Source organism: Bombyx mori, chromosome 6, assembly GCF_030269925.1.
Source record: "Bombyx mori chromosome 6, ASM3026992v2".
Lineage (NCBI taxonomy): Eukaryota > Metazoa > Arthropoda > Insecta > Lepidoptera > Bombycidae > Bombyx > Bombyx mori.
Window position 1 is genome coordinate 9,496,645 of NC_085112.1, and position 72,089 is coordinate 9,568,733.

The following is a 72,089-nucleotide window of genomic DNA, read 5'->3' on the forward strand; positions in this document are numbered from 1 at the left end:
CACGCTGGTGACTGAAAAATAAGCTGCCGTTCTGAAGGTTTCGTATCTGCCGTCCGTAACAGATCTAAGTAGTGTGCTCACTGAAATTGGATTAAGAATACTAATCATAACAATACTAATTGTTGTAGCATTACATAAAAAAATATCTAAATCTGTACCTACTTTTCCTTTTCGAAAAAGCTTTTTCGTTTGAAGACGAAAGGGACGATTAAAAGGATGGTACAATTTGTATTTTATTTAATAATATTTTTTTACTTAATGGTGGAGTGGATCAACGAATTTGCATAATGCTTGCACAACGAAACATATTACTGTAGTTTTTAAATTCATATGCAATAAATACAGAACAGAAAATCTCTCCAACAATTATATTTATTGGAACGAAGTTCCTTATCGCGCGTTGTGAAAGGGGGCTAGACGGAAAAAATTCTTACGAAAAGTTGTCACGACACTTTTTAGATCCGTCATTCTGACCAATCAACGTGTAGGCGCTTATCGCGTGACATTGCTCGTATCCGATTGGTCCACGTAATGAGTACAGTTTCTCGAGATAGCGTTTCAACAATAGTAATTTAGTTCATAGTATTGTTTTTTTCTTCTTCATAATGCCGTAATTTATTATTATAACTTAAAAAAAAATTACAATTCCTTCACTAATTAATCGAAAGGAACTTCGTTCCATCCGGGTGTCCCTTGACACCTCTGATTTTTTTTTTTTATAATTATTTAATTTGTTGTTTCATTTTAGGAGAATCGGCTAATTTGTTTAAAGCCTGCAATCATTTATGTCCAGTAATAGCTCGGTAGGATTTCTAAACCTCACATTGTGCCATTGAGGTGCTATTATCCAGACCTTGTTTTTGTGGGGATCTGGTATATGTATAATCTCTTAAATGCCATTATTTGAGGCCATGAAAACAAAAACTTTGATTACTTCGGTAAATTAGTTCTATTTGAAGCTGTTCTTTCAACTCGCTACAGAAGATGCTTAGGGATTGAAATATCACTTTCCTAAGATCACAATTTGTCCAGTACAGTTTAGGTAACCATTAATCAAAGAAACATGGTACGTGAAAAATATGAATTTTCATGATGATCTGGGTCTTGAATTCATCCAAAAATTTATGAAAACAGCTTCTATATGTTACTACGAATCAACGGTGAGGCTTGATAGTCCTGTTATTGTAGCCACTAACTACACCCCCGATCCGGCTCACACAGAGGCCAACCACCGATGACGCAATAGAAACTTCCCCAGGAATCCTTCTGATTCCCTATAAATTCTATTGGACGTTGCTAATAGTGGCGATCAAACTGAAGATCATCTTACTTATCGAACTCACAGAAGGGTTCGACTTGAACCCTTATACCATAACATCAACTAGGTTAGTTTCTCGCCGAATTTTTCCGTCCTTTCCTTTATTGGCGTCGTTAGCTGACATTTCGTGTTATATGTACAAATAGTCAAATGGACTGAGACAATGCCAGAGGCACAGCCATACTGCTGCCTAAGGAGAAGGGCTCTTTATTAACATATATAATGCTTTTGAAAAATAACCTTCATCATTTTTAGATGAATGTTTTATGTTTTGTTTTTGGACTTTTGAGTTGCAGAGGCTGTACGTGGTCGTCCATAGATCAGAACAATTAATTAATAATTAATTAATGTTTGACGATGGAGAGAAGATCTTCCACCGAGCGGGTCATATTGCTCGGCAGATCGACGATTCAATGTTGTTGATCGGAACTTGTATATTGCAAGCTTATCTGGAAAATGCCGTAAGCAAGATTCAGGCATCTGCCAAATATCTTGCGTTATATGATAGCTACCGCCACAATTATTTTACATTATTTTTTATGTTTGAATAATTTTAATCCAGATCATGAAATTTTACGACCGCGTATTTCATGGCTCCACCTGGAATGCAAACGAAGTGAGTCGGGTAAAACACGGTGTTTGCAGATGTCGCTCCACGAGTGACGGGGGTTATGAATACTGTGATTAATACGCTTTTTGTATGGCCATGTATTTTCTAGTTAAATTCATAATTATATTAGGACTATATTTTGTACTGTAGAATAGCTAGCCATTTAAGAGCCGTATACTTAGAACTTTACCGTAGAATAGCTAGCCGTAGTGTAATTTTGTATTTTTGTGTAAGTATCTGAAGTAAAGTTGTTGTATTCTTTGTACGGGGAGTATTGCTGCTTGAGATACAAGTTTTATCACCTTGTTCAAGCACAAATGCAAATTATGATTGTGTTTCTACTTCTGTGCTAACAATAAAATACTATACATTTAGAATTTGACTCAGTGTCTCGAGCTAAATGACCCCAATCAACTCGTGATGTCTATTCTTCAGTAATTAGTAATTTGATCCAAACGGTCGTATCTATATATGTATATCTGCAACAATAAAAATATACGAGTATACTGAAATTTAGTTCAAATCTTATCCGTTAAAGTCTCGGTAAATTAACCCAGATTAAGTAATGCAATTAATAGCTTAAACCGTATGTAGCTAAGAATAAAATCATTAATTGTTCACATCTCACAGTGATAACATAAAAAAATAGTTAAGTAGAAACTAAAAAGCAAAAAAAAAACTAGTCACAAAGACACTGATTGATAAAAAACTCTTACACGATTTCTTTGTTTTACATATGGTTTTTTTAGTCCCGGCAGACCGTAATATAATATTTATATGGTTTAACATTTTAATCTGTAATAATAATAAATTATCCTGAAAACCCATTGAAAATAATATATCGTACGCAAACCCTAACGTAAGAACACGAAAGATCCTCTTAAATCCAGCAGGTTCAGGCACTAAATAATGTAAATTATTATTCATATTTTAGATTCACGCAGTCTGCTCACGGCATGAAGTTTTTCAATAAAACTCCCTAAGAGATAAAACGGCATTGGGCAGTGAAGTCACGCATAGCGGATACCGATTTTATAACTTTATCACTGTAAACTAGGGTTGTCCAACGTATCTATACTAATATATAAATCTACAGTGGCTTTTACGGATGTTCCATTATAACTACTGAGCCATGCATCCGATTAACTTGAAACTTGGTATCCATGTAGAAAATACATTTACTTAATGGATAGGCTATTATTTATATGAGTGTTGGACTCCCTAATAATAATGACGATAAATAATAATGTTAATTTTAAATGCCCAGCGAAGCGCGCGAGTACGCCTAGTTGTTTTATTAAGTTTAATATGGGAATTTTGCGTAATTAAAACGATGCAAATTGGAGTACTTATTTTGCCTATTTCTCCCGCGAAAGAGCCATGCGTTCCGATACGTGAGTGAAGCAAACGTTATAAATACAATTGGGACTGCAACCTCGTGTCATCTATGATTCTTCTTTATCACTTATTCTGTGTGAGTCTCGAACTACAGTGAAGGTATCTACGCTATGTATGTCACACAAATATTCAGCAAAAATGAAAGTAGTTGAAAGTCTAAATTGACACTGAACTATGAACTAATCGGTATGTCTACACAATAAGTAGAAAAAAAACTTTGTAGATATAAAAAAATATATGCGGGGATTTTGACAACCCTATGATAAAGGGAAGTCAATACCTGCTACGGCAAGTATCAAACGCACCGAGGCTCTGAAAGTTTTCATATTAAAATTGACTTTCTTTTTATCTCTTTTACTCTGATCGCCCGTAAATTTATAATTGTACTTTATGAATACCCATAAAAAAGGGGTCGCAAAAATATGTATCTTCCCAAAAAAACCTTTGCAAAAATCTCTGAAGTTTATAATATCATACCTAAATCTGTAAATATAAAACATTTACAATACTAAAACAATTACTTTTGAAACATTCATGTTTTCATTCTCCCAGCAGTCTAGTCTCAATGACGGACATTTACGAGTCCGTGCGGGTAGGTACCACCGCCTTGTCTATTTCTGTCGTGAAGCAGTAATGCGTTTCTGTTTGAAGGGTGGGTCAGCCGTTGTAGCTATACTTGAGACCTTAGAACTTATATCTTAAGGTGGGTGGCGCATTTACGTCGTAGATGCCTATGGGCTCCAGCAAACACTTAACACCCAGGTAAGCAATAAAAAAAAACTTTGCAAAAATCTCTGAAGCTTATAATGTCATACTTAGATTTGTAAATATAAAGCATTTAGACTATTAAAACAAACTAGAGGTCCCGCAGTAGTCGAAATTCGACTATAATTAATTGGAATTGTAAGTTTGTACACTATTATGATTGTATTGTATACTTCTATAATCACATATTTCGCCAAGACTACACTGTAAAAAATATTAACAAAGACAAACAATGTTTAATCTATTCTCAATTTGGCAACAGATGCCAAGAACAAAAGTTTGACAATAAATAGTATGCATGCGTGTGTGCGTCAAATACATGGTATGTAGTGTGTGTAATGTTTTCTTTATTGATTTAATGTATCTTTTATCCTCAAATTCTTCGGGCACATCACTCGTAATGAGGACTCCATTGAGCGGTTGGTGGTGCAAGGGAAAGTCGAGGGCAAAAGATCTCGCGGACGATCTCCAACACGATGGACCGACCTCATAAAATCTGTTACTCACTCCAACATAAATGCTTGCTCTCACTCTGCGAAACATCGTGCCACATGGCGTCGCATCGCGAGAGCATCGGTATCGCAGGATCCGACTGATGCATGACCACGACCACTCTGTCAAGAGTGTACGAATAGGAAGAATCTTTTATGCATTATTTTAAAAAAATATTAGCATTGTGCACTTCTTCTCTATATTCTCTATAAGTGTGAAAAATTTCATACTCCTCCGTCCGCGCAATTTTCGTAAAAAGGGATACAAAGTTTTTGCTTCACGTATTAATATTAAAACAAATAGTTTTGAAACATTCATGATGTCATTCTCTCAACAGTGAAGTCTCACTGACCGAAAATTACAATGCAAACGTCCAACAAAACACATAACAAAGCAGAAATTACAACTACCATTTATCACTCTGCGCTTCCTTGAAGCATTCGAGCCGTCAGCATCTTGACAGCAAAATCAGAGGCCGCTCCCTCCCACAACATCAGCTAGATTAGCCGTAAATATTTATAAGTGCAATAACGCCTTAATACGTATTCATAAGTGAAAATTGTTATGCAAATAGCGCTTATAGGGCGGGTTGTAAATCTGGTCAGTCTGGCTGCGACTTCGTGATATATTGAGCTTCGGAACCCTGATGTTTCGTGTTTGACACTGATTTGTGTTGAATGGTGACGTGGAGGATGTTATTTGAGTATTACTTAGTATCGACTGATATCACAATAACGGATTGTGTAAAACATACATAGTTACAAAGAGTATCAAAAATTAATGTCCTCAATCTCAATAGCTTTATTATCAATGTTCAATGATGTTTAGGTAATCAAAATTATGACGCTATAATTAAATAACGAATTTTAATAAATTTGAATTTAAAATAGTGTAAGAAAAAATGATTTTATTGTAAAAAAGCGTGGGTGCTTTTCAGGATACTATCAAAATAACACTTCTACTCATATCTGTTCATAAATGTGTTTATAACTATGTGTGTATAAATGTGTTTATAACTGTTTATAACTACTGATACCATGCACCCACGCTTTTTTTTACAATAAAATCATTTTTTCTTACACTTTTTTTAATTCATTTTATTAAAATTTATTTTTTAGTTGGATTTTCTATAAAAGCGTATTTTGTTAGTTTTTTCTAAATTTTTATTTATTTTTTAATTGAGCTTCAAATTTTTCGATTATTTTTTTTAATATTGAATTGTCATCAGTCCTTAATAAGTATACGAAATTTCGAGTAAATCCGACGTTTTGAAGGGGGTCAAAATCATCTTCAAAGATTCCGTTACATACTGACATACTAATATATACATAAATCTGAAGCGGCTTGGCTCGGTAGGCAGCGGTTTGGCTCTGCCCCTGGCATTGCTGAAGTCCATGGGCGACGGTAACCATTCACCATCAGGTGGGCCGTATATTCGTCTGCCTACAAAGGCAATAAAAAGAAAAGAAGCTAATAAAAGCGTATTAAAAATAATGCTGTAGCTATAAATAATCTCAACAAGCATACGGTAGGTATGTAGCATTAGGTATACATCGTACGGTGGAATTACTTATGGTGTCACTCAAACCACCAAAATTCGGTTTCACACTTTAATTCGTCGACACATGTCTGATTAAAGATATTAATTGTTTTAAAACGATATGAACGATGTGCGAAATACAGATTAAATTTTTATAATTGCAAATCATGTGCGACGATATTTTCAGAACAATGTAAAATTCATTTTGGTTTAATAACGTTGCTACTGGCTTTCGATTTTTCAATTTTCGTTAGAAATGCTAAATGTTATTTAGTCATATCTATCATCAGAATGGCCTAACTGGTGAGGAGAGATTTATCTATTTTTCTCTATTTTTCATAGACATAAGATATTAGAGAAACAGCAGAGACGCTATCAGTTTACATGTTTTGCCTCTAACATAAAAAGTAAGGAATAAATCTTCCCATTAGCTTGTGTTAAGTCAGTGTTTTTTTTTCAAATCCTAAGAAAATACCGTTGCTAGAGTAGCAGTTACTACAGTATTTAAAACATTTTAGACACGTCAGCCAAAGAGCAGGTTTTTGGAAATTTATTTTCGTTGTCGTATTTTACTGATTTTACGTACACATGTTAATAATTTTAAAGCAGCATACACAAGTATTTTCGTGACTTAATGTAATAAAGGACATGATAACTTGCATTAATAACATTTTCATTTATAACGGCAATAAACTATTGAGCTAACGTAAATTGAAAACAATATTTATTTGCGTGGCCTTGCATTAGTACTTATCGTTTTATTAAATTGGGATTTCGTAAAGGAATAGAGATAGTAAATAGGCAACCGCGCATTCCATCATGGCCCATGCGCGTTAATTTATAGCCGACTTCAATAAAAGAAGGAAGTGTTCGCCTGTTTTTATTTATCAGGACGACCGATTTTAATATTCGTTATTTTATTTCAAACCTGGTATTTCTCATTTGATCCCATTTAAACTTAATCAAAATCTGACCAAGTACTTTTGAGTTATCCCTAACAATACTTATTTAATTGACTTCGACTCCAATGATGTTATGTTTTTTTTTTTATTGTTGAAGTTTAATTTTCTTTTTTATTAAAGTATTGCTTTATGTTTAAAACGGTTTTATTACCTATCGTGCAGTGAAAATTACAACAGATTTTTTGCATAGCAATTTTTTAGCAATTCTATTGTTCTTGTTCTGTTCTTCTTCTAATTAAATAAAACATTGGCAATCACCAACAATAATTATATAAGAATCGTCATGGTTTAAAGATAAGACGCCCGACGTACTCATTTGAAGGGAAGGAAGTATGCTGGTGTTTGAATCCCATACGCTCTCACAAATTTTTCAAAGAAATTTATACTTGACACGTGTGTAAATAACTACGACGGTGTAAGAATAATATTATGTCCTCAAATCTATCTTTCAATATTTATAAATTTGCAGAATTGCTTGAGGTATGGAGAATTGTTAGTGCGCATGAGTAGGTGCAACCGTCCTGCTTATTTCTACAGCAAGCCAATCTTGCGTATTTGCATAAAGCGTTATATATTAGTATTGAGATTTATTTATTTATTTATTTGGGAAACAAACAGTTCAATACAAACATATAATATTTAAAAAAAAAATAGATTAAACAATAACCAAATCTTGCAGGTGGTGTTATTGACATTGACGTGTCGATGATTTCCAATGATTACTGAATGCGCCAAAAGTTCAGTCACATATAACTCTGCAATAAATAAATCTTTCTATATTGATACACATATGCGCGAAGACATTATTATCATTGGCGGAAGCGTCAATTTTTCATCAGGTGGATTCCATGATCGTATGCTTTCTTACTTATATCCTATATCTCAAGGTGGGTGGCGTACTTACGTTGTAGATATCTATGGACTCCAGTCACCGCTTAACACCAGGTGGGCTGTGAGCTCGTCCACCCATATAAGCAATAAAAAAAAGTAAAACAAAAAAAAGACAAAAAAAACCTAAAATAATTAAATACTGACGATCACGAAACGATTTTACTTAATTTAATTTTATCGATGGAATTCAAAGGCAAATCTAAAACTACATAATATTTCCAGCTATAGTAAATGAAATATATGAGTTTAGATGTTAATTAAATGTCTCTGACTTATGAATTTAATCTGTTTGCTTTGCATCGAATTAAGTTGATACACTTAACGCAATTCAACATTCATTTGCATCGAATTATTAAGCTGTGTTTTATCTAACAATTCAAATCTATTTTCAAGTAACATTACATAGTTTGAAAGCAAATTACTAAATTTTAAGCCGGAATACCAGAAAACACTTGTCAGTTTAAAGTAATTATTGATGTTTGCAAAATGTATACAAGTAATCACAGTTTGAGGCCGATCGCTAGAGCGACTAATGTTAAGTTTGCACTATCAAAGCCGACTCTGGCGCCACCGCCCACAGTCCGTCGCGACTCGGCCGGCTATTGCGAGCCCTATTACCAGCTATCGCTTGTACCGGTGTATCTGTAACGTTTACAACACTCTGGATCAGAAATTCAACCTGCTCGCGTGGGTTGAAACTTAATAGCCTTTTAATTTTACTACATGCGCCTATCAACACGTACTGAGTAGTAATACCTGGTAATATCATTCTTGATCCTTCGGGTAATCGCTTCTGAAATTATATTTATAATGGGCTAAGCCTTAAAGTTTCCCTATAATATTTGCACGAGATAGCCTGCGCGTTGGCGCGAGCCTATCTTCGTAAATGCTTTGAGCATTTTTACGGGTACAATTAGGGCTTTAAGACGTTATTAACTTCTTTTGTTAACTTTTGTAATTACCAGAGTAGTTTGCGTATGCGAAAAGGACGGAATCTTCTGTCTTCAACATTTATTTCGAAGCAATTTTATAACGTTTTTATATATTATTAACTAGCTGATCCGGCAGACTTCGTAGTGCCTCAATGGATAAATAAAAGACCGACGGGGGAGACATCAAAGGAAAAACGAAATTGTTATTTTTATTTAATTCTGAGCATTTTCATATTTATCTACCTTTTAAACCTTCTCTGGACTTCCACAAATAATTCAAGACCAAAATTAGCCAAATCGGTTCAGCAGTTCTCGAGTTTTCGCGAGACTAACGAACAGCAATTCATTTTTATATATAGAGGTAAACACCGCCTTGACTATATCTCTGCTTTTACTGTACTGTGTTTTACTCTGCTTTTAAAATAATTTGGTACTTTAGTCGTAAGATGAATATCAAATCGCGCGAAAAGTAAATTTAAAAATTAGCTATTAATATTAATTATTTCCGTGCCGATGCTTTATTGCAGCCGCATAATGAAATATAACGTTGTCGATTAGACATTTAACCGCTCAGTGATTCGTCTAAATATAAACAGGGGATCGTATTCTGTCTAAATAGCGTACATTAAATATCGGTAACTCTGCTAAATCACGTTGACAGGAGTGATTAATCTTCAGCGGAGAATGCTTGTCGTTAGTCGAGCAATAAAGAGATAACAAAATAAATCAAAGAGCCATAAATATGGACCGGATGAGCGACCAGTGCCAGACCGTGGCGGTCCGGTCTCACACTTTACGTAATCTTCATTGAACTCGCACGGAACCCGAACTCTGTAAAAATATACACGAAAACATAGCACAGTTGTAAATTATCTTTATTGTTTTTGTGGGAACAACTAAAGTCTTCGTGGTGGACGCGCGCATTGGTTTACCGTTAATGAATTTAATTTAGAATTGAATATCGAAGCTGGCATCAATGAGGTGCTATCAGACCATATAGATTTATTGCCAGCTAACAAAGTTTTAGAAAGTGTGCCGATGAATTAGCGAAAATTATGAGCATTCACGTTCGCCAGATGAATAGCCGAGTTTTCTCTGTATTTTGTACCGTATGTTCCATGGGGAGTGCTCTGAGGGATTGTTTTAGATAAATCCCTCATCTCCTTTTTACCATCGCACTTCCCGCCATCGGAGCAGAGTTCATCCATATTATTAGGAACCGCTGCATTTATCGACAGTGCGTTTCCAGAGGTCTTTTTTGCCACGTACCATCCGGCTATGAAATGAGCCCCTCCACGGTGTTTCCCGAGCGCTATGACATGTCCTTCTTCAAATGAGGCTTGTGGAGAGTATTAAGCAGTAGGCAGCGACTTAGCTCTGCCTCTGGCATTGCTGAAGTCCATGGGCGACGGTAACCACTCACCATCAGGTGGACCGTATGCTCGTCTGTCTACAAGGGCAATAAAAAAAATTTATCAGCGTGGGTCATACCGTCTCCATTATTATAAGTCATAATTCAGTAGCGGGAATGCTGCAAAAGTGCAATATCCGACTAGAGCTATAACTGTCAACAGAGGTATGAATCACAGACGTATAAATCGTGGCTAGGATACTGTCACACCAGACTATTGCATTAGCAACCTGATTTAATTTAATTTAATTATAATTTGTTATCGTAGCGATATGTAAACAATCTTAATTTATATTATTAATTCTTAACCTACCGTAGGTAATTAATATTACCTGATAAAATTGTTATTATTGAAACTTAAGATTTTTTTTTAAACATTTTACTATTGTGACCACTATTGTTTGAGAACCGAGGCGTAAGTAGTAATTTTATTAATCGTAATCTCACGATACAAGTTTGTCTAGTCAGAGCCCTATAGATGTTGAAACTGTAAGTTGCTTTTGGCTATAAATGATTTTGTATTTGTAATTGTGTTATATTATGCCAGGACTTATTCCATTGAGTTAAAGCTCATTTTAGAAGGTATTTTAGTACGTAAAATCCTTAAAAAATCACACTGCTACAAATGTTACTGTTGCCTTTTTCATTGTCTTAAATGACCGTGGCCTAAAGGATAAGGGCCTGGCCACAGCTACTGGCGGTGCGTTTTGCGGTGCGTTGCGAGGCGCGGCGGGCGGCGTGATTTTCGGGGGTATGCCACAGCTAGACTAGTTGCGACGGCGGCGGCGTCAGAGGTGCACGTATTTAGAAAGCCCTATCAAATTTCCCTATCAAAAGTGGCACGATATTACCTTGAAATAAGTGCGTTCTTAGCTGAAGATATTATTCAATCAAGAATAGGAGCGCACCCAGTTAGAAAAGGAGAGAACTTGGCGAATTTCACACTATTTTATTATTATATTAGGAATAATAGGAATATAAGAACTATCCCGATAAATAGATTATTAATAGAAAATAGATTCAACCTTCACAGAGATTACCAAGTTCAAATCTCAATTTACCATACGTCTTATTTGCCGATAAAGCCTATCCTCTTAAAAATTATTTGATGCGCCCATATCCACCGGGTGGTTTAAATGCGGAACAAATAATTTTCAACAAAACATTATCCCGGGCAAGTGTCACAATTCAGTACGCGTTTGGTATTCTAACTAATAAATTTCGTATTTTTACGAAAAGTGTAAAGGCAAACAAAAAGCACGCGACATTGATTATAAAGGTTTCGTGCCTTAAAAGAAAGTGATGGAGACAGAGATGCAGCAGTTTGTTTCCCAGTTTGGACACTCCAATATTCACAATAGCGTACGCAGATCAAGACGGAATAATCGAGCAACGGTTCAAGCATCTAGAATACGAAATCAATTCAAATTTCAAATTTTATTTCAATAATCCTATCCAAGAGTATCTAGGAAACCATTAGTACCAGAAAATCGTTGTTTTATTTCGTCCCACATTTTTTTATAACATGCCTATATTTATGATGTGGATGTTTTGACATCCATATTTCTGGTCTACTCAGTATTTCACTAATGAATTGTTCCACATCCATTATATTTTATTAGCTCAACGCGCGGTAAAAACAAAATGATTTGTTTCGGTCGCGCGATGCCTCAATGCGTCCACCGACACCGCCGCGCGCGCCGCTCTGAACTGTGGCCGCCTCCATATTGTCTAGTACATTTGTTTCACTCGCACATGGCGCAGCTCGTCGCCGCCAGATGTCACGCGCCTCTCACCGCGCCTCGCAACGCACCGCAAAACGCACCGCCAGTAGCTGTGGCATACTTCATAGGTTGTCTACCATTTGTTTTCGCCGCTCCCGCTTGCCGCGCCTCACGACGCACCGCAATTCGCACCGCTCTCGGCTGTGGCCAAGGGGTAAGACACTCCGTGAAATAGGACATGCCGGTCTCCGCGTCCCGTAGGCAGATAATCGGTATTTATACTATATTAAATAATACAACAACATATAGTATATTTATAAACATTTATGCCGAAGTTATAGAATTGAGGTTTAATCGTATTTCCTAAGATGGTAAAATTCTTATTCTACAGACTTCGATGCCCAATTAATGCCAAATGAGCTCATCCACCTAGTGTATGTGCTCAATTTAGTATGTTTGTTCATTACACAAAATTCATTATGTAAGTATGAATTTTAAAAAAATCATGAGAGTTATAAGAAATGGAAAAATAATCTTCGTGATTCCAATAAAAAACTATGCCACTTATCGACGTTCGCTTTGAAAAGCATAAAATCGAAAGTCTCGACAATGTTTGCTTTAAAAATAATGTGCTCAGGTACATACGTGAAGTTTCTATTCAATAATGACTTGCTTCGTTTCGCGCTCCTAAACAAACTTCTACCACTATACAAACATTTGAGAAGAGTTCGATTATTACATAAACAACGTTTGAGAGCAGGAAGTTGTTCTCAAGCAGCCGTCACGGTGACATCGCGTTTGAGTCAGCTTACAAGAAAACGTGGCGCCAGTAATTTAACCCTAAATTAAAATTATACGCGAGAAATGTTTGGCTTATTTTTAGCACACTCTTAAGAGTTCGGGATTTTGCGAGTTTTTGGCTTAATAAAACTAATACACACACTAATGTACACACATTCAGGGTTTGTTTTCGGGTTTTTAGGTTCGCATTTTCGGCCTATCGAAGACTTCACAATTTTCTTGATCAGGAACGACCAAGGTGTTTTTTTTATGTTTGAGAAGTTTCTGATGGCCCGTAGGCCTTTCCAGTTTTAAGAGGGCAGGTGGGCGAGCAAAGGCTCAGCCAGGAGACAAAGGTGTCATTTGTCGACGTTTGAATATTGTGCTAACTGTTTTTAAACAAAATATTTTCTTAGACAATAACGTTTCATTTGACACAGAACTAATATGTAGTAGTTTGCTGTACGGCAGTTTGTTCGACTTGGGTTTTCATCTTCATTTTTCATCTGGTTGAAGTGGTGGAACGGCTTATTTTCAAGGTTTGCAAACTAAATGTATAAACCATGTGAAATTTTACAATATTAATAAAGGAATCGTTTTGAGGTCTGTAGCCATTACAGAAAATAAGAAGACCTAACTAGAACTTAAAATGGTTTATCCGGATAGTATGTGGGAAATACACACCAAGCAATGGGGTGATGGAAAAATAGAAGAAGAAGAATTTAATTTTAATTTGATGAAGACATAAATGAAATGTATTTGCTATAAACAAGATTTAGACGATAAACAAGTAAATAATTAAAACTTTCATGTCTTTCTTAGATACTTGAAATGTCTGAATGAAATTCTCTTATCTATTTTATTACCGAAATCTTAGAGTCAATCTTATCTCATTATCTCAATTAAATATGAATCTATTATTTTGTTACACTAAAAACTAGAAATACTTAAACGCGTTGCTGATGTACATAATCGTCAATGGTTTTTCTATTCGGGGTACGCGACCACCCACAGCAAAGTCGAATGGCTGTTATTTTAGGTGCGCATATAATTGAGTTGTTGCGACCGTGGCGAACGTCGAACCACGCCGCGACACGCATAATGCGTTCTTTTATATGCACATTATGCATCTCATATGCTCTTTACAAAATCCCATTAGTCACACCTACACATAGGTTTACATCGTCGCGTATTAATTTTCGTGTCAGTAATGTGCGACTCTATAAGTGATTGGGCTTTTCGTGTTTTAAGCTTTCGAACATGAGAATTGAGAATCTATGTAGAACTGTGAAAATTCTGAGTAATTTTGTCGACAAAACAATGATTCTTCGAAGTGATTAATAATAATAAGTTTTTACCTATGAAGTTGTCGTAATTTGAAACGTAATTTATAAGTAGCAATAAATTCTAGATTCAAATTAATTTTATTTTAATAGTCTGGAATTCTATTTTCATATTCAGTCATTTGTCATGTGTTCAGTCATTAGTGTTTTGTATTTAGCCTAATAATCACATTGTATCTTTTTTATTGATATGGACATGGTAAAAATCTATATAATATATTAATACGTGAAGCAAAAACTTTGTACCCCCATTTTACGAAAATTGCGCGGACGGAGGAGTATGAAATTTCCCCACATTTATAGGGAATATGTATAGAGAAGGAGTGGAGAATGCTATTTTTTTTTTCATTAATAATACATTAAATCAATAAAAAAAACATTACACACACTACCGTGTATTACACACATACATCTTTGTTTGTTGTCAACCTTTTTTTATTGCTTAAAGTCTGTGGTCAAATTGAGAATAGATTAATATTGTTGACCTTTAATATTATTTGTCTATAGTGTAGTCTTGGCGAAATCTGTTATTAAAGAAGATTGGTAAATGGAACCATAATAATGTTCAAATTTATAATTTCAATTAATTACAGTTGAATTTCGACTACTGCGGACCACTGGTGATTATGGAATACGGCTTGAAATCCGAATGAATTCTGAAGACATACCGTCTCGAATAGAAATCAACGCTAACGCGTCTGCATTGCCTTTTGTATTCGCATCAAGAGGATTCCGTCTTTGTCGGTCATCCATCCCCTATCCCCAAGAAGGGTAAACCCATGGATTAAAGGCGATAGCTTCTTTACTTTCCAAAGTGATGGAGCAAATTATATTCACTCAGATTCTTAGGTATCTTGGGAATCACACTTCGCGTTGTCCCAACAAATACATTTTTAAATATTTTGTACAAGAAAAACGGTTGATAAGTAAACCAAAAAGTATCTGTAAATGAATTAAAATTAGTTTAAATCTGAAATTCGAATTTCGACCAGTGGCGTATCACTATAGTGCGCTTGATTCCTGAAAATACTGATATTTTCGTATTATAAGAACTTGACATTTACTATGTATAAAATTCTCGACTACAACTTCTAAAAGAATTTATGAACAGCAATTTATTACTAACACGACACTAAGTAATTAAATTCGAGATGATTTAAGCGGACGTTAAATGTAAACAAACAATAAAAATAGGTCGGACATGGATTGAAGGATACAGAACATTAGCGGAAGCAACCAGTCAATTTTATCTAAGTTTCAACAATCGGTTCCGACTGAGGAAACCCAACCGGAATTGGCTTTAGATAGTGAGAACTTTCCTAAAGTTTCAATCAACGATAACTTTTAAAATAGTAGGTTGATGCAAATTATTTCTAAACACGTAGGACTTCAAAGCCATACCTTTTATTTGTAAATGACAAAATCGGCCTGCTACCTATTATGTGGTTATTGGAGCTCATAGATATGAGCACGTTAATAGCCATGACCATGTCATGAGCTCACAGACCCATCTAATTTAAAATGTGTCACATTGAGGTCAATTTTTACCCTTGTATCTGAATACTCGAGTGATATTCTAGGCTGCATTTGAATTCAAAAGCAGACGGGGCATGTACCTCTACTTAAAAAAATTACTCAACTGGAATTAATTTTGTATTCCCAGATAATTTTGGCTTCTGCTCTGGAAAAAAAACGTCATGATATCAAACATTTCGTCACTATAATGGCTCAAGCCTTCCTTTTGTAAGCCACCCCATCCGACGTGCATTGTGAAAATATGATTAATAGTAGGGGTGTAATGATATGTGGATTTTTATTACGACGATATTCTGTGACATTCTTTTGACGGAATTAGGTCAAAATGAAAATGTCGAAATGTTTTTTTTAAGTTGTCCTTGCAAAAGAAGTCAGAGCATCACGAAACACATTATGAGCCTACTTATTTAAAACTCTTACCTTTTACCTGTTATATCACCAAGTGTGATATAATATCTAGGTGCAGTTTAATAATATAACCGCGTCCTAATTTATTTGTCTCGCAGTTTCACAACCGGCCCGCCCATCTAACGTCAACATGAACTACATTGACGTCAGACGATTCTGCAATGGGTTTAATCTATTCGACTACAATTCCATATAATTTCACCTCATATCTTTAGATGAGCATTCACTTCGTACAATAACCTGCTTATCTGATGTAAATAAGTACTTCAGTTAAGTATTAAGAATTCAGAATTACACGAAACTAAAAAAATAAGTGTGACATCTACCCGTTATTTTTATGTACTGAATCGCTTTTTTCTAAAGATAACTTCAATGGCTTTCGTGTTGTATTATTGTAGACTACGCCAACAAAAACTATTGTTACATTATCGATAGCAGGCTTTGTATTCTTGTATCTTTTTTTTCCATTTTAGAAGGTTACAAAAAGAGAGTACCTACTTATTATATGATTATGATTAGAATGTTCGTTCGCCGGACTTCCGCCCTTCACTGGGGAGGGAGGGTGGGGTATGTCAGAGTCGAACCGACTAAAACCTCCTCTCGCTCAACAACCAGCATCCAAACCTCGCATGAGACAGAACTCATGAAAAGGCAAAGAGGGGAAAGTAAACAAGTGCTTAATGCGGAGCACATCTTTCCCATCACCCTCCCCCTCGAGACGCAGGACTGGCGATCGTCGGCGCCACGAATACCAGCCCTCTCGGTCGGCAGGCTATCCGAAGCCTGCCTAGATGGTGCCGGTTTGAATGGTCTATCCTACGGAATATCCCGCTGGGTCAGAACCAGCGTGGATTGAGGATAGCCGACCTTCCATCGCCCCGATGCTCATGTATAAAAAGCGTGCAGGGCAGCTTGCACGTCGTCTTCTTAGGCCCCCTTCACTGGTCTCCAGGCTGACATGTGAGGGAGACCCGAAACAATTAGAGGGCCAGGGCTTGGGCGAGATCCGCCTCCCTGGCGCTCGACGGCGGCGGGCCTGTTCGTCTCTCACGCGCCCCGCTGCCTCTTTCTGCGAGATGGTGCACTCGCAGAAGTCGAGCATCGCCACAACACTCGGCAACAACAAGTCGTTTCCTATTTCTGCGACGAGGATACGGCGCCACCCCTCACATGTGGGGCAGGCGACGAGCGTGTGCTCTGCCGTGTCCAAGTCGCAACCACAATGGATGTTCGTTTGGTAAGCAACAAACAGTGTAAATGATCGTATCTAATTAGCTACTTTTACTACCTTGTTAAAAAAAAAAAAGAATTCGTGATCCTCATAAAATAAACAAAACAAAGTTGCACTTCATAAATTACAACAATAAACACTTTACAGGGACCATTTAAAAACAACATCAACTCAACATAGTTGCAGAAGGCAAAAGTCGCTCTAGACAATTTGAACTATCTAAGCAGTAAGGTTAGGAATAAAACAAATTGTATACGCTAAGTATCTCGTTTGCTTTTGTTTAGCTTTTGTTTCGTATTACTTAAATTTACGATTCTCGATTCAATTTCTGCGTCTCTCTGTCTTTGGGCAGTATGAAGTAAAACCAGAAAGAAATTGGAAATTTACTGGTTCTTGGGTCTATCTATCTTATATCTTTCAATACATACATAGGCGTCCACTTCTAGACATAGGCCTCCCCAAACCTCGTCACAACTCTTCTCGTTATTGAGGAAAGTGTATTAAAGCAGTGATCAATTGTTTTAACTTAACAAACTGATAATTCGTCAAAACGAAGCGATCGAAATAAATCTATGTAAGTAAGCATTCCCTTTGAATTCTAAATTATTTTTCAAATATCAAATTTAACGTTACTAAAAGTAATTAAATACTATTTATTATACATATAAATTCTAAACGAGTCAAGTTTTTGAAACGCACACAACAAATTATATAAAGTTTGCAATTTATGATTATATGAGCTATGAACTTCGATCATACGGAGAAATTAACTGTCGGCGTAATTGTAACGACACAAGAGACAATGCAGCTGACGTAATATGATATTGTTTACGTACTATCACTCTGTAGCACTGTCATTTTGTTTGTCCACAGATTTCTGCGAACGTTTGCAATAATAATTAATTATGAGTGATGAATGTCGTGCGCGGGGAGGACTGCACTGTCCACGTCTTTTGTTTTTCATCCGACCTTTGTGTGGAACAATGCGACACGTGCAACTTTTATCTCGCGTCCAAATAAATGAAACGGCGCGTCCAGTTTTTGTTAGCTCTGTGCCTTATTCCTCGCACAACGAAATTTTATTGCACCGTTCAAAAATGTTGGAAGGCTGCGGACGACGAACTCAAAAAAATCGTATCTGACAAATACTAGAGATCTCGCGGTAGTCGAAATTCGACTATAATTAATTGGAATTGTAAGTTTGTGCACTATTATGATTGTGTTTTATACTTCTATAATCACAAATTTCGCCAAGACTACATTATAAAAAATATTAACAAAGACAAACAATATTTAATCTATTCTCAATTTGACAACAGACGTCAAGAACAAAAGTTTGACATTAAATATAAATAGTGCATGCGTGTGTGCGTCAAATACATGGTATGTAGTGTGTGTAATGTTTTCTTTATTGATTTAATGTATCTTTTATGCATTATTTAAAAAAATAATAGTATTGTGCACTTCTTCTCTATATTCTCTATAAGTGTGAAAAATTTCATACTCCACCGTCCGCGGAATTTTCGTAAAAAGGCATACAAAGTTTTTGCTTCACGTATTAATATATATAGATCAACGTAACAAAGTAAACATAGGAATTTTACAGACAGACAACTCTAGTCTTGTCTTTATTAAGTACCTTAACACGACTGTCGCCGAATACATTGTTACGAAAATCACTTCGTTCACAAAACGCACCATTGACTCATTACTTTGTAGTCTTTTTATTAGAACTTTATTTATAGGGATGCTCTAATGGAAAGATCAAACGCACTCGGCAGTTAATTTTAATGTCTCAGTGTAAACGGTAGTGTGCCCGTTAGATATAATTAGAGGGATCGGTGAAGCCTGGCTTTGCACAGCGCTCGCCGCCAGCGGTATTTTGATCTCGATGACATTTATTATATCACCGACATCGGTACCGAGAGCCCTCGACGTGATTATACGAGCACCTATTTCAAATTTTAATTACCTACGTCGTTCGTAAGCTGTGACAGCACGAAATATATACGTTGTACCTGGTTGTACCATAATTACGACTTATAGAAGTTTTTATGATTTAAGTAGGTAATTTTAGTTTTTTTTTGCACTAATTACATTAACTATCTATAGTGAAGACGTTAATTTTCAATTCTTTCTTAATATTACCATAAAGTGAACTACACTGAAATCGTCGTGGCCTGAAGGATAAGACGTTCGGTGCATTCGTGTTGAAGCGATGCACCGGAGTTCGAATCCCAGGCGGGTGCCAATTTTTCTAATGAAATACGTAGGTACTCAACAAATGTTCACGATTTACTTCCACGGTGAAGGAATAACATCGTGTAATAAAAATCAAACCCGCAAAATTATAATTTGCGTAATTACTGGTGGTAGGACCACTTGTGAGTCCGCGCGGGTAGGTACCACCACCCTGCCTATTTATGCCGTGAAGCAATAATGCGTTTCGGTTTGAAGGGTGGGGCAGCAGTTGTAACTATACTTGAGACCTTAGAACTTATATCTCAAGGTAGGTGGCGCATTTACGTTGTACATATCTATGGGCTCCAGTAACCGCTTAACACCAGGTGGACTGTGAGCTCGTCCACACATCTAAGCAATAAAAAAAAAGTTTTAGTGGAAGCACGAATCCCGTACTTAAAACTCAATTTTGAAATAATGTCGGAAGGATCCTTCGAATCCGTTTTATGCGCGCGGCGCCTTGTCAGCGCGGTAAGGCAGCGAGGCGAGGCGTAAGGGCGCGAGCTCTCATCAACTTTAACGAGCCATTACCATCGCTCCGCAGTTACGGGGGGAATTCTAATTTTCGGAACTCGGATAACGTGTAATTATTTCGGTGGGGGGCGTCAATAACGTTACCGGTACACGATTATTTATGCCCACTATTACCTAGTCATCAAAGTTTGCATAGTAATAACGAGGCGAGTTGAATAAATCGGCTACATTTCACGTATGACTAGTAAATATTTAATATAAAATCTTACTTTGTTACAAAAATTAATTACATTGTATGATAAAACAAATATATTCGTAATCGAATTTTAAATCCAGCTAGGAATAAGCGATGTGTAATATACAATCACAATTAAGACTAAGTAAATTTCAGAATAAATTATATTCACACATGTACTGTACTTATCGTAATTTAAATTTTGCATTTTACATAAACGATATCGCTCTATCGTAAAACAGGCTACTGTTCTTGAAATAATCTCGCCAACTACAGGTTTATCTCCCGCTGCTTCAATGTTCATAACTTTGGAAAACAAATATGTATATTTTTAGCGGGACACACGAGAATCATCCACGTCACCTCTGCGAATGCGAATGTGTACTAATGAAGGAATTTATGCTGGCAAGTGCGGGATCGGGCGAATTTATTATCGACACAAAAGCGCGGACAGGGTGAAACGCTTACTGAAATGAAACGTAGCAAGTCCCTTCTGAAATAATTCACAGTGGATTCGACACGGACATTCTCGGCTGCAGCGCCGTGGGCGAGAACACGGCTGTCTCCGAGTCCTGTGCCACTACCGCGGTTATTTTGAACGCACGTCACGTCGCGCCCGTCGACCGGATCGCCTCGTCGCTTTGATGTCGAATTCTCTTTTTGCAAACCGCATTTCAGTCAGAATAGCAGCCGGAATGCTTTCGGGAAAGACGTGGCTAACGACAATTCGCTCCTCGTCAGAACGTTTTCAGTACAGCCAGAACGACACTTTTAGACGCAATTATCGGGGTAATTTAGATTTTTAGCTGTCTCTTCTCCTTATCGTTGAAATGAAGAGCTCGTTTCTTGAAGTCGGAGACGTCGATAAAACAAGACGAGGGTTGTCGAGAAGCTTTATTTTCAGCGAATCGAATGCGGTAAGAGATAATGGGAACGCAGTAAAGTCGGCCTCGTGTGGGCGTCGCATACTAGATAACAGTCACCCGGGACGATATCTCTTAAAGCGGTAATTTGTTAGCGTTCTTACTCCGACTCACTATTGATAAGGGAAATAAAAAGCCCTTGAGTGCCGTTGTGAAAAGTTCAAGGAGACAATTCTCTTTCACAACGTACTTAATACGATCATTTATATCGTGAATGAGACAACTTACACTCATTTATACAGTCCGTTACATTTTTGTGAATGTTTATACTACGCCGATAAGTGATGTCGTTTTCTCATTCCAAAATTTTATATATCAAATATTCTTGAGATGTTCGTGAGTGTAAAACTGTGTTCAACACAAAAGTTTATTTCTCGTAGTTTTATTTTATTGTCGAGAATAGTCACACTAAAAGCACATAACACAACTGATTTGATTGTGAGCCAGATTAAAAGGAGCAAGTGGGCGATTCTAAAAAGACAACAAGAGCTGAACGAAGTAAGCAAGCTTCCTCTGACAGCTATTTGACCGGCGTCGCTGCCAATGTTTTATGACGAAGGGCATAAATAGAAATAAAAGGGAAGGAAATTCTGTCACGAAGTTCGAATGTATAGCCGTCAATGTCAAATTAAAAGGTCAATGATTTATAACTGCACTCACCGTTTTAATATTGATGCTGCAATAAAACTTGGGTGTATTTCTTACATATTTCTTTCTTCTTAGCACCCAACGCGTGTTTTTAGTCTAATAGAATCTTATTAGATTTTAGTTAAAATATTCACCAGCGCAGTCTATTCTATGGTTTTTGTTTTTATGCACCAACAGTTACAAATTTTTGACTGTTATCAAATTAAGTTACATATTGAACTATCGAAGTTAACAACGACTAATTAATAATGCAATATCACTGTAGGATACATTTACGAGTGTATGCTATCGCACCGGTAATCTTACATTGTCAACCTCTTTGACTTCATCGTCTTCTTTTTCTTCTTGCCTTTATCACACAGTGTGGGATCTGCGTGGCATATACTCTTAATACGCTGCATAGGGATTTGGCATGAGTTTTACAGCCTCTGTACTAACTCTGCACGTTAACCCTTCTTGAATAATATCTCCATACACCAATTGCAACATGCCGTAGCTAATGGTGACTGGCAAGGTGGACGGAAGAAGACCATGAGGTAGAGGCCCGATACGTCGGAGTGACCAGATCCGCTTTACCCTCGACACCGCAGTTCACGATGCTCTAGACTCGGCGACAGATAGAAGCAAAAGGCGTGGAATGATCCGGAATAAACTCTTGTTGCGAAGAGGTAATCGTATAATAAAAATCAAACCCGCAAAATTATAATTTGCGTAATTACTGGTGGTAGGACCATTTGTGAGTCCGCGTGGGTAGTACCACCCCTCCTATTTCTGCCGTGAAGCAGTAATGCCTTTCGGTTTGGAGGGTGGGGCAGCCGTTGTAACTATACTTGAGACTTTAGAACTTAGATCTCAAGGTGGGTGGCGCATTTACATTGTAGATGTCTATGGGCTCCAGTAACCACTTAAGACCAGGTGGGCTGTGAGCTCGTCCACCCATCTAAGTAATAAAAAAAAGTTGGTCACGACCCTCAGTATTGCGAAAACCGAAGCGAGCAGAAAAAGAGCCGTAGGGACAGACTTTTCTGTTTCTACTTTTGGTTTTTCTATTGCTGTTTATGGTTCTCTGATTTGTGTTTTATCAGTATCATCATCTGTAACATCTATAACAACTTTTTATGTATATCTATTATTTATTTTATGAACAACAATTTCACTGATTAAGACGATCGTTTTATTACACGATCGACTAATAATAGCCTAGTATCAGATATCAGGTTAGTACAAGTTACGAGTATTTGCATTCAGACAATAATGTGTTGATGTGTTTTACAATGTTTGTAAACAGCTTTATCGAATGTGAAATAAAATGACAAAAGACTTTCGGTAAAAAAAGAGGGGAGATGCAGATAGCAATGTATCGAGTACACAATGTGTATCTTTTATCAATTTTAAATAGTTTTTCTAATATTTTTTAAAGAACAATTATATTATGCTCATTTTGTTAATGTGTTAAACAATTATAATGCTAAAATATTTTATTATGTCGACACTATTGGATCCCTAGTGCTATTAGAAACACTGAACACGTTTGCCTAAAGTTTCCACATGATTATACTCAACCTTTGTTACCTTAGTGGTTGGTCTCTACGTAACAATTTAGTTTAATGATAATGCCGCTATCCAGTTACAGGCAACCCTAGCACGAAAACCGTTACGCACTGTGTAAGAGCGAAAGCGTTTTAGTAATGTCATTTTAATTTTCAGTCCAATAAATATATAGGGTATTGAAAAGTCCAAAATACAAGTGATATCTACTTCACTTAGATCTTTTAATCTGCGTAATGAAAGCTCATCATCTAAAGCATTAAAACTCGATTTTTTTTTCATTAAGCCCTCTCACCCTCTCATTTAAAGTTCTAAATCGAATTTTTTGAGTGATTGTATTCTATTTATTACACAAACCTTCATAGTTATATAAACAAACATACAATACTGTCTTATCCCATCTAAATTTATATGTTGTAAATAAATATAAATCATAATAATAATAATATATAAATAAATATAAATATCTTGTCTAAATTTAAATACAAATCGCTTTCTGCTATACAATAAACTCGTAACTTAAATAGAGGAATCCCCTGAAAGACTAGGGGATGAGAAGCCTGTTACCGTGAATTTTGTAATTAAATGCCTCGTCTAATTGTGACCTTCGACTGGCACTTGGTTCACACTCCGTTACACACAGAGCCCTTAGAAATAAATGAATAGAAATAACTAGACATTATATAGACAAATAGGCCAGAATTACACTTTTTTTAATTTTTTTATTGCTTAGTTGCGTGGACGAGCTTACAGCCCACCTGGTGTTAAGTGGTTACTGGGGTCCATAGACATCTACGACGTAAATGCGTCACCCACCTTGAGATATCAGTTCTAAGGTCTCAGTATAGTTACAACAGCTGCCCCGCCCTTCAAACCGAAACGCATTACTGCTTCACGGCAGAAATAGGCAGGGCCGTGGTACCTATCCGCGCGGACTCACAAGAGGTCCTTACCCACCAGTAAAAATGTTGATGTTGAAAGACAAATTATACTTACAAAACGATATCAGAAAGTCGTATCTACTGTAGAAACGGTTATGTGTGTTATAACAGTGTCTATAGTAGATACGCATTTAGACTTCGGCATTCGGTAATTTATAAGACTTCTGTAAGGCTTTTTTTTTACTTTTATCTATTCGCTGGTAACCTAGTTGGCTATTTCAGCTACGCCCAGACAGGTAAGACCAAAGTTAAAAGTCTGAGCGAATGAATGTTTATATATCTAATTTATCTAAATCTATCTATTGTTATTGCTATTCCAATATTAAAGTAATTTTTAACAGCTCTGTGAATAATAATAATAAAAACATACTAAAGTAAAGGTGCTGCAAATTATGGCATAGAAAACGAGGAAACAGCGTGTATGCAAATGAAGAATAGCGTCACTAACATAGTTAACAAGACGACATGAATCACAACAGTTGGCCAGCAATTAAATAGCGGATTATTCACAGGAGATTATGCAGAAAGATAAAAACATATAAATAGCCGTAGCTAAAGCATAATATGAAGGCATCTGTAGCCGAGTTTATGTAAATCGCTTCCGCGAGGATTTCACCGAGATTTATGCCTCGGAGTCAAGAACAATTAAATTTAGTCCACGAAGGCGTTTGTGAATAAATTAAACTTAAAAAGTTCATTCCCTTCAACGGGCTGGATACAGTTGTCGGAACGTAATTGGAACAACTGTCTTAGAAGTTTTTTCTTGGACAAGTTACCTACGATTTGAGTAAAGCATTAAAACTTTAGCAGATTACTAATGATTTTATATGGCGTTTAAGCGAAACGAAAAATTTTAATAACAAATAGAGTATTTATTCGAGGAGTTTTTATGCCAACGTTACAATAATCATATTAGATACTATCGATTTCTAAAAAAAATTACTTAAAGGTTTTAGTATTTTTTTAGAAAACTAGTAATTTTATTAAGTTTTAAATGCTGATATGATAGCCTTGAGAGGCTATTTCAGCTTCGCCCTAACATGTAGATGAGCTCACGTGGCTCAAACTGGAGTGTTGATAGCACTGGCCCTAGCAAGAGCAGTGCTTCGCAGAATCTACCACCGGATCGAAAACGCGACCCACTGAGAAGATCCGGCGAGAAACTGAGTGGGCTGTGTCTATGGTTTAATTCGCTCGTCGAGCCCCTCGTCGCAAGCGACGGGTTCGATGAGGACGGTGACCGGTGCTTGTGGTACCTAAAAGCACCGGTAATGGATCAGGAATTTACCTAATACAGCCGTGAACGAAACATCCCAATTGTATTGACAACAACAGTAAAGTTCAAGACAAAAAAGAGACAAAAAAGCAACTAACATTCAAAGACTATTGAAATTATTTAATATCTTTAAAGGAAGATTGTATATTTTTAAAAATTCTATTTGGAGTTGAAACCAATTTCACTAGAAAAAACTAATTGATTACATTACATTTTCAACACGATTCGATAATATGTAATAAATTCTCAAAGGGTATCCAGAACTTTAGACCTACACCCTAGGGCGAGGGAGCGTAGACCAGCCGGACTGCTTTATTGTACTTTATATATTAACTTTTCATGTCAGGCTAATGGATTAGCGCAGTCAGCAGGGGAACCTATATTAATACTCTATTATTTTTAAACTAGGTCTTATGAAGCTAATTCAATGTTCGAGTATCATGTTTCAGTTACCATATGCTGTTTCATATCAGAGACAACATTTTAAGATGCATTCTGAAAATAAACACAGCATAAACAATTTAATTTTTAAAGACTCAAACCTAAAAAAAGAACTGCTTATCTAAATTATACTAGTAGTCAGCAATATAATTACTGACATTAATTCAAATCAGATAGTAAATTACATTGTGGAATTTGCAAATTCTGCCCATTCTCGATCACCACCTTATGATAAACGTGTAGGTACACCATGGAAATGAATCAGAAGCAAATAATTAACATAAATTTTACTCGCAGATTAATTTCAGGCCGGAACATTTGCATTCGTTACGTATTTCCGTGAGAGTAATTTGTAGAACCATTTCACAATAAAATTTAATTGTGAAATTTATAATTTGGCTCCGAATTGGACGCAGGAAAATAATATGTTGTATAAAATTTCGCATCACAAAAACGCAAGATGAATTCAGTTCCATCCACATTACTTTCCTTGGTACATTTTTATCAATTTTAAATTTTGGAGACTTCAAACTCAATTCGAGACAAAAATCAAAACTCAGAATATCCTATTGTAATTATCAGATTGTGAAAACTTTTGTGTTAAAATTCAATAAAGACAATAAATACATAGATCACTAATTTTATTAAAAAAATTTTTATTGATTAGATAGGTGGACGAGCTCGCAGCCCACCTAGTGTTAAGTGGTTACTGGAGCCCATAGACATCTACGACGTAAATGCGCCACCTACCTTGAGATATCAGTTCTAAGGTCTCAGTATAGTTACAACGGCTGCCCCATCCTTCAAACCGAAACGCAATAGTGCTTCACGGCAGAAATAGGCAGGGTGGTGGTACCTACCAGTGCGGACTCGGTTGCCACGAAGTTACAACCTTTCCGGTTAAAGTTAGAAACGTTCTTAGTTTAAAAGGTTTGAATTGAGAGATCCAGCTTTTGTATTTCGATTCAGCTCGTGCATATTGGTAACGTCCTATCTATAAAAGTCCTAGCCTGAATGTGGAACATTCTTCGAGATTTCACCTGCCAAGTATAATTTTAAATTAAGATCTTTTTTTATTGGCCTTGTAGGCACCTGATGGTGAGTGGTTACCGTCGCCCATGGACTTCAGCAATGCCAGGGGCAGAGCCAAGCCGCTGCCTACCAAATATATCGAATATCTGAAATAACATTTAAACAGAATTACAATAACTAGTGGTCTCGCAGAAGTCGAAATTCGACTATAATTAATTGAAATTATAAGTTTCAGCATTATTATGGTTTTATTGTTACAGATTTCGCTAAGACTACACTATAGACAAATACTCGTAATATTAAAGATAAACAATATTAACCTATTCTCAATTTGACTACAGACTTTAAGCAATAACAAAAGTTTGACAATAAACAAAGAGTATATGTGTGTGTCAAATACATGGTAGTGTGTGTAATGTTTTCTTTATTGATTTAATGTATTTTTAATCCATAATTTTAAAAAAATATTAGTGTTCTGCACTTCTTGTCTATATTCTCTATAAGTGTGCAAAATTTCATACGCCTCCGTCCGCGCAATTTTTGTAAAAAGGGGTACAAAGTTTTTGCTTAACGTATTATTATATAGATATTATACGATTCTTTTTAACAGAGAGACCACGGAAGAACCGCATACATACATACATTTATATCAGTCGTGTCTGATTTTCGTCTGCACACATTTCAATGAAACATAAAAATTACGACCGCTTTATTGTGTTCGAACGGACGTAAAGTAATAAAACAACACTGAAAACGTGTCACTCTCGTAAACATGTATGTATTCGATGCTTATCTGAATACGAGTAGATTTACTGCAATATCATGCGGCAGATTCAAAGAACTCTTTACGAAGCTAGCCATTCGAAATTTATATTCGTTTTTTTATTTAGTTTTTACTCTACGAGTCTAACAACACCTTTAAGTTTTATGTGCTGTACAAAAAACTAATGTCCGTAATATTAATTGGAATCGATTCGGTGATACAGCTCTGTGGCTAATCGGAATTCGTGAATTTCATGAGACTAGTAGCTTTTTAAACTCTTATTAGATTTCTATTGACTCGGCAGTGTAGTGGTTAGCACTCTTGACTTTGTGCTGAAAATCGTAGGTTCGATTCTCATATCAGGTAAATATTCGTGTAAGGAATAGTTTGTTTTCTCTTCGTCTGGATGATTATTATCTATTTATATCTATCTTTATTTATTATATCTATATTTATTATATCTATCTATTTATGTATCTATAAACTAATATTTAAAAAAAATACATGCCCGCCGGGGTTCTTGCCAGTTCTTCTCAGGGCGGAGGCTAGTTTTTTGTGAATTGGGGGTAGTTCTTTTTGACGTTCAAAAAGTATGTACCTTCATTTATGTTGAATAATTTTTTTTTGATTTGATTTGATTTGATATGTAGTATTTAGTGAACCTTATTTAAGTATGTATATAATTTTCTGATTCCTATAGTAGAGGGAATCCTAATTTGTAGCCAGATGAACGTGTGTGTGACTTCTTCCCGATTATCATTATTAGGAGAATGAATATAAAATCTAACTCTCTTTTTTTGTTAAATTTTGAAACCACATTGAGCGTTCACGTGTATATTTTACATAGTTTTGCTCTAAACAGTCTTTATGTAAATATTTACAATTTCATATCCGACCTCAATAATTTGTCGTTGACTTAATTTGCATAACAAGACTCTAAAGCTTCCACATTAACAGGAACGCGACTATGCATTTGGGATACAAATAATGACCAGAATAGTTTAGTCAGACATGGATATGTTGTTAATTCTATTTTTAATTCTCCTATTTAGGTCCTTGTAGTTTACGAGCGTTAAAAATTTATTCACCATATAAAATATGATGACTATCACGTACACGAATTGCCCAAAAATATTATATCATTGTTGAAGCGTGATGTTTCTCACCATTTTCTGTCTGAAGTGGGGCCGGAACATTAGGATTCGTCACAGATATTAGTTAAGTGAGTTTATTGCCCCTCATCACGGTGTAGATGGTAATTTTAATTCCACACTCCTCGTTATATTTGAAACAGTGATCACGGGTTTTGAAATAATCTTTTTTTATGATAGCGTTATGAGTAGAAGTTTTTTTTTTAAATAACTTAACCCCATATTGAATTCTGATGATCTCACCATTAGGCTTTCTTCGAATTAATTACAAGTACCGTTGCACCTACTGATTTAAAATTATCGATGCTTTTAACCTTGTTCCAAAAAGCTGAAACATTAGTTGGCGTATTATTGCAACTTTTAGAAGTTTCTCTAGATAATTTATATTATTCATAAGGATCTAAAGTATGTTTTTAAAACCATGTATTCTTGTGCTGTTTTATAAAATAACCATGGGATACTTTCAAAACAAACTAAAACATTTAGCACTAGTTTCAGAGTGTTCTAATTGTATGTTACAAATAAGGGCCTTAATAATAAAATATTGTTACAATATGTGGCTGGGACGTCCCATTAAGTACTCAGAGACACTTGTGTTGCAAATGGCTTATCAGAAATACATATATTGTATAATAATATGAGTTATAACACAGCCAGAAATCCCTGGTAAAAACAAAATTAGCAATTTAACTTTTTTATATTATATCTATGTTGCTAGATATACAATATAACTCGCGTTATCACTGTACCAGGAACCTTTATTGAGGATGAAATACCCATAATTGCCTCAGTCGGGTAAATAACGGGCGACGTTTAAAACAATAACAAATAAAGCTATGTTTATTTAAATAATAGACAGTTTGTTTTGAAAAATTCTGTATATCCTATTAAGTTATTTAAAATTTCAAGTGCCATATTTCAAATGGTTAAATAACAATTAGAAATGTTTCGTTTCCCGACTATTATTCCGAAATTGGTAGTGAATGTAATTTGAATCGAATAGTCCTTTGTTACTAAAACACGCTGATAAAGGAGATCCGTCCAGAAAAGGTGTGTCCAATACGTAACCGACGGAGAAATAAATTGGGTCCTAAGATTTATGGCCAAATGCTTTTAACCCGCTTCTTGCCGAGATCAGACGGTAAGGTAAACGAATTACGAATTTGGATTGCGTAATTACCGCGGCGCCATCATTTTGAAATTCTTCGTAAAAAAAACAACAACATTGATCATTTCGATTTACCGTTGAAATCTTCGGAAGTCTACCTATTTCTGCCGTGAAGCAGTAATGCGTTTCGCAAGGTGGGTAGCGCATCTACGTTGTTGATGTCTATGGGCTCCAGGGACCACTTAACACCAGGTCCACCCATCTAAGAAATAAATAAAAAAAGTCGCACTGAGTAGTCAGTGAAACTTTTGCGATCATATAGAGGTCCTGATCTCCAACTTATGACGACAGTGGACGCATTGGTTCGCCGTTGGTCTTTATTTCCATACGTGAAGTGCAAACACAATCTCTGAAGTACAATGTACAGACCACATGGCATCACGCCTGACAAAACGTTGTATGTAACATATGCAGTGCGCAATCGTGGTCATGGTCAACCGTCTCTTACGAAGCGTGCGCGTCTATGGGCCTTTGACTAACTTCGAGTTACAATGAAATCCCCGCGAATGGAACGAGTTGGGTCCTAGAGTTGACTTTGGGATAACGAAACGTGAAAGTTTTTTGCACTAAATTGCAATTTTAAAGCCAAATCGTCTAGTAAAATAACAACCCACTTTTTGTCCCTTCAGTTTACTTTAAAACCAAAGATGTTTGCGAACCTATCAAGCATATTTATGGGAACTAGAGGTCCTGCAGTAGTCGAAATTCGACTATAATTAATTGGAATTGTAAGTTTTTACACTATTATGATTGTATGTTATACTTCTATAATCACAAATTTCGCCAAGACTACACTATAAAAAATATTAACAAAGACAAACAATGTTTAATTTCAATTTGACAACAGACGTCAAGAACAAAAGTTTGACATTATATAGTATGCATGCGTGTGTGCGTCAAATACATGGTATGTAGTGTGTGTAATGTTTTCTTTATTGATTTAATGTATCTTTTATGCATTATTAAAAAAAAATATTAGCATTGTGCACTTCTTCTCTATATTCTCTATAAATGTGTAAAATTTCATACTCCTCCGTCCGCGCAATTTTCGTAAAAATGGACACAAAGTTTTTGCTTCACGTATTAATATATAGAGATATTCAAATTTCTGCATATTTTGTTGGAATTATATATTCTTAATTTAAATGGTAATTCAATTAATATAAAACAATCTAGCGTCACATGTCATGATAAAAGTGAAGGATGAGCTTAGAACACGAGGTTGTTTGTTAAATAAATCACGTAAACCAGTCTTATTGGCTTACAACCGCTTTCCAAGTTTACGACTCCGCAAAGACTTGTAAGCCACAGGTAACGAGGCACTTCATTACTAAGTAGTTTATTATTTATGCTAGCATTTAACTCGTTTTATCGTTGATACAACAATAAAGACAGCGATACACGAAAAATAAATAAACACGTTGAAATGTGAAAGAACGCTCGTTGTAACAGCGGCTTCGGATTTAAGTAGGCAGTAAAATGAGTACAAAATAAAGGAAATTCTTTTTTTTATATCCGCTAGATCTGATAAGGAATAAAGGGCGATAGTAAAACGATTTTTTTTTTTATAAAGTTGCTTTATTTCGGTTTTTTCGTATCGGATACAAACACAACTGGCTCTGAAAATATTGTGGTTGGATATATAAAAATTTCGACTACACGTAATGTATTTTTAAATTGTTTTATGTAAGGTAAGAGAGATCGACGATAATTAAATTAAAGTTTAAAATTATTTCCGATGCGCATTTTTTTTTTAAATACATAAATATCACAGTCGAAGATTATATCTACAACTAACAAATCTAACACTAAAAGTTTATGGCAGTGAAATGAGAGGCAGAGCTTCATCTATTTTAAACGGTCCAGTCTAAACAAAGTTCAGTTATCGCGTAGCTAGAATACGAAAGTACAGGAAATACTATTTATAGCAAATACCTTAAATACAGACTGTAAAACTAGTCTTATACACCGTGACTAGAATATAGATTAGGAATAATATTACATTATCAAAAAAGACTGTTACTAATGTTTCACTAACATCACTCACATCTAATTTGTTTTTTATTTCTGAATTCAATTACACTACGTCGTCATCGCTACAGCGACTTTCTACTAAAAATGTAAACTCTACTTGATTTTATTATTAGTTACTTAATTTTTAAGATTCACAAAAAGATAGGTAAACATTATTGCTTTACGTTAACTTGTATTTGTTACTACTACATAATTCACTGCTAATTCTTTTCCGATCCATAGTTGTGCCTGTTTTCTGGACTCTGTAAAAATAAGAACAATTAGTTTTTTTATTGTCTTTGTTGGCAGACCAGCATACGGACCGCCCTATGGTAAGTGGTCATCGTCGCTCATAGACGTCAGCAATGCCAGGGGTATTACTATTAACTGTGTAACACTGATTGGACGGGGTCCGAAATATAAACAATTCCCGTTTACCTCATACGGCGGCGGCGGCAGTATATCACATAGATTTATTTGACAGCCCTGCTCCGACCTCGCGATGTTCGAATGTCTGCTCGTTTGGATGGGAATTTTGAAGCTGTTCTCCCGTCCCAGCCAATGCCATTGGGGATAGTCGTAATCTAAATCAGCGGCCGGACAAACTTTGCTTTTGTCCTGTCTACTCCTCGATCCAGATCTGTTCGTGTGGCAAGAACCGCAGTCGTCCTCCAAGACATTAATTTCATTCTGTACATTGTCGTGTCTTAGCTCTCTGTAGTCTTTGGTCGATCTACTCGAAGTACTGTGACAACAAGTCGAGCATTCGCCATTTGAATATTGTATGCTTCCATTACACGATCTTACAATGCTATTGTTATGAGATCGTCTGTCCGGACAGCCTCTCAGGTCTCCGATTTCGTTGTTGTCCTGAACGAAAGGTAATATTTGTTGTTATATTTGGTTAAATCAAACCGAGAATGTTATATGACGCACGCTATGCAAATCCCGGTAATCTTATCTAATGTCAACAATGGAATTCTTGTGAATGTAATCGTACCTTAAAATTGAGTTCTGTGTAAATGGCGCTTGACGCGTATGGCTCCGGTGGTCCGCGTCTGATACGGTCGACGCTTGATGCGTCTAGTCCTTGAATGGAGTTCTGCGGTAAGCTATACTCTGGTTCCACGTTCAGAATACTTGTGGTTTGTCCATCTGTTGAAATTCAACGATTTGTCACGGCTATGAATTTAATTGAACATTTGTTTTTGCTAAATTAAAAATAAGATGGCGTAAGAGGACAAACAAGCTTATAGACCATTTAGTATTGGATCTTGGGTTTAGTGGTCATCGAAGCCTAAGCGCACCATAAATAAATGCTGAAAACTAACCTTGACATGATCGACCATGGTCGAAGTTTTTAAACTTTTAAGAAGGTTGTCCAGAAACAAGCAGGGACTATGAGAGCTAATGGTTCGATCTCACAAGACAAAGTTTTAACTTTACAGTTTTGTTATTTTTTACTATAGGACGTTATTCATTCATCACGAAACGAACGTGACATTTTTATTTATACTAATAATGCATCAACAAACATACATTATTTGCATTTAAAAATGAAGTAAATTTAAATTCAAATTTAGAGTAGGTATCAAACAATATCGCCACGAACCAAACGCTAGTAGTATGAACTCATATTCCGATAAGCGCGATGTAGCGCAATCGAGCTCACAAGTATCGTGGGAACCGTGGCGCGGACATAAAACAGATTATTCCTGGAGATAAGCACATTGATATTTCACTCACTATGTAAAAGACTCTGGTGACAGCTGTTGACGTCGATGCTCGTGTCGTTAGGCGGTCCGAATACGGGCCTGTCGCGAAGCCAAACCGTGTCTTTATTTAGGAGACATTGTTGAGCCGTGACAATCGATTGACCTACAATTGGGATCAAATGTATCAATTACGACGACATAAAGGAGATGTTTTCATCGATGTGTTTGTATACTAATGGAACGTACCGGCAGACTTTTTTCTTTGTATGTTGTTTCTCCGTTTGATGTAGTAAATGCTGACGGCTCCAATGATGATGACAGAGAAAAGGGTGAGCCCGAGAGCCAAGAGCCAAGTCTCTTGTAGTATGTTCGGTATATTTGAATCTTTTGGTGGTTCAGTCCTAAAATTAATATTTTATTTTTATTTCAAAATTATTTTTAGAAGGAGACATAAAGTTGGGACACATTGTGACCATCACAAAATAAATGGCCAACTAAATACCACTTTCAAGCTCAGCCATTGTAAAGATAAACGCGCACAAATGCTCCGACAAACTAGATGCCTGTGATAGATTTATAGACTAAAACGATTTAAAGATTCTAAGTCAAATAAACAATTCGATTGTTTTTGTGTAGCTTTAGTTTCGTGAGCCCGCAACGGAAGGCGAAAGCTGAAGTCGCATCTTGTGGACAATACTGAGATTTCAGTTTCCATGCTGAATTAAAATTGTATCACATTGCGTGCAATTTTATTAACGTGCTGTATTGTTTTTATTTGTTATTGCTTAGATGGGTGGACGAGCTCCCAGCCCACCTGGTGTTAGATAGTTACTGGACCCCATAGACATCTACAACGTAAATGCGCCACCCACCTTGAGACATAAATTCTAAGGTCTCAGTATAGTTACAACGGCTGCCCCACCCTTTAAACCGAAACGCATTACTGCTTCATGACAGAAATAGGCAGGGTGGTGGTACCTACCCGCGCGGGCGGGCGCGTTATCGTATTAGATTCTAGTACACCCTGTATATCATGAAGACGTACTGTACGTAATGCCTCTGCGACTGAGTTGGCAGCATGTGTATCAGCGCCGGTGCACTGAATGGGCCGTGTCCGCGACGCGTGACGGCGGCCGCCCGCGCGGTGTAGCGGCCACCCGCGCGGAGGGAGCTCGCGGCTGCGGCGCGGGTGCGGGAGTTCAATGACATCTGACCCACAACCCGACCACCTGTGCTGCCACTCACGCGTATCTCTATCTGTATTACAAACATAGCCCAAATTGAACACACAGCAAAAAAAACTGCCCTCTTGGTGCCTTCGAAGGCAGAAGAGTATACGGTTCAGTTGATATTGATATCAGCAATGTCAGGAACGCCAATAAGGCACAGTAAAGCTACGGCAACAGCTAAATTTATTTTTGTTTTCCGTTGTCTGTATTAAACAAAAACTAAGTTTACAAAATAATTATTATTTTCCTAGTTTATTGTCGTGCAAATTTCCATAAACAATCAACCGGGTAATAAACTTTTCATATCACAGCACCCCAACAAAGAACAACTTCGGTGTTTCATAGGTGTCATTCCCACAATTACAGTTTCAAACAAATATTGAAACACAAAAGCACTAATTTATTCCACAGGTACGAAAGTTTGTCAACTGAATAGTTGTTAAGCACCGAACTACTTTAAACTTACCAAATAACCGGTAAGTTCGCCGTTCCAAGTCCTCACAGGTGGTGGCTCCCACCGTATCCACGCCGATGTTGCGTTTATCACCCCTGCTGTGACGCTTTGGGGTGGTGCCGACGGTACTAAAATAATTGTTACAAAACATCAACGTATGGCAATTAAAGAAAATAAAAACATCAAAGGAATACAACTCACCACCCTCATCCGTAAACCCACTCATCATGTTGGAAGGCTTCCCTAGAAGGGTCTTATAAAATGGCATCAAAAATATATCATATTGCGTGTAAGTCATCAATCCTGACAGTATATAGCTTGATGAACCACTGTTGTCAACATTGGTGAGAGATCCATTTAAGCACAGAATAGTGTTTGAATGTGAATTTTGTTGAGTTAAATCTTCTTCTGTGATATTTCGCCAATTTAACGTTGTCCCATTGTACCATATTTTAACCCCTTCTAAATATTCATTATAGTCTGTTAGCACCTAAAAAATACGATTTCATTTCATTATTTCAAATTGCTACACTAATCATAGTTTTATAGTGAATACAAAGATGTCTCATGACTGTATCACACTTACATCCCAAACAACTTTAACACTTGAAGATGATAGCATTTCAATTCGCTTCAACACTAATACGTTTTGCTGGAGATATTTTCTCGCTTGAAGAAGTTCATACTCGGTCATATGAACATTGCGATCTAAATCATCTTCGAAGTCATCATCCGTATGGTCTCTTAACTCGCTATTTCCTTTTCTAAGAACGGTAAGATACGCTTCTTGCATGATACTTCCAGCTGCGTTAACTGCAGTACAAATTACCCTTCCACTTTGCTCCGCCCGCGCACTGTCCAAATACAACAAACTCGTATTGCTTCTAGTACATTCCGGAAAAAGCATCGAATCTTGTTTGCCTTCTAATATCCAAAACGTCGTCGGCGTTGGTAATCCTTTGGCATCGCATGGAATAGATACAACATCGCCTTCCCAAGCTGTTAGGTTGGACGGTATCTGCGTGAAATGCGGTAATGCTGAAACAGATGACCATGTTAAAATAGAATATCAGAGCTACTAGAAATTGATCCAATTAATTAAGAATGAACTTACAATAAACCGTGAGTGTGGCACTGGTGATACTGGTTCCCGCGTGGCTGTCTGCACGACATGAATAGACGCCAGCATCAGTTGCAGATACGTGCTCTAATTTTAGTAGTCCACGAATTATTGTTGCATGAGACGGCAGCGTTCCATCTTCCTTGACCCAAGTTATTTTTACGTTCGAGTCGTAACTCTATAAACATTAAGTTAATCTAAATACATCAGTAAATAGAATAAACAATTAAATCTGGCTGAATAGTGTTTACCTGGCAGTTAAATTCGACAGTTTGACCCACTAAAGCAGTAACATTACTAGGTTTAACAACGAAATGTGGTCGTCTTAAAACAATTAAAGCAGCGGCTCTTGACTGTCGTTCGCCGGCTATATTTGTCGCCACGCATCGAAATAAACCACTATCAGTGGGTAGTGTTTCTAAAATTTTAAGGTTTCCTGTATCTGTTATTGTGACTCTGAAAATGCGAGGCCAATTTAAAATCAAGAAATTTGGTTAATAATAAACGATTAGCAGTCATAAGTTAACAATCACCTTCCATTAACTTCTACATCGTAGGATTGTCCGTCTTTAAGCCATTGCACAGATGGTTCTGGTACTCCTCTTGGAGGAGAACACTCTAATAGTGCTGGCTCACCAGCGGCCACTTGCACATCCCTAGGCTCCATTCGGAATTCATCTCTTAGCACTAAAAATAGAATTTCCATTTAAAGTTTCGTTTATGCTTACTGCTCCCATGTCTCAATCGTCGATTCGATAATTTAGCGTAAACAAAACGGAAAATTCATATTATGGATCTATTTCTGTGTTTTTTTCCAACGAATACATTTTATATGAAAAGAACTAAATTTATCATGCACCAGTTAAATGTTGTTGAATATAAACAGGAAGCAATCCAATTTTTTACATTTCCGTGAAAATTGTTTAACAGCAAAGTTTATGTATATATGAAACTATTATTCAAAAGACATACGTAACAAGCGTCCATCATTAATTCATAGCAAAGTTGTGTTTCAACAAAAACAAAAGGATTCACCGCAAAATTAAGCAGTTCTTCCGCAATGAGATTCATCAGAGCGTATATCGAAATGGTAATTGCGAAATGCTCTTAGCTTTCTAAGACCGGGCTATATCCGAATAATAGCAACACTTGGAAGTAACATTAGAGGGCTGTGGTTTTTCAGGATATAAGTATATCAAGATATATGTATTTTCTTGGAGCTTAACGATCCTTACAGTGCTCAGAAAGGTAGCAATGTGGTAGTACCTTTTTGGTTATTTAGCTGTTAGCCTTATTCGATTTATGAATAGAATTTTAAACGGTATTACTTACTAGCCACATTAAGCGAAGCATTCTGGCTGACGGCCTCACCGGCAATGTTGCGTGCAACACACCAATAAATACCCTCATCGCTATCTTTCTTCCCTCGGTTGACCCTAAAAAACAAATCTTAGAGTTTCCAGAACTTGACAGAATGATAAATTGCTGTTCAGATTTCAGATTCAATATTTGTACAGTGAATATTTCATTTTCTTTTGTTTTTATTTTCCATTATATTTGTCTGTTATAACATATAACTGAATTTGATTTAGGCAAAAGACTAAAGAGATGCATGAATACTAAATAGACTAACATTGAATCTGATGTGTTAGTGAAGTGTTTGATCAAAGACTTGGGTACATAGGCTACGACCCTTATGTCAAAGAATGAATTTCTTCCGACTGCAAGTTCTCCCTCAACTGAAATAAATCTCCTTTGTAATGTTATTTGATATCAGATAGAATTACCTCAAGAATAACAGCCCGTCTTCGAGTAAGACCCTGTGTCCGTCTTCTGCTTGAGGCAAGGGTAATCCGTCTTTGAACCACTGTACATAAGGTTTAGGTCGGCCTTCCACGACACATCTCAATGTTGCCGGTTCACTGCGTCCTGACACAGTATTCGACGGATGCTCTTTGATGCGAGGTGCTCTATTCTGTGCTGTATACAAATAAATTTTACTTATAAATTATTTAAATAACTGAAACAGAAAGGTTACCGACGCTTAGAGAAACCAAAACATGGATACAGCTGCCAAACATGAGAAATTAAGTCAAAGGTTTTTGTTGCATGAAAATAAGAAAATAGCGGCCACTAATGGTTACGCGGTAGATATAAGTAAAATTTTAATGTTAATACGCCTTTACTTAGAAACGTCCATCCAATACACTAGCATTGTCATTAGTCGCTTGCAGCTCTAACATTATGAGCAGGCATAGGGACCCTGATAATCGTAAACCTAACCCTAACCCTACTCAATTTCTCGCCGGATCTTCTCAGCGGATCGCGATTCCAATCCGGTAGTAGATGCATTCGCGAAGCTATCCTGTGGAGGCATTTGAGCCGCTGATAGCAAATGCCATTCTTCTTGGCTAAGCTCGTGCTCGACCACATGGGCTAGTGAAACTGAGAAGGCCTCCAAGCCATCAGTAATCACTCCCTCCACATAAAACTTAGAAACAGGCACTCCACTACCAGTGATTAAGAAAAAAATAGAGAGAAATAAAAAAGCATTTTTATTTTTTGTACCACCAATTAAAATTATTAAAATGATTTTAAATCATTATGAAAACCAACTAAAAACACATTTCATAATGCGAGACACAAAAATATTCATATTTAAATCAAGGAATGTAGAGACAGATTAATTTAAAAATTCACATCAAAAACATGCCACAAAGCTTCGAACGCTCCTCGCAAGTTCAACCCTTTGATGTTCCGAACAGAGCTTTAACATCGGTGCCACATCAATCAATATAACTACGATCTTTTCGTAGGGAACACCAAAATAATTGACCCGTTGTAAATATTTCCTCACAATGTTTATCGTGCTGTTGTTATGTAAGATTTATAGTACATAATTGTATCGATAGCGAACATAATTTCGAAAAAGGCTTAAGCCAGTTTACGAGGAGAGTTTTGTGTTACAGCAACATGAACGTTCTATTTATTACTTTTATTATATTTATAACTATGCTGACCCGGCAGACTTCGTAGTGCCTCAATCGATAAATAAAATACCTAAACTTTTGTATAAAATACACTTAAACGAACAAAAGGAATCCGTCCGACAGGGGACATATCAAAGGAAAAACAAAATTGTTATTTTTATTTAATTCCGAGTATTTTCATATTTATCTACCTTTTAAACCTTCTCTGGACTTCCACAAATAATTCAAGACCAAAATTAGCCAAATCGGTCCAGCGGTTCTCGAGTTTTAGCGAGACTAACGAACAGCAATTCATTTTTATATATACATATATAGATTTAATTTTCATTCATAACACTTTTAATTCAGAATATTTGAAATGTGTGAATTTATTCAATTATAAATATATTGCGAACTGTTCTAATTAAATTCAGAGTCTCATAAAAGTTAGAACATGACAAATATCGTTGAAGTCGTCGTGACTTGAAGAATAAGACACCCGGTTTATTCGAATCGAGCAATGCGAAGATCCTATCGGCCGGTACCAATTTTTATAATGAAATACGTAAACAAACCCTCACGAATGATTTTCGCGATGAAAAAAAAAACCATCTTGTTATAAAAATCAAACTCTAAAAAAATTATAGCGTAATTACTGTAATTTGCGGCATTCACTTTGTGGTCTCGATAGGCTCTGGAAACCAATTTACACCAGGTGGGCCGTGAGCTCGTCCAGCCGTCTATGATATAACAATAGCAAAAATAAAGCGTAGTCTATTATTTATACATTTATTCATATCATAGACTTGTGTCATCAGGTAGGCAGCGGCTTAGTTCTGTCCCTGACATTGCTGAAGTCCATGGGCGACGGTAGCTACTCATGATCACGCACCACCCCGGCAGGTAAGTATACTCGTCTGCCTACAAGGGCAATAAAAGAAAAAAATGTTTGTCAACGCGTTTATACCAGCCAAATTCCGTAAGAACTGGATCAATTGATATAAAACATTCAATGACCTCAATGAGGCTTGGGATGACTGTATAGCTCTGTTTCATTCGAATCGATTGAAGAATTTATATGTAAGCTTTGAAACGCATATTTGATCGTAAATACATGTTTGTTTTACATACATACATACATAAAAGCATGAATCAATCAAAAGACAATAAAAAAATATATTTACAATAATTAATGATTATGCTATTTCGCCAAATTCTGTTTGAAAATGAATAAATGTATAATAATTATGACAACGTTTTCGACTAAAATCAAAAACGTACAAGCTTTTAACAAATAAAGACCGAGTGCTCAAAAATCTAATTTGGGTCATTGATTTGATATTCAACATTTTTTTATTTATAAATTTTCGATTCTCTTATTTATTTCAGCTACTAAATTTGTGAATACACTTAAAATGTTCAGCTTTAAGGGTACTTTAAAGTTGTTTGCGTAAAATAAATGTTCGTTATGCAATCTATACGAAAATAGACTTACTATGACTACGGAGTATACTTCATTCTTATCGGTCGATTTGAAATGGCGTCAGTATACGGGCTTATTTACGCAGCTGTGTCGACGAATTTTTTCCTAAAATTTAGTCCATCAGTATAGTGATGGTCGTTTTGAAAACACTTTTTTTTTCGTAGCCTTGAGAGGCTATTTCGTCTTCGCCCTAACATGTAGGTGAGCTCTTTTTTATTTTATTTTTTATTGCTTAGATGGGTGGAAGAGCTCACCTGGTGTTAAATGGTTGCTGGAGCCCATAGATATCTACAACGAAAATGCGCCACCCACCTTGAGATATAAGTTCGAAGGTCTCAGTATAGTTACAACGGCTGCTCCACCCTGCAAACCGAAACGCATTACTGCTTTACGGCAGAAATAGGGTGGTGGTACCTACCCGTGCGGACTCACAACAGGTCCTACCACCAGTAATTACGTAAATTATAATTTTGCGGGTTTGATTTTTATTACACGATGTTATTCCTTCACCGTGGAAGTCAAATCGTGAACAATTGTTAAGTATGTATTTCATTAGAAAGATTGGTACCCGCCTGCGGGATTCAAACATCGTTGTATCGCTCGATACGAATGCACCGGACGTCTTATCCTTTAGGCCATGACGAGCTCACGGGGCTTAAACCGGAGTATTGCTAGCTCTGGCCCTAGCAAGAGCAGTGCTTCGCAGAATCTACTACCGGATCGGAAACGCGACCCACTAAGAAGATCCGGCGAGAAACTTCACATTTATGTTATACTTAGACTTACGTAGCTGAGTACTTAAAAAATAAAATAAATATAACAACATTACTTAAATTTTGTTACGACGCTGTGACGATATACATATAATTTATTTTAGGTTTTAAAGAAAGTGTTTTTTACGATTGGCTATTATTATAAAGGTAATTGCAATTTCTAATCGAGGTATATTTCTGACACCGAAAACCAGATAAACAAACTTATGTGGTCGAGCGTTGTCGTGTAGGTGCAACGGAGATGAGAGATATTTGTCAGAATTGATCAAAAAGAGTCAAATCTAGTAAAAAAACGTGTGGCACTCGGGAACTGCCGCGGTAAAGCTATTGCATAGCATTTTTATCAACTTATGCAATTATAATTAGACAATGATAATTTAATATTAAAACAATAATAAAACAAGACCACGCTATATTAAACATTAATAAAAGCAAAATCTTAACTGTCCCCTTCACACTCATAAGCTAGACAGCGCGGGAGAGGGATGGGCAAACTTTTCACGATGCGCATGCAATGTGACGTCACGCCATGCGCTTATTCACAAACACTACACAAGCGCAACGTGTGAATGAGTTGAACGCGAGCTACTTGGTAGGCGGAGTGAGGAGTGTAAGGTTTTTTTCGTTACGGAATTTCATGATTCGGTAGCCGCGCTCAAGGCCCGCGATAAAATCTATGCAGTAGCTTAAAAGTCCCTAATCAATAAACTAATGACTGAATTTGAAAGTATAATTCTTTATTTTTAAAATAGAATCAATTGAATTGGGAATATGTAGTCAGTCGTACAGAAATTACGTTTCAAATTGCCAGTATTGTAAAACGGTAACTTCATTGGTAAAGAACTATGATTTAAGGTTGCCCACGCAACGTTACGTTATGTTGATTAATTCGATGATCACGTCGCACATAAATTGTATAGGTACGTATCTTAAATACCCGTGAACGAATGCCCGGGCTCCTTTGATAAACAAATCAAACCGGACACCCACTCAATGCTCACAAAAGTTACCTACACACACCGACTTAACTATTCGTGTATCAATAAAAACTATAATAAAAAGAAACTTATGGATCGCTCAATAACCTCTGCCCGTCTGTTACGCCGCATTTAGATGCACGTCCCGATACTATGACACTCTTTGTATCGTTATAATTATTGTTGTTCAAGAACGTTCCAGTCAAAATGAATCAGAGATATTTTTTTGGTAAATATGTGATTTTGTTTTTAAAATATAAATTTTTCATATTCACGGTTAGAAGAGTTGCAGTTTTTGCTCAGCCGTTGTAGGTGTTGACATCCAATTATTTTATTATCGGTATTTGATTTAAATTCAATACTTTTTTAAATCAATATAAGTGCATTTTTGATGCTTTGAACGATTCTCGTACATTTTCTTTCATTATTAAATTTTATTCTGGTTTAATTCATTTTTATTCGAAACATTACGACCGTCTACAAGATTATTTAAAAAAAAAACCCAAGAATAAAACACGAAACTCGTAAGCAATCGATTTGTTCCAGCGTGAACTTTCGAATACAAAATTTCTTAGAAGTAATTTCAACTTCTGCGAAAGTGAAACGAAATTTATACAAATGTCACTTATCATTAAATGGTTCTTGAAAATGGTTTCTTAAGAGTGACGGGTTAGAGACAGTCTCGCTCGGACATGCTTTAAACTCTCATTATTTATTCGAGATCATAATTTATGAATTATTTACTGGAGTTCGTTTAGCCTAGGGAATACCATCATGCAATTGAGCAACATTTTCATTGCAGAAACCACTTAAACGAACACGATATGCTTAAAGTTTTTATATTATCACTAGGTGATCCGGCAGACTTCGTAGTGCCTCAATCGATAAATAAAAGACCTAAACTTTTGTATAAAATAACCTTAAAACAAACAAAAGGAATCCGTCCGACGGGGGACACATCAAAGGGAAAATAAAATTGTTATTTTTATTCCGAGTATTTTCATATTTATCTACCTTTTAAACCTTCTCTGGACTTCTACAAATAATTCAAGACCAAAATTAGCCAAATCGGTCCAGCCGTTCTCGAGTTTTAGCGAGACTAACGAACAGCAATTCATTTTTATATATATAATATAGATTATTTAGAAATAGCCTAGAATAAATATTTTTCATTACTATACCCATACTACTATGGTGTTAAAATCAAATTTGGGTCGTAATTTTTTAGAAAATGTCGATCGTGTTGCAAAGTTAATAATATCTTTAGTCATCTTTAATATTATGGCATTAATAGGCATATACGATGTTTAAGCAGCTGTATTTGAATATGTATGTAATAAAATATAAAAAAAACACATTTTTTTTAACTACATTTTCCAATGATTTATTATTTCTTACGTCATCTTTATTTGCTTGTGTCGATTGGGTGTGTTTTAATATGTGTAAGTCATTATATCATATTTAATGTCAAATATTAATGTGAAGGTACAATAATTATACAATTATACCAATTCAAAGACAGATTTTCGTGTTTTTAAACCACATTCCGTATTTTTTTAAATGCTTATGAGTCAAAGATCAATTAAATTATAAACTAAATTGTAGAAACCGAAATTTTAGTGTAAGAGCCAAAAAGTATTTATTCAGTCTTGATTTAAGTAAATTTTGGTATAACTAAGCCCTAATATATTGAAATATTGAAAGTCCCATTACTTTGAAACGATAAAAAACCTTTTAAAGATAATAAATATTGTACTGTGGTTACTGTGGTCACTGAACTGTGGTAGGTAGCGTATTGTTGTAATTGTATAATTTTTTTTTTACTTTATCTAACCAGCGGTCAAGCGCGGCAGTTGTCCTTTATTAATACATGTCACTGTCACTGATAATGCATCGTAAATAACTATCTTGACGTGTTTTGTCTTTTTGTAGCGCGCGGTGTGGGTGCTTGCAACTATAACACATAATAGATAATATGGACGGATGGTGGTTAAACAAAAAAAGGGAACGAATGAAAAATATGTTTTTTTTTTTTTTAATTATACGAATTTGATTTTTACTGTGTCCTTTCACACTTTTATTCTTTGTTCTTTAAATACTAAACGGACGCGTACCGTGCATTAATGTGTTTTGAATTTTCGTGAATGTCATAGTAAGTGTTTGTTTTTTTTCCCTACCTATTAGTTGGTAGTCTATGAGGCTGTAAGTTTGTACCAATCGTGGAAATGAATTCTTGTTTGAGAAGGAGAATAGCCATTCCGCAATTACAATTAATATTTGTGAATAGTGTGACTATAATAGTACTAGATATCAGGGTAGGTATTTATTTATTTATTTATTTATACTTTATGCACAAAACAAAACTTGTACACAGGCGGACTTAATGCCATGGGCATTCTCTTCTAGTCGACCTAAGGCCTAGGCCGCACTACGGTTTTTTCCCGGGAGCGGTTAACCGCTGTAACCGCGAAACCGCTTAATACGCACACACTACAATTATTAACCGCAAATTCGCCCTTAATTTTCACAGTTTGAAGATGGATAAATTTCAAAAGAGCAGTAGCAGTGTGGCTCTGATACTAAGAAATAGATAAAAAGACAACGAAAATTTTACAAATGTTGGGTCTATCCACTTTCTAGCCGTAAATTTGAGAAAGGTTTCTTTCATAAGAAATAATGAAATTTAAGAAAACCCCTAGAGAAATTTTTCAATTATTATCGGATGTCAGTAGCCAGTTTCATGGAAACAAAGTTTCGCAAATGTATTTGACATTTCAAAAAAACCGCCCACGGCTACGCATAGTGCGTGCACGGATACCTAGTTCTATGGATTACAAATTTTGTTGCGGTTTTTTTCCGCGACAATTTTGTAACATTTCGCGGTTTTCCCAGTACATTTTTGAAAATTTGATGTATGTTCGTAAACATATTGAGGAGTTTCCTAAAAAGTCGGACATACATAATAGAAATACTAGGAACAAACACAAGCTTGTTGTGCCGATGAGTAGGTTACATAAGATACGAAATTCATTCGGGTGTTTGTCTGTGCGCCTGTACAACAAAATCCCACAAGATGTTCAGAACCTACATATACATAGGTTTAAGAAAACTGTTAAAGAACATCTGTGCAATAAAGCTTACTATAAAGTCAATGATTATCTAGAAGATTGCACAAAGTGGGAATGAGTTGCTCGCTCCGGGCATTTCAATATTGTAGTAATTGTTACGTTATAATACTCATTGTAAAAAACTCATATTTAAAAGAAAATGTAATATTAAAAAATTAATAAATAATAAGCAATTGCTTATTAAAAAAAAAAAAAAAAACATGCCCGCTGAGTTTCTTGCCAATTCTTCTCAGGACGGAGACTAGTTCTTGTGAATTGGCGGTAGTTCTTTTGACGTTCAACAAGTATGTACTTTCATTTATGTTGAATAAAATTTTTTTGATTTGATTTGATTTGATTTGATTTTAAAATCAGTCGCGGGAAAAAACCGCAAGTGCGGCCGCTTGTATTCGTTTTCGTGTTTCATAAGCTCACACGGTTATTAACCGCTGCGGTTTCACCGTAGTGCGGCCTAGGCCTAAGGGTGGTGCAGAGATAATGCATGGTAGGTGCATTGACAAAAGAATTATAAAGAAAGAAGAAAGAAAATATAAAGAAAGAATTATAAAGAAAATTTATGCCTATTTATGTCGTGAAGCAGTAATGCATTTCGGTTGGAAAGGTGGGGCAACCGTTTTAACTATACTGAGACCTTAGAACTCATATCTCAAGGTGGACAGCGGCATTTACGTCGTAGATGCCTATGTGCTCCGGTAACACTTAACACCAGGTGGGCTGTGAGCTCGTCCACCCATCCGTGCAATAAAAAAAAGGTTTGGGAATTAATAATTGCACTTTTCTATGAGGTGCGCTGAGCATTTGAGGAAATAAATGTACACAATTTGAATTAATGCAGCCATAAGTGCTAGCAGCTGAGAGACTATTAGTAATGTATTTTATACACAATCCGGATGGGGTGACAGTTGTGTTGTTAGTTCGATCTAACTCTCTTCCACCACTGACAATCCCAATACATAGGGTTATCATCGTTCAAAATGTAGCCATAAAAAGGGATGCCGATTGCGTTGCGAAAGCTTGCTGCCCTGCAAGCGTAATGTAATTAATATAGGTGAGTACCAACCCTAACCCTTAGATAATTGAGAATAAAATTCATATATTATTCTAAACGGTCCCGTTAACGAGTGCACAAGAAGGACCGCGGCACGCGAGGAATGGCGACGTCTGGTGAAACGCACCACCAACCGAAGTGATGACCACGACCACTCTGCCAAGAGTGCATACGACTAAGAAGAAATTCTATTTATTATGATTCTATTAACGGTAGGCAGCGGCTTGGCTCTGCCCCTGGCATTTTTGAAGTCCATGGGCGACGGTAAGCACTCACCATCAGGTGGGCCGTATGCTCGTCTGCCTACAAGGGCAATAAAAAAAAATTACAATAATTACATATATTATTATTATGTAACTAATCTCGCAATGGGAATTTGCATTCGTTAAGATGGACGACACGCTTTGTTATATCTTATTTTCAAATATTCAAATTCACGTACATTCTTCTAATTTTATTGATTATTTTTAGTATATATTATTAACTATTTGTATGCGATTACAGTAATTGTCTATGATTACAGTAATAATAATGTGCACGTTTGAGATACAAATTTACTTAATCTCTTCAAAGTTGTTATCTTATCATTAGTGCGTTCAACAAACAGTATTTGTACTAACAAGTACCTATCTTATACGTATTATATTTAGCTACACGAATTGTAATTTAGTTTGGAGTACGTATAATTTCCAAATTCACACACACACACACACGCGCACACACACACCCACACACACACGCACACACACACCCACACCCACATGAACACAGAATTATGATGATGATGATAATGATGATGATCCATCCGACCGATTTCGGTCATGGCGAATACTTCGACTCCTATCCGGCAATTTGGCGCTCATGCGCTTCAAGGTGGCTTGTATAGCATATCTTCGCGGCAAAACTCCTTGCGCATTTAGGGCACGTAAGCACGCCGTTCTCATAATTATAGGTTATGGCAGCAGGAGAGCGGGCCTTTAACAGGTCGCGCTTGTAATCAAGGTCAGCTTTACGCTGATCCTCGAACTCGCGTACTTGGCTGTTCACCATCCTGCACCATTCTGGCCGCTGTACTGCCAGAATACACAACACACTCAAAACAAAGCACACAGGCACGCACGCACGCACGCATGCACGCGCACGCGCACACACACACACACACACACACACACACACACACACACACACACACACACACACACACACACACAAACACACACACACACACACACACACACAAACACACACACACACACACACACACAAACACACACACACACACACACACACACAAACACACACACACACACACACACGTGTGAGAAACAGTCAAACGAGCCGAGCCTTGTGGAGAGTACTTAACAATAGAGAGCGACTTGGCTCTCTACCTCTTGCATTGCTGACGTCCATGAGCGACGGTAAACACTCACCATCAGGTGGGCCGTATGCTCGTCTGCCTACTAGAGTAATAAAAAAAACGCTAATGTTCTCGGAATGCAAATTACCACAAAACAAAATACAGAGACACCACAATCCTTATTTGCAGAATAGCTCAATACATATTGATCACAGAGTAAATATGTACGAAGATAGCGCAGGACTGGATGTAACTCGTGATTTATTTATTTATCTTATACTTATCTTATTTAACTATACGATATAAATTATTTAAAGGCATAATTCGAAACTAAATATTATATTACAGTGATGAGCGGTAACAATAGTAATTACACAATATAATATTATATACTGTGAATTCTGCCGCCCGTTAGAAGCATTAGTTCAAAATTTCAAAGTTTTATATTAATAACACCCAAAGCAATGAAGAAAGAGAGTCTTGAGTGCCTTACAACAGAAGTAGCTAGGATGGCTAAATAGGCTACACAACAAGCGATTTGTCCAAAATATCAAATATTATCGAAATTTGTGTTGAAAGAAATTAAAATCGTATTCTAACAAAAAAATCACACCCTGTACTGTCCAGATAGTATTTCTGATAGGACATCATTTTAAAAAATACTTTAAAATATTTCTGTGATGTTGAGACTGGACAAAATGGCTGAGTTTGAAGTCATTGTGCATCCGGATTCATGTCGTGCATTGAAAAGCTTCGAGCTTTTAAAAAATAAATTAAATCAGCATTATAATACTTTTCTTTATTTCAGTGTAAATAAAGTCCAAACGCTCATCAGATCGTGTTCCGAAAATTTCCAACTTAGACTCTTGATTTTATTTTCCTACCTATGCTGATAGCCTTGAGAGGCTATTTCAGCTTCTCCTTGACGTGTAAGTGAGCTCACGGGGCTCAAACCGTGAGTGTTGCTAACACTGGCCCTAGCAAGAGCAGCACTTCGCAGAATCTACCACTTGATCGTAAACGCGACCCACTAAGAAGATCCGGCGAGAAACTTAGTGGGCTGTGTATATGGGTTAATTCACTCGTCGAGCCCTTCGTCGCAGGCGACGGGTTCGACGAGGACGGTGACCGATGCTTGTGTGGTACCTAAAAGCACCATTAATGGATCAGGAGGATCCGTAATAACGTGTTTTACTTGATCATGGCTATCTATACCTACTAAATACAAATGACGTACGACCGAGTAAACCGGGTGATCACGGAGCAGGTAACAATTTTTTCAAGAAAAACCCAAACTAACCCGTATTCACAGTGTCAATGAATAAAGGAATAATATTTAATAAAAGGGAACCCATTTTAAGGCGCATAGTGATTTTGTCCGGACGGAAGACGATGACATCTCGACGGGCATAGGTAATCGCTCGACAACTGTTCCGCAAACTCGTCCATACTACGGACATCAAAGAATGAACTAATTTAAATAACCAAAAAAATTATTCTTTTTTTTTTCCTTTTAACACACGAACTGGAATGATTATTTAAAACCAGAAACCCGCCAACAGAGGTAAAAAAACAACAACTGCCAATCAGTATCCGAGAGTAACCAATTTAACGCTACTGGTTATCATTAATTAAGTTCATTAAAAAAGGGAAAAAAAGATCGACTGTTTCGTAAAAAAAACAGGGATGGCCGCTTCATTTCGTTAATTGGTAACGCACCAGTCTAATTACTCGATACGCTAACGATCAGATGAAGATAGATAGCGATTACAATTGTAATGGGTTCGTACTTATTTTAATGAATACTCGTGAAATAATTGTTGGCTATTCAAATTTTAAAAGACGGGTACATTATTACTTCAAAGATATAATAATATCAGAATTGCATCCAAAAATGTTTTGAAGTAATGACTAATAATACCTACTCTAATACATCTACTAAAAAAATATTAATCGAGTTAATTTTTTTAAAAATCGAAACAAAAATAAATCGAACTTTTCCTAGTATAATCCAAAACAAATATTTACCATTAGTCCCATTTAGTCCGATAAGTAGTAAATGCACAAGCACAAGAAACACGAATTGGTTCCTTCCATTTGCCGCGTTATCGCACTCATTAACACCAGCATCCATCATACTGCACTGAATTACGCTAGTTTTTCACAACATGGATAATTTACATGTTTAACATTTCACTGTCAAAGTAACCTTCTGTTCACACGATACTGATCTGTGACGCGAATTTTAAATTTCAAATATGTATTCCAGAATTTTGTATTCTAAATTCAAAAGTTCGGGGAACATCGCGTTCGACGTGGGCTTACGAACGTGAGTCGGTCACACAACCATCCAGCTTCGGGCCTTGCGTCGTACTATCGCGCCCTCCCTCATCTGTGTTTACTCTTTCCTAAATGGGGGGCTCGAGGCGCCTTTACGAACTAAGCTCATATATCTATTATGGAATAATAAGTCATTATGACCTAATTCAGTCGTGTCGTTGTCGCTTCGAACAAGTAGTTTTGGACTTTAGTTGACGTAATTGGCGCTAAAGTTATTCGGAATTCGCACTAACTGATTTTACTTCTACTACTACACTATAATTTACATATTAATTTTACATAATAGGTTGATATTAAATAACCTTTAGTAATAATGTGGTTAGGGCAAAATCTTTTTACATTTTATCTTGTGGCTGCCCCAACCTTCAAACCGAAACGTAATAGATAGCTTCACGGCAAAAATAGGCAGAGCGGTAGTACCACTTCCGTGTGGGCTCAAAAAACTCCCTACCACCAGTAATAATTAGCCGCCCACCAATAACTACCAGCAATTAAAATTTCTATTTCAAAAAAATAATTAAAAATTGTTAGAAAGCTTCCGAGGAATTGAGTTATTATGATGGAAAAAGCTACCTCATGTAATAGTAGCTTTATTATTACATTAAAGGAAAATTAAAAGAAATGCATCGAAACTCTTTGTAAAACTTTTTGTAATGAACTTAGCTGTTGTACCCAAACGAACTTGAGACGTCGACATTACGTAACTCCCTTGCCAAGGTTTTTTGTTTGAACACACATGAACCCCTGCCCCTACTATTAAAGTTTTCAAAAGCTTTAAAAAATGAAAGGAAACAAAATACGGCTTATTTCATTCGGCGCATTTGTCGAGTTAGCGCATGCGCACCAGGCGGGCTGGGCGCCGACAAAGGATCCCTGTCATAGAGTAACTCTATAACAAGTTTCGAAGTTCAAGTTTTTGTGATTTCTATCTCGTTCAATTATAAAATAAGCTTTGGCTTAAAACATATCCGTAGCGCTTACGTCCCACTAAGTGTATATCACTACCCATGATGACACGTGGGGCCGAAGTCTTATATTGAAATTAAGACTATCGGACCTTGCATTTGCAAGAATCAATGAACACCATTTCAATTTCAAATCCATTTTTCTAATGCAAATCACTTAAATTGAGATCTTTTTTGAGCGTTTGAAATCATACACAAACGCCTTAAAATTCAACAGCAACTTATATTTCATTATAATCAGGGCATTTAATACAAACTGTCACATTTAAAAATTCAAATTTCAAAACTTATCTACGTATGTAATGAAATAGATTAAATGAGTCGACTATTATCAAAGGCGGCAATCTGACTTTTGGACAATGATTGGTAAATCAGAAAAACGAATTATTGACTTTGTATTCCATTGGCAGTCACAAAACTCTTCGGAACGACATCTTAGATAAATAACAGGTTAACTATTAACCTTTATTTAATGCAGGTTTTGAACCGTATTCTTTGAAGGAGACGATTATATTCAAATAAATCTGTATTGACATATCAATAAAAAATTTTTGTCCAAATGTACAGATTGCCGCCTTTGATAATAGACGACTCAAATATCATGTCCGTTCCTTTTATTATTGTGTCCGATATATTTTTTTTATATTTGGATATTGTTAATTACTCAAATAGCATACCCATTGTGTTTTGGTTGTTTATGAAATCGAAACGCTCTCAAGACTTGACGTTATTTGAATTGAATTTGACTTTGAATTTTTATTTTATTTTACTGTGATTACCTGTCAAATCCAAAAATAGGAACTGCGCTCTTTTCATTTACCATTTAATTTCCAAATACTTCTTCATAGATCGATGCACTTATAATACGTTTTAAGCAATTGCAGAATAAAAAAACTGTTTTGCTAAAATTATTGCAAAACAACGTCCCATCTGTAGTAGCTCAAATCTTTGTAAATGCGCATAGACCTAAACAAAAAACGTTCTAATTTCAAACCGGTCGCCCCTCCGCCGCACGCGCTCCTGCGCATCCCTTTGCCCATTATTATGCTGAAGAGGTCATTCACAGTTCGCACACACACACAGACACGTATTTCAGAAAAAAACACAACAAAAGATTAATGACCCTAAAATAATATTATATTGCACGTTAAAGAAATCTTTTGCAGCAAGAAACGTCTTACGTTTCTATCTTTAGTGATTTCCTGTACATTTTTTTATAAAATTTTATGTAGACAATATAAAAAAATTACATATATTTCAAGAAAAAAGATAACTTTGACCATTTACATTTATTAATATAAAAGAAGTATCAGAATATACGCCATTAGCAATTTGTTTAATTTACCATACTATTTACTAATTCAGCAACTCACGCAAAAAAAATGTGTATTGCAACACATTCTCATCGATTTATATCGAAGAGGATTCAACTATTAGAATACATACTGTCGAATTGTTAATATTGTATCTTTAGAAATAGCTTTCATCTTTATGATTCACAATTGAGATTTCTCGCAATGCGAATACGTCACTTCTTAGAATTCGTCAATAAGCTAACCTCACTACCTTATAGTAAATTTTATCGTGTTCAAAACCAACCACATATAAAAGACTGTTTCTGCAATGATTAGGTGTACTGCAAAACATGAAGTTTTGACATACAAATTGCTTGAAATCCGTAAATATTACTCTCAAAATTGCAACGCAGGTATACAAAAATATATGTATGTATTTAAAGTCATAGTGACCGAAATAATATTTCTGCCGCGTAAAAAAATCAGATACGAACTATGAATACATTCAAATTCATCAACTGACCAGAAAGAATCAGAAATTTTATTTAATACAAACAAATTATACTTTGGTGCCGCAAATTAAGTTGAATTTCAAAAAGGCCGCAGATACATACAAGTGGAGCTTTTAGTACTTTTTACATCGAAGAGCAAAAAACTTGAGAACTTATAATGAGTTTTAAAGTAATAAAACTTGTCTACCATGATTTGTATGACATGATAATTGCGAAGTGTAAGATATTAAAAGGCCGGTACAAAAATAACTCAGCACGATAAATTCACTAATAAATAGTCATATATTTTATGTGTCTGTTTTACTTTTGAACTGGTATTATTTAGATTAAGAACGAGATCTTGAATAGGCAGGCTATTGCCTATATTGTTGGTGTGTTTGGTGTTTTTGGTGCTCTATATGTTTTGTACCGTATATTTCAGTAGGGTGCTCTGTTGAATCATTTGAGATGATCCAATCATCTCCTTTACCATTGCACCACTCGCCACCGGAGCTGAATTAACTCCTGCTATTTAGATAAGTTGGCTTTAACGAGAGTGTCTTAATGGATCATGTATTTCCACGCACCTTGGGTAGTATGTACGGTCCGATATGATATTTCCTTAACACTAAAGTATAACAAGTGAAAGTATGACATTTTCTCCGATCGAGGTTTGAAAGGAATCCTTTGGAATTGGCATTAACTTGGCTGTGCTTGAACTAATGATCACGAGATATGCTAATTATTTACCGTTAGGTGGGCCGGAGAAAAATGAAATAATAGAACCATGGTAACCGATATAAGCCGAAGGATTGCGAAGATGAAGTGGCAGCGGTCATGGTACATTTCTTGAAGAACAGAGAGCCAGTACGTTAAAAAGTTCTTAGGTTGTGACCGCGCATCAAAAGGCAGAGCGTGGGTCAACCTATCTGGTCACTGTAACAAGCCTTGGAGTAGGTTTGATGATAATGAGGGTACCGTAGACTTGTGTGCCTTTCAAAACTTGAATTTCCTTAAAGCTGTTTAAAAAATAATTCCAAATACCATTAAAAACTGGTCTAACACTTCGAATGAAAAAGTATTATTCGTAGTTCATTAATTGCTAATGTTGAACGTATTAATCTAAGTCGATAAATTCTCTAACTAAACTGCTCATAGATTCTTAGCAGGCAGTTTTCTAATAATTTACGGTTCGTAATCAAATTAAAACTGTCGGTTACATTAAAGTGTGATAGTTTTACGACCTCTATCTCACAAACGGACTGTAAAATCATCTCTCAATTAAAACAACGACGACTAATTGGACCGGTTTCAAGATTTGCATTTTATCGACAATGTGGAGAAAACTTAGGTCCGCAACAACATGTCCACCAGTCCGCAGAAATTTCACAAACTGTATTTATTTAAAATACTTTAACTGAATACTAACATATTTATTTCACCAGATTGCCAAACAAGCTCTTGTGATGACTGACCATAGAACCATAACGGATCTATTTATCGACCCGTGGTACACCCAAAGACACGTTTATTTTATTTTAAATATTGATACAGGATTTTGTATTAACAAATTATCTTGTAAAAAAAAATCGAAACAAAATTAGCTAAGTTGGCAAGTAGGAAAATTTTTAAGTTAAGTCTTTAACTTACAGTACTATAATCAGTCAATTAGAATCAAATTATTTTATACAAACGGGCAAAAGATACGAACGTATTATTAAAAATTATATAATTGTAATCCGTTTAATGTAATCTTGGCGTGGTTTATACAACATTGACCTACAAGTTATTCTATAGTTTTTTGTGTTCCTTAGAACAAACTTGTTACGCAGTGGTTATCTGTGAAATGTTTTCTCAGATTTATTGTACCTATGCTTTTACTTCTAGTCTAAATTTGTTATTAATTTCATATATTATGAGCCAGTCAAGGGCAGGCATCATTCTTCAGCACGATCTTATTTTCAGATACTATTTATTAAATACTAGCTGACCCGGCAGACTTCGTAGTGCCTCAATCGATAAATAAAGGACCTAAACTTTTGTATAAAATAAACATAAAACAAACAAAAGGAATGCGTCCGACGCGGGATACATCAAAGGAAAAACAAAATTGTTATTATTATTTAATGTGTGTTTTCATATTTATCTACCTTTTAAACCTTCTCTGGACTTCCACAAATAATTCAAGACCAAAATTAGCCAAATCGGTCCAGCCGCTCTCGAGTTTTAGCGAGTCTAACGAACAGTAATTCATTTATTAGTTATATAGGTTCGACCTTTTCAAATATAAAATTAATGATCGTTTTGTGAATATGTAAATTTTATAATTTTCGAACAACTTTTTCGATTTTCAATTGCGTAAAACCTCATTCGAAATATTATGACAAACCTTAAAAATAATTGCCAAAGCCAATGGGCATTCTGATTATTATTTGTATACGCATTTTCTACAACACAGTGAAAAACTTTCACCGAGTGTAGTCGGACACTTGTTTATTTTAAAAATTATGGCTAACGCAACTCAGGTCTCTTCTATAAGATTAGTTTTTGGTATAGTCTTTTATTAAATGCAGCTGAAACTACTACTTTATTTCCATTTGTCTCCAAACAAAAAAAGGGTCGTTCGTATTGTCAACAATCCCGATTTTACGGACAGTTTGTCTTCTAAGGCAATAGAAAAAAACTTCCACCTGACATCTCAAACTGGTGTCGTTTCTATCGTGATGTTCATTGACATCCGATACTTGATGGGCGATGGAGCTAGTCTATCTTCTATAACAGGGGTCACCAAATGGCGGATCGCGGTCAGCACCCGGACCGCTGACCCATTTTGTGAGAACCGCGAGTTTTTTTCTTCTTTTTTTTCCTACCTATGCTGATAGCCTTGAGAGGCTATTTCAACTTCTCCTTGACGTGTAGGTGATCTCACGGGGCTCAAGCCGAGAGTGTTGCTAACACTGGCCCTAGCAAGAACAGTGCTTCGCAGAATCTACCACCTGATCGGAAACGCGACCCACTGAGAATATCCGGCGAGAAACACAGTGGGCGGTGGCTATGGGTTAATGTACACGTCGAGCCCTTCGTCGCAAGCGACGGATTCGGCGAGGACGGTGATAGAGCCGCAAGAGCACAGCAACTTGCACTACAGAGTACGAATGTTTCCAATGAAGAGTTCTAGATAAAATATGTGTATGGTAGTAAGTCAGAACTAAAAAAAAATGGGTCAACATAGTCAACACTCTAACATACTTGTCCAACATCACTAAGTTATCTGTCATGTAATCATCCTGCATAAGTTGAATGATGGTTGAAAGATACAAAACAAACAAAACAACATTGAACCAAATTCAGAAAATTTGTAATCCGTGAAGAAAAACAGAAGCCATAGTATGTCGCCTACCAGCTACGTGATACGTGCACATACTAGTAATGCATGAAAATATTCACTAAAGCCTGAACTCTCGGGTGCTATGAGAATTTACTTAAACAATCAGAAAATATAAGGAAGCTGGTGGCTCAAAAGCTCAACCTAAAATGGACACATATTTTTATGGTCCTCTCGAAGGAGTCCATAAAACGAACTTACTCTGAATAAATAAGAATGTGTGTTACAAAACAAAATCGGTCTTTTCTAATTTAACACGATGCTTATCAGTGGAGTTTCTGTTTTTTTAGTCGCCTCGGACTAGCAATATTTCCTTAATAAAAATACTATCTTGGAATATTAAAAATAATACAACTAAAAATGGGAGATGATTCATTACTATAGCTGGTTTATAGCTGGTCATTTTCGTCGTTTAGATATACTTACATCTTCTGGGCAGTTATTAAAATTTAATATTTATAATTCGCGTCAGTAATGTGATTAAGGATTACTAAAATTTAAAAAAAAAAAAAAAACTAACCAAATACCCTTTCATAGAAAACCCAACTAAAAAATAGAAAATAAATTTTAATAAATTTGAATTAATAATAGTGTAAGAAAAAATGATTTTATTGTAAAAAAGCGTGGGGTGCTTTTCAGGATATTATCAAAATAACCCTTCTACTCATATCTGTTCATAAAATATTTATAACTACTGATACCATGCACTCATTATCACCATACTAATTTTTTAGTTGAATTTAAATTTTTTCAATATTTTTTTTTCATTTTTTTTAATATTGAATTGTCATCGGTCCTTAAATAAGTATACCAAATTTCAACTTAATCCGACGTTTTGAAGGGGGTCAAAATAATGTTCAAAGATTCCGTTACATACTAACATACGTACGTCTGATGCTAATAAAAGCGTATTAAAAATGGAAACATTTTTATTTATTTTTAAGTAGGTAAAATTCGCTGTATTATTCAATTTTTGTTTCGCATTTCACGTTTCAAAATCAGAGCGTTAACTTTCAGAATAGACACTCTCTGATTGATGAGCAGACAACTGCCGTGTTTTGCATTCAGCTATTTACGGGCATTTCCTCCGCTTAACTCGACTGCCAGCGGTGATTAATGGAGTTGGGGGTCTATTACCGTAGTGACTTGAAACTTTGTTCATTACCATCAAAACATTTCTTAACAGTTTTGCCTACAACTTCGGCAGCAATACATGTAAATCAATGCTTGTGTACTAATGCCGAATGACGAATGTATTTTGAAGTAAACACATTTTTATCGGCTGGTATTTTAATGTAACTTTTTTGTGGAGAACGCAATAAACTCTACATACTTGACTCTGTTCTAAACTATTAAAAATTCTCTAAACATTTTGTGTCCGTTCTCGTAAAAAAAAATTTATTGCTTAGATGTGTGGACGGCCTCACAGCCCACCTGGTGTTAATCGGTTACTGGAGCCCATAGACATCTACGACATAAATGCGCCACCCACCTTGAGATATAAGTTCTAAGGTCTCAGTATAGTTACAACGGCTACCCCATCCTTCAAACCGAAACACATTACTTCACGGCAGAAATAGGCAGGGCGGTGGTACCTACCCGTGTGAACTCACAAGAGGTCCCACCACCAGTAATAGAGGTCCAACCACCAGTAAATATTTTTGATTTTCGCAGTATTTCACGATTTTGTTTATAATTAATTACCGTATTAAATCTCAGGCCAATAGCAGGTAATTTATCATTGCGTCGGGAAGGGCATGAGCCTGGCGCCTGCGCCTACGCGTGACCTGTACAAAGCCGCCGAACCAAAGTCGGTGCCTTTTGATTTGCAACCTGCTAACAGTAAAAGATTTCTCTGCACGCCATTGTACCAAATGTTGAATTACATCGCGTGTGATTGAAGAAGTCGTTCCAGAGTAATTGTAAATAGCGTGAATGACGAAGTGTTTTGTTTCATTCAAAATTGCGTTACGGAATCGATTACTTCCGAGATAAAAAAAATAGCGGCAAAGACTGTTTCATACTTTTTCGAACTTGAAAAATTCAGTTTTTTGTATTAAAAATGAAACTTTGAAATTTATTAAAATTATAATAAATCGTTTTATAGTCTACAACGAACGGTCTAATTCGATGGTCTATATTATAAATACAGGGCGTTTTAATTCATTGGATTGTTTTTAATTTTTTTCGTAATCTATATTTCTATACTAATATATAAATCTACAGTGGTTTTTACGGATGTTCCGTTATAACTACTGAACCATGCCTCCGATTGACTTGAAACTGACTTGATTGAACTGATTCATGTAGAAAATACATGTACTTAATGGATAGGCTAATATTTATATGAGTGTTGGACTCCCTTGTAGTGTGTAAGCTTATCTCCTGGTAAATAAAATATATCGCTATACTTGGAACAAATGGTTTCTATAGTCGTCCGTTCTGTAAAGTGTAAATGATCTAAGTTCAAGGCTGATAACAAAGTACTAGCTCGATCTGCATTCGACTTACATGCAGTAAGTTGACAGATTTGATATTCATTTAGCGAATGTACTTCTGGCTGAAAAGTTGGTATAGTAATCACCGATATTCAATATTTTAATCGGTATAATATTATCTACAGGTTTAACTATTAAAGCTGCTAAGTACAAATTTTCTTGTAGTTGTTTTGGTAAAACAACGATATCATGGTTCAATCTATTATTCTGTAATTGTATATAATGGATTGATTCACTCCTAGCAGGTACAGTCAGACAGTTAAAAGAAATAGAAGGTGTCGTATAAAGTGGTACGGTACACTCATGTACATTACGTAATTTTAATATATTATTTTCTAAGTCAATATGTGAATCAAAATTTGATAAAAAGTCTAGCCCAAGTATTCCTTCTGATTTACAGGGTAATTTATCAAACAAATAAAATTTATGATTAAAGCAAGTTCCATTTTGATCATATAAAGATAAATAAACAAATCCTTCAGATTGAGTTTTTCCCCCAATACCATTTATTTCGATGTTGTCTTTAAATAGTGGAATTTGTTCCATTAATACTCTCTTGGTAACTGCTGAAATCGATGCTCCAGTATCTACTAGCCATGTACATTTGTTATTATTAACATTAAAATGAGCGTATCTAACATTTTCATTACAAGTCAGAATATTAAAATATTTAACACCGAAAAAACTGATTTTCATTTTCTAATTTTTCTTTTTGTGTTTCCGTATTGCCACACAATTGAACCGGAAACATTCTATGTTGTAAATTTCTAGGATTTCCTCTAAGAAATGGCGATCCTGGCAGGGTCGCCATGAGGTGTGGGGCCTAGATGTTGTTGATTAAAACACGTATTGTCTGTGCAACGACTTTAATTATACTGAACTGACTTACACACTACACCCTAATAATAATGACAATAAATAATAATGTTAATTTTAAATGCCCAGCGAGGCGGGCGAGTACGGCTAGTTCGCATATAAAACCGTCTGCTAGGTAACGTTCGTCCGTGCTTTACGAGACCCGAGTGCAGAGACGTACTAAAAACTTGTTCATGAGTTGCTTAAACCTTTATTTTAATTTCCTCACAGACGCCAAAGTCGGTGTTTCCTCGGAAAAAATTAAGTACCTGGCACGTGCAAGAAATAAATTGTGACGGTTTACGACCAAGACTCCTGTTACAAACCTTTAAAAAAAGTTTTATTTCCTATTTAGTTTCCAAATGCAAACACCTAATTGAATGATTTCATTGAGCAACACTTTTTTCCCTACTTCTTCGCTGATAGCTTAAGGGGCTATTGCAACTACGTCCGGACTGGTTGGTGAGCTCACGGGCTCAACTTGCGAGAAGTTGCTAGCACTAGCCCTAACAAGAGTAGTGCTTCGCAGAACGGTACTTGACGGTAGGCAGCGACTTGGCTGTACCATTGCATTGCTGAAGTCCATGGGCGACGGTAACCACTCACCACGAGGTGGGCCGTGTGCTCGTCTGCCTACAAAGGCAATAAAAAATTAATAAAAAATCTACCCGCGGATCGGAATCGCGATCCACTGAGATATTCCGGCGAGAAACTCCGTGGGAACTCTATGGGTTAGTTCGCTCGTCGAACTATTCGTCGTAATCGACGAGATCCACGAGGACGGTGACCGGTGCTTGAGGGGTCTAAAGGCACCGTGAGTGGATCCACGGTTCCGACAAGCATATTTCAGGCGACGACGACTTTACGTTGCCCCGTCGCCTGGGTCGGATAAGTAATTAGCGGCAGCCACGATAAGAGGGTTATCGTGTCGCGCCGCTTTTTCAAAGTAGTATCAACACTGATCAGGCCATAAGAACTCGGTTAACTGTTACTGTTTTAGGCACCTACCCTCATTAGTAAACAATTGTTTCGGTTGGTCTTAGATTACTTGTCATGTGTTAATAGATATAGCCACGGAATATATAATTATCTATTCCGTAGGTATAGCTATAGATAGCATATAAATTAATTACTTTCGTATTTATTTAAATTTTGTGAATTATAATTATGTAGCCGTTGAGATTGTCTGCTTTCTTACTTTTGTTTCATAAGGCGGTCTTTTTTTGAAAAAATTAAATTACGTCTAAAATAATATTCTTAGCGAATATAATTATTTTAATTAGTTGTTTTTACTAACAAGTCAGGCATCAAAGTAAGAAATCTTACTAAAGTCAAATACGAAGTTCCATTTGTTGCCTAATAATGTTTTTAACGCCAAAAATATTTCTGTACTTTGGACAGTTACCTTGATCATTTTTGCATTTGGACTATTGGTATTGAGTTAAGGTATGGTATGTGAATCACTTCAGACACCCCGTCCGCCATTACATACGCCTTCTAAATTATTCTGTACTAACTAACTTTCCGCCCACAACTTTGCCTACGTGGACTAAATTTTTATAGCGTGGGCGGAATCCCGTTCTGAGCAGTGGGATTTACTTTTCATCCCACTGCCTATGTTCTTTCGAGGGATTCAAATTATTTCCAAACCCATCCTTAGGTAATTTGCAATATCCGATTTTAACTCATGAAATATATTTGATGTGATGATTTGATGAGTCTATGACTCAATTTTATTGTGTAACGACCTTCTCAGCCTCCGAACCCGAACGCGTGTCTGCTTGGCGGCAGTATTACGCGGATGGTGGTGCTTACTTGTCCGGACTCATTCACCATATCACTAATTGTTTGTAGTGTAAAAATGATCGTGTGAATTTAACCTAGAAATAATTCCTCGGGTTAGCGCACAGCTTAGGTAAAAATCTATACTTATATTATATATCTATACCAATATTTTAAACCAAGAGTTTGTTTGTTGTTGATGTTGTTGAACGCGCTAATCTCAGGAAGTACTGATCCCATTTGAAAAATTATTTCAATGTTAGATAGCCCATTTATTGAGGAAGGCTATAGGCTATACAACACCATGCCAAGACCAATTCAAGCGGAGCACCAATAAAGAATGTTTAAAAATCGGGTTTTTTTCCCTTTTGAGAGCTTCCGCTGCGTGCACTGCAGAAACGGTTAGAGTTTCGCTACAATAATGTATGACAGAATAGTTCCCCTATTAAAAATCTAAAAAAAAGTCCGGGTCAGCATATGTCTAAATGTTAAGGTTATTTCACTATAAGGTTTTTTAAGCTAATCAAATTTGTTTTAAAATTAAGCATTATTTGTGAACTATTTCACGCAGACGAAGTCGCGGGCAAAAGCTAGTATTAATATTTAGCTAGGTTTGCTTATGTTTATTAAAAAATAAAACACACGAATCTGTAATTACTTCACTAATCATAACCTTGGCATTACCAAATAAACAAGGCGCGATAGTTTCATCCTTGGACTGAACTTAATCTTGACCTGAACAAAGAAATATGCCTTTTTAAAATAGGGGCCTATTTTCTAGTCGTACTAAATGTACAAGAGTATGTTATACGAATAGACCATTATTCCTTTGTTTACCGTATCTAGGAAACAATGGAGTTCCACACACGACAGTGGACGAGTTAAGTGGCTATTTATTAGCACTGCATAAGGATTTGTATGTGCTAGACTAGTCTTAACGTTACCCAACTGGTTTTGCAAGCCAAATTAAGTTTCATACATTTTTTATTTTAGTGTTGTGTTAGTGAAATTTCGAACCAAAATCTAAATATGCATATTCCAAAGTACTATAATATTGTGTCGATCCTAACTGCAATGATTCTTTTTTTATTTATTGCTTAGATGAGTGGACGAGCTCACAGTTTACCTTGCATTAAGTGGTTACTGGAGCCCATAGACATCTACAGCGTAAATGTGCTATCTACCTTGAGATAAGTTTTAAGGTCTCAGTACAGTTACAACGGCTGCCCCACCCTTCAAACCGAACCGCATTACTGCTTCACGGCTGCAATAGGCGGACTCACAAGAGGTTCTACCACCATGCTTATTTTTAAGCTTTCACTAAATATTCGATTCGCTTTTTTATACCCAACCATGGGTAGTGTTCTGATGAATTGTTTGAGAGGATTCCGTCGATTTTCACCATTAAATCTTCCGCTACCAGCACCGAGTTTATACCTACGACCTAGAACCACTACGTTAATCTACACTACGTTTCCAGAGGTAATTTTTTGCCACGTACCGTCTGGCTCTGAAATTAACTTTGCTTTTTTTTACTTGTGGTAGGACCTCTTGTGAATCCGCACGGGTAGGTACCGCCGCCCTGCCTATTTCTGCCGTGAAGCAATAATGCGTTTCGGTTTGAAGGGTGGGGCAGCCGTTGTAACTATACTGAGACCTTAGAACTTACATCTCAAGGTGGTGACGCATTTACGTTGTAGATGTCTATCGGCTACAGTAACCACTTAATATCAATTGGGCTGTGAGCTCGTCCACCCGTCTAAGCAATAAAAATAAAATAAAAAAAAGCTAAAAATATTTTCTGAGCACTAGGACATATATTTATTCACATAAGATTTGAAGAGTCTATAGCGATAGACAGTGGCTTAGCTCTGATATTCGTATTTCTATATGCTGCTCTACCAATATTTACTAGTTTGCTTTGAAAGACAAAAATCCCAATAAAATGCAAATTATTTTTAACAAAAAAATTCACTTCAATTTTCAATGTTATATTAAAACTCCATTACTCTTGTAAATAAGTTTTTTCCTGTCATTTGTTTTTATGTTGCTGAGGTCATTTTAGTTGTATTTTAATACTGGTATACCAGGTTTGCTAAGACGCAGAAGTACGTACGCATGACCATAAGCGGGCTTAGAATACGCTTAATATTTTATTTTTTTCTGTAATCCATCGGGAATGCGGTGTAAAAATATAATTTAGACATCCGTGAAATGAAATTTAAGCTTAGGACTAAAATAATGAGAAAATCGACATGACATTAAGTTTGTTCACAACAACAAACAGAACGAGATGTGACAGGCGGAGGATTACGTGGATCGCAAGAATTAATATCAGCTTTACAAGCTACCATCGAGAGAGCCCTTACTATGAATTAAAATCTCGGTTAATGTCGCATATCTTCAATATTGAACCAATATCTTCTATGTATCAAAAATATATCTAAGTCGAAATGTCACACTTCCATAAAAAGAACATATCAGTTTATTTATTTATTTTTTATTGCTAATTTAGGTGGACAATCTCACAGCCCACCTGGTGTTAAGTGGCTACTGGAGCCCATAGACATCTACGACGTAAATGCGCCACCCTACTTGAGATATAAGTTCTAAGGTCTCAAGTATAGTTACAACGGCTGCCCCACCCTTCAAACCGAAACGCATTGCTGCTTCACGGCAGAAATAGGCAGGGTGGTGGTACCTACCCGCGCGGACTCACAAGAGGTCCTACCACCAGTAAATATTGGTTTGATGAATATGAAATTTATTTTTAGTTTCATTATTACTATGGATAAATGGTAATAGCATCGAGATTACTTATACGGAAATATCCAAATCCATTATTAAATTTAAGAACACTAGGTAAACAAACATTTCTGTACCTTTCAACATATTATTATAGTTGCTATGACTATCCTAGATGACTTAAAGTACATTAGTAATGGTTCTTGTGCTCCGTTGTAGGATGAAAAACGGTTTTTTGCAAGGAAAACTTTCCCCGCTCGCAATATCCAGACTAAGCCGGATTTGCAACTCACTGCTACTTCTTGGTGCTTTTCTGTTTAATTAAAAGTCTTTTATGGACAGCCGAGGGATCTTTTAAGTGAATTTTAAAGGCATTAGAACGTGAGATGTTTTTATTTGTTGCTATAGCAGGACAGTAAGTATATATTTTTTCTTAAAGCAAATACGTATTTTAAAATTTTCCAGAAATATTTACCGGAAAGGATTTACTTAAATCATGGCATATTTATTTTTTATTTTTTATTGCTGAGATGGGTAGACGAGCTCACAGCCCACCCGGCATTAAGTGGTTACTGGAGCCCATACTCATCTACAACGTAAATGCGCTATCTACCTTGAGATAAGTTCTAAGGTCTCAAGTACAGTTACAACGGCTGCCCCACCTTTCAAACCGAACCGCATTACTGCTTCACGGCTGCAAGAGCTCCTACCACCATACTTATTTTTAAGCTTTTACTATTTTGAGTAAAAGCTTTCGATTCTTCTTTTTTCGATTCGCTTTTTTGTACCCAATCATGGATAATGTTCTGAAGAATTGTTTTGAGAGGATTCCGTCGATTTCCACCATTATATCTTCCGCTACCAGCACCGAGTTTATACCTACGACCTAGAACCACTACGTTCATCTACACTACGTTTCCAGAGGTATTTTTTGCCACGTACCGTCTGACTCTGAAATTAACTTTGCTTTTTTTACTTGTGGTAGGACTTTTTGTGAATCCGCACGGGTAAGTACCACCGCCATGCCTATTTCTGCCGTGAAGCAATAATGTATTTCGGTTTGAAGGGTGGGGCAGCCGTTATAACTATACTGAGACCTTAGGACTTATATCTCAAGGTGATGGCGCATTTACGTTGTAGATGTCTATGGGCTCCAGTAACCACTTAACATCAGGTGGGCTGTGAGGTCGTCCACCCATCTAAGCAATAAAATAATAAAAAAAAAGCTAAAAATATGAGCACTAAAAAAATGAGCACTAGGACATATATTTATTCACAAGAGATGAAGAGTCTATAGCGATAGACAGTGGCTTAGCTCTTCTCCTCGTATTTCTCTATGCTACTCTACCTATATTTACTAGTTTGCTTTAAAGGACAAAAATCCTAATAAAATGCAAATTATTTTTAACAAAAAAATTAACATCAATTTTCAATGTTATATTAAAACTCCATTACTCTTGTAAATAAGTTTTTTCCTGTCATTTGTTTTTATGTTGTTGAGGTCATTTTAGTTGTATTTTAATACTGGTATACCAGGTTTGCTAAGACGCAGAAGAACGCATGACCATAAGCGGGCCTAGAATACGCTTAATATTTTACAATTTTCTGTAATCCATCGGGAATGCGGTGTAAAAATATAATTTAGACATCCGTGAAATGAAATTTAAGCTTAGGACTAAAATAATGAGAAAATCGACATGACATTAAGTTTGTTCACAACAACAAACAGAACGAGATGTGACAGGCGGAGGATTACGTGGATCGCAAGAATTAATATCAGCTTTACAAGCTACCATCGAGAGAGCCCTTACTATGAATTAAAATCTCGTATAATGTCGTATATCTTCAATATTTAACCAATATCTTATATGTATCGAAAGTCGAAATGTCAGACTTCCATAAAAAGAACATATCAAATATCGGTTTCATGAATATGAAATTCATTCTTAGTCTCATTATGACTATGGATAATTTTTACTAGTAGTAGGACCTCTTGTGAGTCCGCACGGGTAGGTACCACCACCCTGCCTATTTCTGCCGTAAAGCAGTAATGCGTTTCGTTTCGAAGGGTGGGACAGCCGGTGTAACTATACTGAGACCTTAGAACTTATATCTCAAGGTGAGTGGCACATTTACGATGTAGATGACTATGGGCTCCAGTAACCACTTAATAACCATGTGGGCTGTGAGCTCGTTCACCCATGCTAAGGAATAAAAAAAAACGGTAATAGCATCACAATTACTTATACGGACATTTCCAAATCCATTATTAAATTTAAGAACACTAGGTAAACAAACATTTCTGTACCTTTCAACATATAGTTGCTATGACTATCCTAGATGACTTAAAGTACATTAGTAATGGTTTTTGTGCTCCGTTGTAGGATGAAAAACGGTTTTTTGCAAGGAAAACTTTCCCCGCTCGCAATATCCAGACTAAGCCGGATTTGCAACTCACTGCTACTTCTTGGTGCTTTTCTGTTTAATTAAAAGTCTTTTATGGACAGCCGAGGGATCTTTTAAGTGAATTTTAAAGGCATTAGAACGTGAGATGCTTTTATTTATTGCTATAGCAGGACAGTAAGTATGTATTGTTGCTTAAAGCAAATACGTATTTTAAAATTTTCGAGAAATATGTACCGGAAAGGATTTACTTAAATCATGGCATATTTATTTTTTATTTTTTATTGCTGAGATGGGTAGACGAGCTCACAGCCCACCTGGTGTTAAGTGGTTACTGGAGCCCATAGACATCCACAACGTAAATGCGCCACCCACCTTGAGATATAAGTTCTAAAGTCTCACGTATAGTTACAACGGCTGCCCCACCCTTCAAACTGAAACGCATTACTGCTTCGTGGCAGAAATAGGCAGAAATAGGTGGTAGCCACCCGCGCGGACTCACAAGAGGTCCTACCACCAGTAATTTATTATTTAAAATTCACTCAAAACAATTTATAAATTGTGCTGAACCAAAGCCAAATTTTCAATCAGAATTTAAATTCGTCTAATTAAAAACAAAATCATCTGTAAAAATAAATATATTTTACCTTTATTAAAATCCATTAGAATAATAAAAAAAAAACACATAGATAACGAACCATTATTTTCATCCACTCCCATCAACAACATCAAATTTATTCGATACGAATAAAACCATTCGAAATACTTTTTTTTGTTGTCGAAAACCCAATTTATTTCGAACAATACGATAACCGAATGACGTATTCAATAGCCTTTTGTTATTTGAACAGAATTGATTCGACGATTCAGGATTCTTATCGTATAGAAGCGGCAATAACGGCGACGCGAGAAGATAACAAAATGAGATGATATGGGACTATTGAGGTAGAATGGGACGAATCGTTTGTTGGTCATCACAGACTTATATAATAAATCACACTTTTGTACCAAAAGCGTAGAGTATATATTCAAGAAAGAATACTGACATATTAATACGCTTTTATTAGCTTCAGACGTATATGTATATGTTAGTATGTAACGGAATCTTTGAACATGATTTTGACCCCCTTCAAAACGTCCGATTAACTCGAAATTTGGCATACTTATTAAGGACCGATGACAATTCAATATTAAAAAAATATATTGAAAAAAATAAAATTAGACTAAAAAATGAAAAATAAATAATAGTTTAAACAAATAAAAAAAAACGCTTTTATATAAAATCCAACTAAAAAATAGAAAATAAATTTTAATAAATTTGAGTTAAAAATTGTGTAACAAAAAAATGATTTTATTGTAAAAAAACGTGGGCTGCTTTTCAGGATATTATCAAAATAACCCTTCTACTCATATCTGTTCATTAAATATTTATAACTACTGATACCATGCACCCCACGTTTTTTTTACAATAAAATCATTTCTTCTTACACTATTTTTAATTCAAATTTATTAAAATTTATTTTCTGTTTTCATTGGTTTTTCTATAAAAGCGTATTCTTTTAGTTTTTTTAAACTATTATTTGTTTTTATATCAATAATCGATTTTTATGTAGATGATATCTATAGACAACCTAGACAAATTGTTATCTAGTATTTTATTTGAGTATTATCATACTACATAATACTTTATGTAAAAATAGGTAACTTGAAAAGAAGCATTAGTACTGAACAGCTTATTAATTAAGAATACCATTGGTACTTTTAAAGGCTATTCAAATGAGCTAGTTCCACGAATAGCTTCAGTAACTTTAACAGCTTTGCTACGTTTAATTATAAAGATATGCAAATATGCGAGGACGCTTTTAAAAGTACAGACAAAAGTTTCACGAGCAATTTTTGTTTTAATTTATTGTCACTCAATGCTGCAAAATGTGGACATTATATTATTTATCCGTTGACAGAAACTAAATTTCTACTTTTCAAATCATTTCGTTCTAAGGTAACTTGATGATAAACAAAAGATTTATTTATTTATATCTTCTTCTTCTCATCTTCTTCTTATCCTAGAAAGTATAAAGGTGGACTGAATGCCATAGGCATTCTCTAACAAGATTAATTAAATTAATCTCTTAAAGATTGATTAAATTAAAAACATAAATTTACATAATCATAAAATTATTTTAAAACATTTGTTAAATTCCATAGGTCTATCGCAAAATGTTCAAGCAAATCTTCCTTTCATAGTGAAATCTTAGGATAAACCATTCTTACTTATTTGATTACTTGATACCTAAATATAAAATCAGTCGCTTAATCAAGAGAAGTGCTTGCCACGAAAAGTGATGAAAATAGCTACTCGTGAATTCATTCGTCTAAATAGGACGGATATTCGGAATCTATATATTGAAAAGTAATATGGGTAAAAGAAACCAAGTCACGATCACAGATATCTACTGTTTAAATCTACTCGATTCTCGTAAGGAAGAAAAATAAGAATTTCTCGCACGTACTAAGAAAGTTAGGGCATGTAACAAATGAGACGTAGAAAAATCGTCAGAATATGTGCGCTGAGTTGATTTTCCTCGAAAGCCTCTTCGTTCCTTCACGCTTTTTGTCATCTAACACATGTATGCTGCGAGAGATTAATGATCCACGATAAATTTTCCTTTTACAAAATATCACACGAAACGAAAGAACTTCATATTTCCATTACGATTTCGGATGACAAATTCATTTCGTAATGGCGTCCGGAAAATGAGTTATTTTTATATTCAACATTCACAAATCGTGATTGCAATAAAGAAATGATTATGAATAATTTAAAATTCAGGATGCGTCCCCTTTTAATTTACGTTCCATAAAGCAATACCTAAAATTAACACGTCCATAAAAAAAAAGTCTCAGAAACAATAACGTGACTAATTTAAAATTTTGAATCCGTTATAAAAGATAATTTTCTTTGAATGCCTTACGATTTTTTTGTTAAATAATGCATGTTACGGCATTTTGAGCTCTATTAGTTGAGACATAATGCAGATTGGTTTCCAATAGTAGTATATTAATTGATAGGACGCTTGTAATACCCTAGGGTTGTATTAATTTACTGGTAGCAGGTCTCGGTAGCGGAACCATAATCATCCCTGAGGCATTTGGAAATATATTTATGGGACCCGTAGGACTCTTATTTTACAGTTGTGTTTCTAATCAACGTTTATCTTTACAAGCTTAGGGCGTGGCGTATCTCAATTCTAAATAATGATGTTTAAAAAACAAATCACAGTTGTGTAACAACCTAAAAATATCATATTCGGTGCGGACACCTTACATAATTATAAATAGATTGCATGTTTAAGGCATTGGTATAAAAGTATAAATGATGATGCAAACTTAAATATTCATGGCGATCAGTTGGCTTTGTTAACTTGATTTAGAAGCCATATCAAAACTTTTTCCCAAAATTATTTGTTTCGAAATCCACATTAAATTTTTAGTCACACAAGTCAATCATAATACGTTTGAGGAAATTGATTAGTAAACATAAAAAGTCGATTTGAGTGCCAACGAATTCATCAAAACTTCAAATCTTTTTCATAAAACACTAAATTTACGAGCTCATTTAAAATGAGCCCAGAAACATAAAATTCTGAGTATCTATATTTTATGACGACGAATTAACATACAAGGCGTGGGATTGCCAGAATGACGAAAGGGAAACTTTTAATATATTTTTATGAAAGGCATTTTCGCGCGTAACGTAAATGATTAATGGCCGCCCTTCAGGAGATGCGCTTTCTACCTAATTCGGGAGACGTTCTCTTGGTTTTCTTTTTTTATTCATTAGGCATGTCTCACGTAATTTATGCATAACCAAGTCATAGCTAAATTAATTCAATTGTTTTCCTGGGCTTGCAATATTTTAATAAATTAAAATCGATGTAGTTTTGCGTGGATGTTGTCATGTAAGAAAGGCTTTAAACAATGCAAGAAATTAATCGTGTCGTATTAAACAGTAGTGAATCCATAGGGATCATGCATACATACACCTACACATTGAAATTTATATTTATTTAGATCAGGAAATTAGGTCGGACAATAGGTTAGGGAATGAATACTACAAAAACATAAAATCTAGATCTTGTAGATTGGATTTGCATCCAAGTATCTTTTTATTAATTGCCAACGAGACTGTGACCATTAAGATCTTTTAACGAACAGGCTAAAGTGGATGAAGTAACCATGAAAAAACCTAAAAGCCTAAAAACAATATTGTGATTGATTACGATAGTAAATACCTTTTAAAAAAATCAATCAATCAAAACTATCACTCGAAAATCTAAATGCACAAAAGAAAATGTGATTTAAAACACAACAAACCCAATACGCAACGTTCACACGGTTCTAGAGAACAATTTCATTAAATGTCAATTAAAACTGAATTATTAGTTTGTTTGTTTACAAAATTACGTATAAACAAGCATTTATAAACCAAATATCAATATGAGAAACGTACATAAATCGCGGTCGAACGCATCGCATCGTTATAAATGGGATATCCGATTTATTCCAACTGAAATCGAATCTAACACAAATTGGATTTTGAAATACGGCGTTTCATAACAACGTTCGCGTGTATCTATTTATGTGTTTGTTGGATGCGCCATTTGATCTATTGTTTGTTTGTTTGAATTTTGTGTGTTGTTTGTTTATAGAGATATTTTTTTTATGAACCGATTGGTTTTGTTTAATTCAAAATAAATTTAAAGGAAACGAATTTGAACCAAAACTTTTTGATTTTATTATAAAAAACAATATTTAATGTGCATAATGTAAGGAAGGAAATAAATTGTGTTTTTTTTTATATATTTGTCATGGTATATAGTTC

The 72,089-nt window shown here is 35.8% G+C and overlaps 1 protein-coding gene across 2 annotated transcripts; it reads right to left on the bottom strand.

Moving 5' to 3' along the window:
* Positions 1–31,738: 31,738 nt before the first annotated feature.
* LOC101737220 (roundabout homolog 2) lies at positions 31,739–50,832 on the bottom strand. 2 transcript variants are annotated; one of them, XM_004930573.5, is made up of 15 exons: positions 50,477–50,826; positions 38,501–38,693; positions 38,046–38,149; positions 37,247–37,400; positions 36,965–37,169; positions 36,708–36,891; positions 36,180–36,631; positions 35,795–36,083; positions 35,606–35,721; positions 34,956–35,167; positions 34,157–34,311; positions 33,942–34,073; positions 33,196–33,350; positions 32,634–33,065; positions 31,739–32,458 (listed from the first exon to the last, which is right to left on the bottom strand). In XM_004930573.5, the coding sequence occupies exons 1-15, from the start codon at positions 50,583–50,585 to the stop codon at positions 32,417–32,419; spliced, it is 2,934 nt and encodes a 977-aa protein (XP_004930630.1). In that variant the 5' UTR covers positions 50,586–50,826; the 3' UTR covers positions 31,739–32,416. The 2 variants fall into 2 exon arrangements, with proteins under 2 accessions (XP_004930630.1, XP_062525085.1); XM_062669101.1 differs by having other exon boundaries at positions 31,739–33,065; positions 50,477–50,832.
* Between the last annotated feature and the right edge of the window lie 21,257 nt (positions 50,833–72,089).

What these genes read in the sequence shown, in the direction of transcription:
- LOC101737220 (XM_062669101.1), bottom strand. Translation starts at nt 50,585, where the DNA reads ATGATGGATGCTGGTGTTAATGAGTGCGATAACGCGGCAAATGGAAGG. An exon ending in CGGACTAAATGGGACTAATG is followed by an intron (nt 38,694 to 50,476) that starts GTAAATATTTGT and finishes ATTTGTATACAG; the next exon opens with CACAGAATAGAGCACCTCGC. An exon ending in TGCCACACTCACGGTTTATT is followed by an intron (nt 36,632 to 36,707) that starts GTAAGTTCATTC and finishes CATCTGTTTCAG; the next exon opens with CATTACCGCATTTCACGCAG.